At 40.1% G+C, this 68,130-nt stretch overlaps 4 protein-coding genes across 4 annotated transcripts; all 4 read right to left on the reverse strand.

Moving 5' to 3' along the window:
* Positions 1 to 14,189: 14,189 nt before the first annotated feature.
* On the reverse strand, positions 14,190 to 21,339 carry wu:fc21g02. The gene is made up of 9 exons (XM_067404695.1): positions 21,119 to 21,339; positions 19,393 to 19,435; positions 18,879 to 19,175; positions 18,508 to 18,792; positions 17,137 to 17,357; positions 16,852 to 16,950; positions 16,323 to 16,451; positions 15,883 to 15,987; positions 14,190 to 15,662 (listed from the first exon to the last, which is right to left on the reverse strand). The coding sequence occupies exons 2-9, from the start codon at positions 19,433 to 19,435 to the stop codon at positions 15,552 to 15,554; spliced, it is 1,290 nt and encodes a 429-aa protein (XP_067260796.1). The 5' UTR covers positions 21,119 to 21,339; the 3' UTR covers positions 14,190 to 15,551.
* A 4,436-nt stretch (positions 21,340 to 25,775) lies between these two features.
* Positions 25,776 to 26,914, reverse strand: LOC137032939 (lectin-like). The gene is made up of 4 exons (XM_067404974.1): positions 26,805 to 26,914; positions 26,506 to 26,646; positions 26,191 to 26,305; positions 25,776 to 25,972 (listed from the first exon to the last, which is right to left on the reverse strand). The coding sequence occupies exons 1-4, from the start codon at positions 26,904 to 26,906 to the stop codon at positions 25,878 to 25,880; spliced, it is 453 nt and encodes a 150-aa protein (XP_067261075.1). The 5' UTR covers positions 26,907 to 26,914; the 3' UTR covers positions 25,776 to 25,877.
* Positions 26,915 to 49,859: 22,945 nt separating this feature from the next.
* Positions 49,860 to 56,854, reverse strand: LOC137032872 (lectin-like). The gene is made up of 6 exons (XM_067404865.1): positions 56,782 to 56,854; positions 56,631 to 56,706; positions 56,101 to 56,243; positions 55,812 to 55,952; positions 50,258 to 50,372; positions 49,860 to 50,039 (listed from the first exon to the last, which is right to left on the reverse strand). The coding sequence occupies exons 1-6, from the start codon at positions 56,782 to 56,784 to the stop codon at positions 49,945 to 49,947; spliced, it is 573 nt and encodes a 190-aa protein (XP_067260966.1). The 5' UTR covers positions 56,785 to 56,854; the 3' UTR covers positions 49,860 to 49,944.
* Positions 56,855 to 58,208: 1,354 nt separating this feature from the next.
* LOC137033026 (lectin-like) lies at positions 58,209 to 60,261 on the reverse strand. The gene is made up of 6 exons (XM_067405083.1): positions 60,233 to 60,261; positions 59,793 to 59,868; positions 59,333 to 59,475; positions 59,050 to 59,190; positions 58,777 to 58,888; positions 58,209 to 58,404 (listed from the first exon to the last, which is right to left on the reverse strand). Exons 1-6 carry the CDS (start codon positions 60,233 to 60,235, stop codon positions 58,328 to 58,330), a joined length of 552 nt encoding a protein of 183 aa, XP_067261184.1. The 5' UTR covers positions 60,236 to 60,261; the 3' UTR covers positions 58,209 to 58,327.
* Between the last annotated feature and the right edge of the window lie 7,869 nt (positions 60,262 to 68,130).

The following is a 68,130-nucleotide window of genomic DNA, read 5'->3' on the forward strand; positions in this document are numbered from 1 at the left end:
CACCGTTTCAGCAGGATATTCTGATGTTGGATTCCAAAATAATAGCACCCCCCCCCCCCCCCAAAAAAAAAAAAAACTTATGTTTGTGCTGTTTTGTTCATATTTTCAGAAATTCATAAAAAATAAAATCCTAGTTTCCACAGACCAATTTCACCTAAGCTGAAGAGGACACATTCTCACAGTGTCAACTGCACCGTTTCAAGACATTCTGATGTTGCATTCCAAAATAAGAGCCCCCCAAAACTCATGTTTCTGCTGTTTTGCTCATATTTTCAGAAATTCATAAAAAATAAAATCCTAGTTTCCACAGACTAATTTCACCTCAGCTGGAGAGGACACCTTGTCACAGTGTCAACTGCACCGTTTCAAGACATTCTGATGTTGCATTCCAAAATAAGAGCCCCTCAAAACTCATGTTTCTGCTGTTTTGCTCATATTTTCAGAAATTCATAAAAAATAAAATCCTAGTTTCCACGGACCAATTTCACCTCAGGTGGAGAGGACACATTCTCACAGTGTCAACTGCACCGTTTCAAGACATTCTGATGTTGCATTCCAAAATAAGAGCCCCCCAAAACTCATGTTTCTGCTGTTTTGCTCATATTTTCAGAAATTCATAAAAAATAAAATCCTAGTTTCCACAGACTAATTTCACCTCAGCTGGAGAGGACACATTCTCACAGTGTCGACTGCACCGTTTCAGGACATTCTGATGTTGCATTCCAAAATAAGAGCCCCCCAAAACTCACGTTTCTGCTGTTTTGCTCATATTTTCAGAAATTCATAAAAAATAAAATCCTAGTTTCCACAGACTAATTTCACCTCAGCTGGAGAGGACACATTCTCACAGTGTCAACTGCACCGTTTCAGGACATTCTGATGTGCCATTCCAAAATAAGAGCCCCCCCAAAACTCGTGTTTCTGCAGTTTTGCTGATATTTTCAGAAATTCATAAAAAATAAAATCCTAGTTTCCACAGACTAATTTCACCTCAGCTGGAGAGGACACATTCTCACAGTGTCAACTGCACCGTTTCAGGACATTCTGATGTTGCATTCCAAAATAAGAGCCCCCAAAACTCACGTTTCTGCTGTTTTGCTCATATTTTCAGAAATTCATAAAAAATAAAATCCTAGTTTCCACAGACTAATTTCACCTCAGCTGGAGAGGACACATTCTCACAGTGTCAACTGCATCGTTTCAGGACATTCTGATGTTGCATTCCAAAATAAGAGCCCCTCAAAACTCATGTTTCTGCTGTTTTGCTCATATTTTCAGAAATTCATAAAAAATAAAATCCTAGTTTCCACAGACTAATTTCACCTCAGCTGGAGAGGACACCTTGTCACAGTGTCAACTGCACCGTTTCAGGACATTCTGATATGCCATTCCAAAATAAGAGCCCCCCCAAAACTCATGTTTCTGCAGTTTTGCTGATATTTTCAGAAATTCATAAAAAATAAAATCCTAGTTTCCACAGACTAATTTCACCTCAGCTGGAGAGGACAGTTTCTCACTGCGGTCAAGTGGGCCGCGCGTCGAAAATACACGGTCAAGCCAGCCGCACTTTTTTTAGGTCGCTCGTCTATTCCTGCACTTACGGTATGGGTGCTGGAAACGGTCTAAATGCATTTAAAGACGGCAGTTTCCTTTATACTCTTGCAGTTAACCATAAAAAGGACAAGAACGTAAAGAGACATCAGATAAGTTATATATTGCTTTTTTCCCCATCTTATTATGTCTCTATATGTGCTATACATCATATGTTAATGTTAATATTAATGGTAATTATTATGAATCATTTATTAATTTGATTTTTTAAATTATTTTTTTATTATTGATTTTAATGTTTTATAAATATTATACATTATTATACATTATGCATATTAATTAATGCTAATATGAGTTTTATACATAATTTATTAATTTTATTACATTTTTTTGTTGTAATATTTAATATTCGTTTATTGTTCTACATTATTAATGTTAACATTAATCTTAATAGTAATGTTAATTAATATTGATCATTAATTTTACTATTAAATTAAAATTTTTGATTTTAGTGTTTTTATATATACAATAATTATTTAAACATTATTTATTAATTTTAATGTTAATTATCATACATGCTTAATGTAAATTGTTTTATTTTTTATATATAAAACATATACACATCAAAAATAAAAATTGTAAAAAGCACCTTCATAGGTTAGCTCATTCTGTCAACTGATATTTATTAAGTGTTACTCTGGCTATTACTGTACTCATTTTTGTATCATTTTACTGTACAGTATGGGAGAAAATTAAAGTCAAACTCACCTATAATATCAAAGTGCATTCAAGCACTTGCACTGTAGCCCATATTCAAACCCTCATAAAAATCTTTTCTTTATAGGTTAGCTCATTCTGTCAACTGATAGTTATTCAGGGTCACACTGGCTATTACTGTACCAATTTTCATATAATTTTACTGTACAGTTTGCGAGAAAATTTAAGTCAAACTCACCCACAATATCCATTTTCAAACACTCATAAAAACTTTGTCTTTACATATTTGCTCATTCTGTCAACTGATATTTATTAAGTGTTACTCTGGCTATTACTGTACTCATTTTTGTATCATTTTACTGTACAGTTTGGGAGAAAATTAAAGTCAAACTCACCTATAATATCAAAGTGCATTCAAGCACTTGCACTGTAGCCCATATTCAAACCCTCATAAAAATCTTGTCTTTATAGGTTAGCTCATTCTGTCAACTGATATTTATTCAGAGTCACCCTGGCTATTACTGTACTTATTTTCATACCATTTTACTGTACAGTTTGGGAGAAAATTAAAGTCAATCACCTCCACTATCAAAATGCATTTTAGCACTTGCACTGTGGCCCATTTTCAAACCCTCATAAAAATTTTTTTCTTTATAGGTTAGCTCATTCTGTCAACTGATATTTATTCAGGGTCACCCTGGCTATTACTGTACTCATTTTCATACCATTTTACTGTACAGTTTGGGAGAAAATTAAAGTCAAACTCACCTATAATATCAAAGTGCATTCAAGCACTTGCACTGTAGCCCATATTCAAACCCTCATAAAAATCTTGTCTTTATAGGTTAGCTCATTCTGTCAACTGATATTTATTCAGGGTCACACTGGCTATTACTGTACTTATTTTCATACCATTTTACTGTACAGTTTGGGAGAAAATTAATGTTAAACTCACCCACAATATCAAAGTACATTAAGTTTGCACCATGGCCCATTTTCAAACACTCATAAAAATATTTTCTTTATAGGTTAGCTCATTCTGTCAACAGATATTTATTCAGGGTCACCCTGGCTATTACTGTACTCATTTTCATACCATTTTACTGTACAGTTTGGGAGAAAATTAAAGTCAAACTCATCCACAATATCAAAGTGCATTTCAGCAATTGCACTGTAGCCCATATTCAAACACTCATAAAAATCTTTTCTTTATAGGTTAGCTCATTCTGTCAACTGATATTTATTCAGGGTCACGCTGACTATTACTGTACTCTTTTTCATATCATTTTACTTTACAGTTTGGGAGAAAATTAATGTTAAACTCACCCACAATATCAAAGTGCATTTTATCACTTCCACCTTGGTCCATTTTCAAACCCTCATAAAAATCTTTTCTTTATAGGTTAGCTCATTCTGTCAACTGATATTTATTCAGGGACACCCTGGCTATTACTGTACTCTTTTTCATATCATTTTACTGTACAGTTTGGGAGAAAATTAAAGTCAAACTCACCCCCACTATCAAAGTGCATTTTAGCACTTGCACTGTGGCCCATATTCAAACACTCAGAAAAATATTTTTTTTATAGGTAAGCTCATTCTGTCAACTGATATTTATTCAGGGATACGCTGGCTATTACCGTACTTATTTTCATACCATTTTACTGTACAGTTTGGGAGAAAATTAAAGTCAAACTCACCCACAATATCAAAATGCATTTTAGCACTTGCACCTTGGTCAATTTTCAAACACTAATAAAAATCTTTTCTTTATAGGTTAGCTCATTCTGTCAACTGATATTTATTCAGGGTCACACTGGCTATTACTGTACTTATTTTCATACCATTTTACTGTACAGTTTGGGAGAAAATTAAAGTCAAACTCATCCACAATATCAAAATGCATTTTAGCACTTGCACCTTGGTCCATTTTCAAACACTAATACAAATCTTTTCTTTATAGGTTAGCTCATTCTGTCAACTGATATTTATTCAGAGTTACACTGGCTATTACTGTACTCATTTTCATATCATTTTACTGTACAGGTTGGGAGAAAATTAAAGTTAAACTCACCTCCACTATCAAAGTGCATTTTAGCACTTGCACCGTGGTCCATTTTCAAACACTCATAAAAATATTTTATTTATAGGTTAGCTCATTCCTTCAATTGATTTTTGTTCAGGGTTTAGTGATTTTTACTTCGTCCATCAAAGGACACAAAGTAAAGTAGGGATTGGTATTCACGTCACCGCTGACGTTGTGATTTTAGGACCACATGTCACTTAAGGGGTGATTATGAGTACATCAGATGACCACTTCCTCTTTTTACCTAGTTCAGGGCACCAGTCAAGGTGTTTTACCTTGGCAGTATGAGAACACTCCCAGCAGGGGCTTTCATACATTTAGAATTAATGTAAAGTGGTCAGCTGATTTATCTGAAAGATTGGTGATATTGCTAACTTGTAGAACCTTTTCTGTATTATCAGCACAAGGAAGACACAAGTGTAATAAAATAAATTTTATTAACAAAAAGATAAACAAGAATAACTAACACAACAACTAAATGAATACTATGAATGATAAAGGAATAAAGTGCATAAGATACATAGAATACAAGTGATTAAGTTGGGTGTGGCTATGGAAGAGTTACATTATCTTATGGAAAGATAAAGTGTTTTTCTGAAAATAATAAGGTGGAGAACCTTATTATGCACCAAACAAATAAACGAAAGATTATTTGTTATTAACTAACATCAGCTATATTACATCTAATGGAAATTAGGAAATTATATACTGATAATATACAACAATGCCAAGGTCTCTGGAAAGAGGTTTGGTTAAGTGATATTTACATGCCACTTGGTTGAGTCCGTCGACGTTGACGTCCTCCACTGGTTGTGCTGGGGGACGATGCAGTGGGGAGAGGAGCCAGAATCTGTTTCAACAGTCTTGAACACGAAGCTCTGTGGGATGCTGATCTCCTGAAGCACCAAAGGGTCCTAAAATCTGGAACATGCAGATGAGGCCCTGGTGTAGGTGCAGAAGGTCCTTAACAATATGGAACACACAGACGAAGATACCTTGTAGTGAAGGTTTGCTCTCCTGAGCTTAACCTTGTTGCAGATGTCGTTACTCGATGGACGGAAACTCTGAACGTAGTGTTTGTCAATGTTTCTTTCCTCACAAGCTGGAGGCTTAGAATGTGGTCGTCTCTGTTGCTGCCTCACAAGCTGTTGACTCAGATCACAGGATCTGTTGTTGTCTCTTCTGGATGGACCAGAGGCTCAGAACGGTGTTGTGTCTGTTAATGTCTGTCTCCGTGCAGGACAGACTCAGAACGGCATATCTGTTGTGTCTCACCCGATGGGAGTGTCTGTTGAGAGGGTACCCTTTGTCCCTTTCTGATGAGGAGGAGATTGCATTTTGGCGCTTCTTCATTCGAGTGCTATGATTGGCTGTTGGCATCAGAGGGGACACACAGAGTGTGGCCCACCCTTCTTTCTCCTGTGGAACTCATTTGCATAAAGCACAAAGTTGGAAGTCTTTACAGTGTCTTTAAAGTTTACCAATGCATTTCTCACTTTCCAAACCACCACCAGAATACATTTGGCAAATAGCTGTCACTGAGAATACTTATTTCCGTGAAATGGATGTGTAGTTTGCATCAGTTCTAAGGTTTTCAAACATAGTTTTGAATGGATTTGGATGGATCTTTGTGATCTCTCTTTGTTTCACCCATTACTGCTAAGGTCCCGAGGAATTTTTATGGCAGGTCTGTGGCCAACCTTAGGAAGTAGTCTCTAGATGGGTGAAGGGCTGAAACTGCCTATGGACCAATGAGAAGTCCTGTCCTTCCCAGGCTTGGTACAAGAGGTCTTCTTCTTGCCCTCTAAGAGAGGTCTGGATGTTGTCCTTACATCTTTATCTGATGGCGTTGGACAGTTTGTATGTGTTAGGCCACCAAGATCCAATAAAAATGTAGCAAACCTTTGTCCACTGTTACAGATAGAGAGGGGCCCGGCCATAAACTGGGCCCTAGAATGTGCTGTTCACTACAAGGGTTAACCTGACTATTACTGTACTCATTGTTTTATCAATTTACTGTACAGTTTGGGAAAATTTTAAAGTTAAACACACCCCCAAACATCAAAGTTCATTCTAGCACATATAATGTTCCGATTTCAAACACTCATAAAAATCTTTTCTTTAGAGGTTTTCTCATTCTGTCAATAGGTATTTGCTCAGAATGGCAATGGCTATTACTGTAATTATTTTCATGTCATTTTACTGTACATTTTTTAATCAAATTAAAGGCAAAACTCCACTATATAAGTGCATTCTAACTCTTGCAGCACCCAGTCGACTTGGTGGCAGACAACACCCTGAGGACAACCAACAGAGATGCAACCGAAGATGGAGACCCAGATGGAGCTGATGAGCTCACGTGCAGCCGATGGTCCCGGTGACCGAGGTGGAGCCGGGAATCCTGAGGACAGAGACTGAGTCGGTGGGACTGAGGATGGAGGCAGAGCTGGGGGAAGGTAGAGCCAGATGGAGCTGTAGGTGTAGGCAGGTCAATGCTTGACCAAGGGGGAGCCTGAGGGATGAGGGAACCCAGATAAGCTATATGGCCGATGGTGGATCTGAAGTGTCGAAGGGCCGAAGTGGAGCAGTGGGCACAGAGGCTGGAGGTGGAAACAGGGGATCTTCTGTGTGAGAAGGAGCTGTTGGCCTGAAGATACTTGGCATCTCTTGCTGGCATGTGGAGGATGTAGAAGGTGATGGTGGGGCTGAGGAACTGGCTGAATGAAGAGGTGTGAGAGGGAGGCTGGGTGGGAATTCAGGAAATACAAGGGACACTACAGATACAAGTGCTGGAGATACAGATGGTACACCAGAGACCAGACAGGAAGAGGCCCAAGGGTGGAGTCGCAGGTGGGAGGCAGAATAGCGCCCCATTGGAAATACAGGGTAGAATCACCTCTCCAAAAAGTCTATCAAGATCACTTCAACAAATCCTTCAGTTCATCAAAATATTTGCCATTTGTTTTACATACACATTTCCACAGCAGTGGTGTTGTGGGCAGAGTTTTTTTCCCAGCCCTCAAACTCCACAATCACTAACTCAGTGATGAATGGTGTTGCCAGCTTGCACACCTGGTAAGACTCTGTAGGTGGTCTGAGCTACAAAACACTCTGTCCTTATCATTGGTATGGGCTTGTCTCTCATGGTGGCCGGTCTCCACTGTCTGCGGTGGGCTCAAACAGCATCTCCGTCACATCGTTCATCGTTGGTGGTGGTTGGCTGGCCTCTGGCACTGGAGTGGGACTGGTGGTGAAGTCAAACAAAGGAACTAATAAGGGAGTAAATGAACACTGGAGGAAACTAATTACATAATTAACAGACTGTTCAAACTAAGAAACACAACACAGCAGACATGTGACACTGTAGTCATGTTGACAATTTTATTGATGCTATTACTACTTAATAGTAATAGATTACTACTACTCTGGACCTTGACTGTTGCAACTTTGTTGCTTTCAATGGAGGATGAAAAAACCTCTTGGATTTTGCATAAATATCATAATTTGACATGAAACAAATGTGATTTTTGGGTGAACTAACCCTTTAATATAACTCTGATTGTGTTCATCAAAAAGACAAATGTAATTGAAAAGAACATTCCTCCTCCTCTCAATGCTATAACAGGTGCCGCTCTCCCACTCCAGCATGAGATGCAGCCTGTAACACATCAAGCAAAATTTTGGCATTCTCATGAAAATAGCATTCCCCTCCTCTCAATGCTGTGACAGGTGCCTCTTACTTGCTTCAGTGCGAAACACAGCCAGTAGCACTTTAATAATTCGCCACTCAACTCCGGGCATGGCAGGCCATCCCCATGCTGTCGAGCTGGATATCAGAAATAACAGAACGAGTCTACTAGCTCCATTTCGCTCGCAGACCACCACGCTTCTTGGGCATGATTTACTCCTCAGTCTCCGGCAACAGGTCTCATGTCCTCCAAGCCAAAGTGCAGTCTCTGCTAGAAAAAGGTGATGTGGAGATAGTTCCCTCAGAATGCAGAGAGTCAGGATTTTACAGCTGATACTTCCTTGTTCCAAAGAATGATGGAGGTCTCAGGCCCATTCTTGATCTGTGACGTCTGAACCGGATCCTCCTGAGATTAATTTATATTGGTCAATCTGAAAGACTCTGACTTTCATATCTAGAAAGCCCCCCACAAAAGGCCATTCTTGAGATTTGCCTTTGAGGGAGTGGTATACGAATTCCTAAATTCCTTCCATTCATACTCTCTAGAGCTCCGCATAACTTTATGAAGTGTGTAGATGCGGCCCTCTCTTTTTTGCAACAGAACAGAAAATCGGGAGCATGGCAGCCTTTTTCAAGTTGGGATCTATTCTTCCCCTTAATAGATTTCAGAAGCGGCAAGGCCATTTGCAACCACTACAGCACTGGTTGAAAGACGTGTTCCACCTCGTGAGTGGCACACAGGCCTGCACCTTCTTAGAGTTCGCCACCACTGTGTTCTTGGTCCCCTTGAAATCATCCCATTTTTATTAGAACAGGATAATGCTGGGCTCTGTTTCCAGAAGGAAAGTGGTCATGACAGACATCTCCAAGATGGGTTTGGGGCCCTGTGTGACTGCAGAATAGCCTTCAGCTCATGGGCGACTCCCTTGATGAATTGGCACATCAACCATCTGATGGGATACGTTGGCACTTTGATGTTTAGGGTAAATTCACCTTTAGTTTTCTCCCAAACTGTACAGTAAAAATATATGACAATAAGTACAGTAATAGTCAGGTTGACCCTGAATAAATATCAGTTGACAAAATGAGCAAACCTATCAAGAAAAGATTTTTATGAGTGTTTGAAAATAAGACATGATGTAAGTGCTAGAATGACTTTTGATGTTTGAAGGTGAGTTTGCCTTTAATTTTCTCCCAAACTCTACAGTAAAATGATATGCCAGAATGAGCAAACCTATTAGTGTTCGAATTTGGGCCATATGTGCTAGAATGCACTTTGATATTGGAGGTGAGTTTGCCTTTAAGTTTCTCCCATACTGTACAGTAAAATGATACAACAATGAGTACAGTAATATCTAGGGTGACCCTGAATAACAATCAATTGAAGGAATTAGCTAACCTATAAAGAAAATATTTTTATGAGTGTTTGAATATAGGCTACAGTGCAAGTGCTTGGATGCACTTTGATATTATAGGTGAGTTTGACTTTAATTTTCTCCCAAACTGTACAGTAAAATGATACGAATATGAGTACAGTAATAGCTAGAGTAACCCTTAATAAATATCAGTTGACAGAATGAGCAAACCTTTAAAGGAAAGATTTTCATGAGTGTTGGAAAATGGGCCACGGTGCAAGGGGAGGTGGATAGTGGAGGTGAGTTTGACTTTAATTTTCTCCCAAACTGTACAGTAAAATTATATGAAAATCAGTACAGTAATAGCCAGGGTGACCCTGAATAAATATCAGTTGACAGAATGAGCTAACCTATAAAGGGAAGATTTTTATGAGTGTTTGAAAATGAGCCACAGTGCAAGTGCTTGAATGCACTTTGATATTATAGGTGAGTTTGACTTTAATTTTTGCCTAAACTGTACAGTAAAAATATATGAAAATGAGCACAGTAATATCCAGGGTGACCCTGAATAAATATCAGTTGACAGAATTAGCTAACCTATAAAGAAAATATTTTTCATGAGTGTTTGAATATGGGCTACAGTGCAAGTGCTAAAATGCACTTAGATATTATAGGTGAGTTTGACTTTAATTTTCTCCCAAACTGTACAGTAAAACGATATGAAAATGAGTACAGTAATAGCCAGGGTGACCCTGAATAAATATCAGTTGACAGAATGAGCTAACCTATAAAGAAAAGATTTTTATGAGTGTTTGAAAATGGGCCACAGTGCAAGTGCTAAAATGCACTTTGATAGTGGAGGTGAGTTTGACTTTAATTTTCTCCCAAACTGTACAGTAAAATGGTATGAAAATAAGTACAGTAATAGCCAGGGTGACCCTGAATAAATATCAGTTGACAGAATGAGCTAACCTATAAAGAAAATATTTTTATGAGGGTTTGAAAATGGACCAAGGTGCAAGTGCTAAAATGCATTTTGATATTGTGGGTGAGTTTGACTTTAATTTTCTCCCAAACTGTACAGTAAAACGGTATGAAAATAAGTACAGTAATAGCCAGCGTGTCCCTGAATAAATATCAGTTGACAGAATGAGCTTACCTATAAAGAAAATATTTTTATGACTGTTTGAAAATGGGCCACAGTGCAAGTGCTAAAATGCACTTTGATAGTGGAGGTGAGTTTGACTTTAGTTTTCTCCCAAACTGTACAGTAAAATGGTATGAAAATTAGTACAGTAATAGCCAGGGTGACCCGGAATAAATATCAGTTGACAGAATGAGCTAACCTATAAAGAAAAGATTTTTATGAGTGTTTGAATATGGGCCATGGTGCAAACTTAATGTACTTTGATATTGTGGGTGAGTTTAACATTAATTTTCTCCCAAACTGTACAGTAAAATGGTATGAAAATAAGTACAGTAATAGCCAGTGTGACCCTGAATAAATATCAGTTGACAGAATGAGCTAACCTATAAAGACAAGATTTTTATGAGGGTTTGAATATGGGCTACAGTGCAAGTGCTTGAATGCACTTTGATATTATAGGTGAGTTTGACTTTAATTTTCTCCCAAACTGTACAGTAAAATGGTATGAAAATGAGTACAGTAATAGCCAGGGTGACCCTGAATAAATATCAGTTGACAGAATGAGCTAACCTATAAAGAAAAGATTTTTATGAGTGTTTGAAAATGGGCCATGGTGCAAACTTAATGTACTTTGATATTGTGGGTGAGTTTAACATTAATTTTCTCCCAAACTGTACAGTAAAATGGTATGAAAATAAGTACAGTAATAGCCAGTGTGACCCTGAATAAATATCAGTTGACAGAATGAGCTAACCTATAAAGACAAGATTTTTATGAGGGTTTGAATATGGGCTACAGTGCAAGTGCTTGAATGCACTTTGATATTATAGGTGAGTTTGACTTTAATTTTCTCCTAAACTGTACAGTAAAATGGTATGAAAATGAGTACAGTAATAGCCAGGGTGACCCTGAATAAATATCAGTTGACAGAATGAGCTAACCTATAAAGAAAAGATTTTTATGAGGGTTTGAAAATGGGCCACAGTGCAAGTGCTAAAATGCACTTTGATAGTGGAGGTGATTGACGTTAATTTTCTCCCAAACTGTACAATAAAATGGTATGAAAATAAGTACAGTAATAGCCAGGGTGACCCTGAATAAATATCAGTTGACAGAATGAGCTAACCTATAAAGACAAGATTTTTATGAGGGTTTGAATATGGGCTACAGTGCAAGTGCTTGAATGCACTTTGATATTATAGGTGAGTTTGACTTTAATTTTCTCCCAAACTGTACAGTAAAATGATACAAAAATGAGTACAGTAATAGCCAGAGTAACACTTAATAAATATCAGTTGACAGAATGAGCAAATATATAAAGAAAAAGTTTTTATGAGTGTTTGAAAATGGATATTGTGGGTGAGTTTGACTTTAATTTTCTCGCAAACTGTACAGTAAAATGATATGAAAATTGGTACAGTAATAGCCAGTGTGACCCTGAATAACTATCAGTTGACAGAATGAGCTAACCTATAAAGAAAAGATTTTTATGAGGGTTTGAATATGGGCTACAGTGCAAGTGCTTGAATGCACTTTGATATTATAGGTGAGTTTGACTTTAATTTTCTCCCATACTGTACAGTAAAATGATGCAAAAATGAGTACAGTAATAGCCAGAGTAACACTTAATAAATATCAGTTGACAGAATGAGCTAACCTATGAAGGTACTTTTTACAATTTTTATTTTTGATGTGTATATGTTTTATATATAAAAATAAAACAATTTACATTAAGCATGTATGATAATTAACATTAAAATTAATAAATAATGTTTAAATAATTATTGTATATATAAAAACACTAAAATCAAAAATTTTAATTTAATAGTAAAATTAATGATCAATATTAATTAACATTACTATTAAGATTAATGTTAACATTAATAATGTAGAACAATAAACGAATATTAAACATTACAACAAAAAAATGTAATAAAATTAATAAATTATGTATAAAACTCATATTAGCATTAATTAATATGCATAATGTATAATAATGTATAATATTTATAAAACATTAAAATCAATAATAAAAAAAATAATTAAAAAAATCAAATTAATAAATGATTCATAATAATTACCATTAATATTAACATTAACATGATGTATAGCACATATAGAGACATAATAAAATGGGGAAAAAAGCAATATATAACTTATCTGATGTCTCTTTACGTTCTTGTCCTTTTTACGGTTAACTGCAAGAGTATAAAGGAAACTGCCGTCTTTAAATGCATTTAGACCGTTTCCAGCACCCATACCGTAAGTGCAGGAATAGACGAGCGACCTAAAAAAAAGTGCGGCTGGCTTGACCGTGTATTTTCGACGCGCGGCCCACTTGACCGCAGTAAAAGACTGATTACAATGACAAGTTGTAGGCCTACTCAAAATGCTCGTTTAAGCATCATTTTAACGTTTCCAACAAATAAATGAATGACTTTTCTCAGTGTGTTGAACACATTTAGATATTCATACGGTGGCTGAAGCAGCAGTGAGCGTCCAGCGTGTGGCACGGTAAACAGATCAACATTGTAAACGAAATTCTACAAAACTTCAGTGAAAAAAATGAAAATAATTAAAATGATCATGCGATGCGATAAAATAACTTCTATTCCCTGCAAACGATACCATTAAAAATGTTAACGTCGGTTCGTATTCTCTATAGCTCAACTAACGCGATCATTACAGAGGTGCTCATAATTGACAATCGGAATATCAGATATTTCATGTTATAGTTAACAAATTTGTGAATATTTTGAATAAAAAAGGAAAACTGAAATAAAAGCAGATCATCAGTCATACAGTGCTGCGGTGTGTGACATGACAAGCAATGACGCGTCACCATGGAAACAATAAAGTGATACTTTCTAAATAACGGTCGCCAGAATATTTTAAACTTAGGGGCTGTTCACACAGAACGCGTATTTGCGTCTAAAAACGCGAGACGCGGCGCTCAGGAGTGGTTTTAAAAAAAGCGCAGCGTAGAACGCGAGGGTCTCGAGACGCGCTTTTGAGACGTGAGGAAATAACGACAATAACGGAAATAATAGAAATAGGCAAACAGCAGAATTGACAGACACAAGTTTTGACATGGAAAAAAAGAAAATAAGATAATAATGAGCGCCCCCTCCGCCATGTTGCCGTCATATAAAACAGTTGTCATGCCAACTTGCTACTGTAAACAGAAGCTCGCAACGCTTGCCCCGCCATCGAGTTCTTCTGATTGGTCCACTGTTTTGGAACTGACATTGATGAGCATTGGTGTCTCTCCATCGTGATGTCGGTCAGCTATCACGATGGACGATGATATCGGCACAACCCTAACCTTAACAATAAAAAATAATCATAGTTGCTATGTCTATTTTGATAAAAACCTGGAGATGCTCAATTCTAGCTATGTGCTCTGTTCAGAGTTTAGAAATTACATGAGTATTTATTACGATGTTTATTGTCTTTCTTCTTATTATAGTTTAAAGTAGGCTATAACAATAAAATAACATTTAGTTTGCCGATAGTACAACATACAGGTATAACAAGGGAAATGGCATTGCCAGTTGACTCTAGAAGTCTGACAAAATAAAAAATACAGAGAACATGTAATAAGAATATACAATATAAACAGTAAGAAATACAGTCCTGTAGGCAGAAATTGATAGCAGTATTTTAATTCAGAACAATGGTAGGTCTTTTTATATTTCCATATCCATTGTGATATACAGTCCTTTTAAGGTACAACGTGAAACCTACTATAAAACCTCACTAAGATTTTACACATATCTAAGATTCAAGTATAAATGTTTAGTTGTTTGAGGCATTTGTTGTTTAATTCCAGCTAAAAGCACTATGAAAAATGCTTAAGTAAATGTAGCTCCTGCCAGGCTATTCATGGTAGTTGAGAAAAATCCCTAAAACAGTACATTAAAACATTTGAATTCATTTACATGCATAAATAGTAATGTGTACATGTATTCCATGTAGTTACACACAAAAGTATAGAATATGGCTTTTTAAGGCTGACTGTTGGATAATTTGGGTAAAGTGAAAATAGTAGCTCAGTGTCACCTTCAAGAAATAGTTTACCCAAAAAAAAGAAAATTCTGTCATCATTTGCTCTCGCTCATGTCATTTCAAACCTGTATGCATTTCTTTCTTCTGTGGAACCGTAAGATAGTTTGAAGAATGTTACTAACTGCCCACTGACTTCCATTTTATGGACAAAAAACACTTTTTTTCCCCAAAATATCTTCTTTATTTTTCAGTCATACAGATTTGGAATGAAATGAGGGAGGAGTAAATAACATAATTTTTACCCAGTTTTTTGGGTAAACTAACCCTTTGAAAGTGAGCTTCAGAACAGGCCATAATATGCCAGTGTTTGTCTATGGATATTGCTTTGTCATTGGAAGCCCATTCAAAAGGTAAATCCTCATGCTTTTGTCCATGTAGCATGCGAATATAATACGAAAACAATTTGCTGCATCTTGCTGACAATATGGTGGTAGCTTTGTAACTGTGAAATATCTTTGGTACCATTCAACAGCGTCTTCCCAACCAACAGAGTGACATTAAGAGGTAAGAAAAAATACCCTTCTTTACGCATTTTTTTTTTCAAAGGAGAAGAGTGTTAACAGTGATTTTAAAGGTATTAAAATTATAACATCCTTCTATTCCTCTTATGCTCGGCTGAGCCTTGAAAGAATCTGTAATGATACAAATATTGAAGTAGCTGTGTTTAAGTCCTATTAATTCTCTAGACAGAAATTATTATTTTTATTATTATTTACAGTGATAATGACCAACGCTGACTGGTCTGTTTGAGGTAATCATCAATATTAAATTTAAAATAAACATTTGAATATTAAAAATCCACCACAGAGTGAATAATGTCCTGTACTTTCAAAATATGGAACCATTCATTTTAAAGGCTTGGGTTGTGTATGAATCTAATCAACAGCTAAGTGTTTGTTTCTATTTCCCTTACAGGTATAATTCAGTATTTTGGAGTAACTACAGGAAGTTGTTGCCAGAAGACTTTTCTTTGTTAATGTCAAACTGGACAGTAGAGTCACCGGAGTTAAGGATATCCATGGAAAGGCTGCCCATAGCAGACTGTTGAAACTACAGAAAAAATACAAGTAAGAGAGTGAGACAGTGAAACAGTGGGAGTATGAAATTTCATTTTCAGAAATTTGGGGCACATTTTCTGTAATTCACTTAAAAAATGGTCACAATGAGTGCAGCAAAGAGGTTGTTACTGAAGGACTGGACAGTTTCAGAGACTACTTGGAGACTATTGAAAACAACAGCAAATACTGTGACAAAAAAGTGTAAGCTTTACCTCCGGCTGAGGTGTGAGCAGTGGTGCGTTTGGAGATGGTTCATTCATCTTCATCCCTGTGACTTCAGGCCCAGGAGGAGCGCTGTTCATCACTGGCATATAGCTCTGAGGACACACACAGTGTGATAAGCATGTTAAAATATACACAAACAAGCATGTGCACATTAAGAATGATTCAATTAATTAGTGTGCATATTTTAACGCAAACGACTATAGTTGTATAAGATAGTACGAGTTGTACAAAGAAGAAATCATAAATAGTACGTGTCCATAAATAAATTGACAGAAAGTCTATTATTAGTAGAACTGCAATTGTGTTAAGCAAAACACTTAAACGTGTGTTTCCCCTTTCAGCACCAATGCATTTAGAGTTGCTTTTTGTCTTTTACATATTCACTTGCTACCTTTCTATTAAAAAAGCAAACAGAAAACAGATGTACCACAGGTGCAGATGGGCTGTACTGTGGAGGCTGAGCAGCATTCCACTGTGGAGGCTGAGCGGGGGGAACTCCAGATCCAAACTCAGGGGGATAGACAGGGTTTTGAGGCACATATGCAGGATGAAAGCCCTTAACATGCACAAAATGGATTTTTCAGTTTAAAGTGTACATATAATCCTTACTTTCAGTAAATATATAAATATTAATAAACTCTCTACTGCAAGGAGAGAAGTACATCTTGAATTTTGGCATGAAGTTTTGCATGGTATACTGGTCCACCAGCTAAACCAACCCAGAAATCATGTTGTTTTAAGGGGTCGTTCACACAGAACACATTTTTGCATTCATCTGCACTGCTTTTCCATCATTGTTAATCAGGCATTTTGAAACTTTTAGCAAAAGTTAAGTTTCAAAAGTTACTGCTTCCTTAGGATGAACTGCTTTTGTGTTGTAACATACCTTATTTGTGACTTTGAATAAAAGGATCTGTTAAATGGTTAAATGTAAATCTCTGTGTAAGTCAACTCACAGGGTTGGGAGAAACAGCAGGTTGTCCGCTCCACTCTGGTGGTGGAGGATAATGAATCTGACCTTGATCTGGCTGAGGCGGATAACCAGCGATGTAGCCCTTTAGTCAGAAACCATTAATATCCATTACAATGTACAGCAGTTAGTAGGACTAAAATCACTAAATTATCCTCATGATGCTTGGCATGATTCTGTCATAAAGGGTTGATCTTTATTTTACAGGATAGTGGGGAATAGTAAAGCAACTACAGGTAGAGAGAGAGACAAAATCTTCACATTTATTTACCTGTCCAGGGCCTCCAGGACCTCCAGGACCAATCACTGTGTTGCTGCAAGGTATAGACACTGGTACAGAATTAAGGGCGTTGGACTCCACAGTGTGCGTATTTGATTTGTTGGTCCGGCAACATTTGCAGATTCTCTTTCTGCAGCAGAAGCAGATTCCACCAGGAATTCCAAGCAGCAGCAGAGCTAAAAGACCCGTACTAGGGATATGATCATGTTGATCTACATGCAACATTTGAAGAGACAAGACAAGAAAGAACATCAAAAATAGCAGTGATTACTAATGCATGCAACACATCTCTGAAATAAACCTGCAAGACATTTTTATATTAATATATAGCTGCCCTCCTTTGTAGAAATGGCATAAAAATAAAGTAAATGCATTTTTTTTTTAATTGTAAAAATGCAGAATGTTTTCTGGTAAGGTTAGGGTTAGTGAATTTATCTTCCAGAATCTGGCAGTAAGTTTTGGAAGATCATTTTAGTCCATATCTGCAAGATGGACATTTCAGGATAAGAGATGGACTAAAAGTGAACTCCCACACCTTACTGCCAGATTCTGGAAGATAAATTCTTCAAACAGTGGTACAAGAGGATGCGGTGCTGGTCGTTCAGGAGTCACTCTCACTCTGTCTGTCTATAAGGCCTATAAAAAACCCAGTCTTCATGTATTTTACAACACTTCAGCTTGTGATTCTTATTAAGAGCGGGGTCATTTTTTAGGATTCTTTAGCTAACTTTTCAGTTCTGGAAAATGGTGGCGCTGGAGACTAAAGGGTTCCTGATGGTTTCACACTTAATTCTTCACCTTAATTATTAATTATTTTGCAGTTAACGTGTCTTTTCTTTTCCACCTGTTTTTGTATGAGCCCGCTGACCCAATGAGCATTTTGCTGTCCCTTGGTCATGCTTTACCTTTGCAATTTCTAGTATTGCATTAGTATCGCGTCCTTCTCATGAGTATTTAATAATTTTTGACTTTCCAGTCTGAGTTCAATCTCTTTTTTGGCTCATTTTGCCTGTAAAAGAAAACATGCCTAATAATTCTGCACTGAATATACCTGAATATAAGGCATTTTTAATTTCCAGCCTTCATGAACAATTATATATCACTTATAATTTATTAAAAACAATATTAATAGTAGATATTAAGATTGATGTGGATTGGAATTGGTAAAATGTGCTTGGAAAAAAAAATCATGATCAGAAAATCAACTTGCCTAATAATTCTGCACACAGTGTAGTATTTATAACTAGCTGCATATAAAAACTGTGGAAGTCAATGCAATGTCCCCATTTAAATGGCTAAAAAAAAGTAAATGTGTACGTGTGTGTAAAATTTTGAAACATATTGAAGAAAGTCTTTTCTTACCCACTAGTATCATTGTATTGTTCGCGACAAGTCTGCGTTTATAATCAGTGAGCTCGTATCTGCCCAAATCTGACACATTGACATTGAGAATCTGGATCGATTCGCTGGTCACTTTAAGCCGGTTAACGTAGTCTGGGTGATTCTTGCCCACAGGAATTCCATTCTCCACCAGGGTGACAGATGAATAATTGCCAAAAAAGCGAAGTGTGGCATCACTTTGCTTGAGTCCTTGTAGTGGTATGGTCAGTTTTTCACCTGCAATACGCTCAATGATATCTCTGTTGACTGGGAAAAAAACAAACAAACGAATGAGGATATGTGGACTATCACAGAGATATTATTCTTAGATGGAGGTTTAAATTACTACTCACTGTCGACCTTCACTGTATAACTGGAGATGGTTGCCCCAAAGTGACTAAGCAAGGTGTAGGTTCCCTCATCGTCAAATGTAACATGTGAGATTCTGAAAGTCCAGCCATTACTAGCGCTGGTCACTTGACCTTTACTGGGTTTACTGGGCCAAAGAGTGGTTTTTTTATGTTCCCAGATAGTAAACTGATCAGTCTCATCAGCAGTAACAAAATCCAACTTCTCTGTCCTTTCGGGAAGATCCAGAGTCAACTGACGGCCATGGATTATATGCCTCCGAGATATTGCAGAGACTGGCACTGTGGGAGACAATTTTTGTTTTTTGCTAAATCGTACGTATTTTACGAGTTGCCAAATTCGTATGAATTCGTACAAATGACCTACTCTGAACCCCGCCCCTAAACCTACCCGTCACTGGGGTTTAGACAAATCGTATGAATTTGTACGAGTGACGTCGTACGAATTAGCCACCTGGTAAAATACGTATGAATTGGTTGTGAGATAGCATTGACATACCTGCAAAAATAGCAGCTACAAGGAGGGTCCAAACACTCAGCATCTGTTTGAGAAATGATCTGTCAATATTGCAGATAGATTCTGAAAACACATTACATTAAAACACGAACCTTATTGTTTTAACCCGAGTTCTAGAAACAAGCAAATTGGCTTAATCTAAGACAGCTGACATATACTGTACTAATTGACCAGAATTTTGGGCCTAGAGTATCATATTTGAAGCAGGCATCTAAATTATCAACATAATCAAAACTTTGCAGAAAAAATCTTCTACATGCCTTTTCCATCCCTTAGGACATGGAACATGTATAAATGTTTAATAAGTACTTTTTACTTTATTAAGTAGATTTAAAAATAACATTTAATATTTCAAAATGATCATTTACTGGACTGAAGTAACTCAGGTTTATTAGATTAATATATTTATACATAATTTGTAGAAAAAAATCAAGTTAAAATGTTCTAAATATGATAAATGCGTTTGAAGAACAGTTATTTGACTCTCAATCATCACTGTATTGCATTGCGTTATGTTTTGCCCCCCACAATTAAAACTACAGAGCTTTGATAATAAAACTAAGCATTTAAATAGTATCTTAATAAGACACACTATTGGGCGATATAGAGTGACAAGTGATGTTTACATGGATTTTAAGTAGTCTGTAATTAGTACAGTTATGAAAACCTCATTGTTTTACATTACAATCCATCAAAATTTAATCATACCAGATAAATAACAACATATGCACCCAATTGAGAGCATTCCTGTGCAAGTTATATACATTTACATCCCCCACAGTACATTCTTTATGTGATCTTGAGGAAGTATTGTGTATATTAAATAAATAGCTTGGACAGAGTACAAAAGGTTTTGCGCGATTGGGTGACGCCTACACAAATGGCAGCTAATGATCTGCTTCTCTAAAGGCATTAGATTAATGATTGGGCCAGAACAGATCCTCAATTACATCATTATGTTAAGCGCCAATGTACGTAATAATTAGATTTAGTTATGTCCAGTAACCCAATAAATTAAACATTCATGTAGTGTTGCCAAGTCCTCTGTTTTCCCGCGGAACTGGGCTACTTTTACACTGTTACCGCGGGTTGTTTTTCGTGTCCGCGGGTTGAAACGACCCCAAATAACATTATATTTAGCCCCTGGAATGCAATTTTTACCAGAGCAACCCCGCCAAAAAAAAAGCAGATTTTATCCCTGGAACACTTTTTTTTTTTTTTTACCGTGTAACACCCTGAAACGCAATTGGGCGGGTTTTGTTGTGAAAACCTGGCAACCCTGCTTTATACTCAAAGAGACGCATATAGATGCAAATTTGTGATTCAAAAGGAAACACAATGTTTCGAATCAAACATCAACTAAAAGCAGTGGGAAATGTTTATAAAATGCTGTAATAGCTAAAACACAATTTTTGACACACTATCGTCATCTTAGCCGCGTGGTAAAAACATCGAATGGTGTAGGCTACAGTTGACAAAAAACGTAGAAAAACTCGCGCGCCCTCTTGCACGCGCATTCAAACGAGTTTTATTACAAAGCGGGTGGAGAAAATGGATGTATTGGAATTAAAAATTACATCTCTTACAGGAAAAAAAACCAAAATGACTTTGTGCAAGAAAAACATACGCATAATTCATGCGTGAGATTATTTCCGAAATTTTAACAACAATGAAAGGTTACACAGTAGAAAGATCAAAGAGTACTCACCGTTTCATCGATATGATGGATGTTTTCGTTTAAATATAGGATTTAACCGTGTGCCGGGGCTGTAAATTATGTTGTCGGTAGGTGTGGCCCGTGGTAGTCTGGTAGGGTTTAACTCAGCCCCTTTGCTGTCGTGCATACAAAGCACTCCGGGCACATTCCTGTTCCCATGTCTTGTATAACTAGATGGAATAGACGATTAATGCTTTTGTGAGGACTGATGTGTGTGTAGGTTTTGGATGAGTTGCCTGTCTGAATTAAGGAAATGCCAAAGCATGCTCATGCCTGTAATAATCCGTAGCTTTAGTCGGAGTGCAGAACCTTACCCTTTGTTCCCGCAATGTGTGGCATGTGATATTTAATAACTGACCTTTTCCCTTCCTTTCTTTAGCATCCTGTGTTTGGATGGTTTAAATATCTGGTTTCACATGGAAAGCTGACTGAGCTTTTGATTTCCTTTGGAACGATATCACGTAAATAATAGCCAAACATTTAACACAATAACCATTTTTAAATAAATGCAAGGGTAACTGAGTCACCACACCAATTTAATTATATTTTTCAAACCAAATTTATGCTCCCAGTTATGGAGAAGAAATACGGACCATCTATATTTGTGCTCCAGCCTTCAGCTGTTCCTTTTCCTTAACAGCTATGTGCTCCCATAACCAAGCAAACTAATTAAGGCTAGGAAGCCTGCATAAACAACAAATGCAACAGGATACACATCAGAGGCTTGGCTAGGGGACCCCTCCCATCCCAGCATGCACCAGTCGAGTGTTTTATGGAAGGGATGGTCTTTATACCCTAACAATTAGCTGAATGAAGTAGCAAAGTTTTTGAAGTTTCCTGCTGTCTTCAAAAAGAATCCTGCTGGAGAGATACTTGACTGAACTGGCTTTCGCTTCAGAGTAGTTTAAAAAATGAAAACTGAATACTTTGGAGAACATATGGGCTCTGGTCCTGTTGGAAAAAAGGATTATTATTATTTTCTCTCGTAAAGATAGTGGTAGTAGTTGCCCTTTTTTCTATATGGATTTCTCAACAACCCTCTTAATTTTGCATAAATTTATACAGATAAATAATAAGTTAGTAAGACAATATAACTCAGTAAAACAGAAGTGATTTCACAAAAAAAAAAAAAAAAAAAAATGTACTTGTTTGCTGCATCTCAATACTTACTAGATTGCTTTTTTGGGACTTGCTTTCAGGGACTTATCAAATCTGACCTAGTATCCTTACTAATCACATATTTACATGTAGATGACAAACTCACACTCACGCTGTCTTATACACTTTGGTTAAGAAAAGACGCCTGCAGAGAGTGTTTTCAATTTTGTCCTCACACGTGCCAGAAACAATCCCGACTCCGAATCTCCCATGAAGATTACACTTCCTCTGCTATTTCATCCTGCTGACAATGGCCAAAATGTTAGATAAAGTCTCCACGTCAGGAATATTGAATCTAGTCTCTTTCCCGGTTCCTGTCAGAAAATATCCGCTTTGTCTGGTACCCAAAACTATCAACAGAGCCTCTTTACAAAGACTGATGAAAAAGACTTTGTCTTGATAGCTCCAGTTTTTTTGTTTATTTCTGATCCCTCCACGCCACAAATGTTGCTTTGCTCCAAAATAACTCATATTTTATTCCATGCACCTTGTTGGATGTGTGAAGTTGCACCAGACTAATTATATTACACTCAAAGACTGATGAAGAAATGGTGGCTTAGTGTCCCGCCGGTGTGTGTTTATGGATTTTATACTGACTGATAAGATTGAGGTACACAACAATAGTCACTAAAGCTTGACACCTGGTGTTAAGGGTATTCACTGTAATTCTGGCCATAGAGTGTGAGACAAAAAACATTGGCTTTGGTGACAGTATGAGTTCAAAGTCACGAACCTTTGGTCTCCCATTCAGTTTCAGAATTTTAATCCAGAAGTTTAGTATCACCATGGCTCCAACAGGAATTTTCCATAGTTTTTTTGGATTATTGCAGAAAATAAGCTCTGTGACCAACAAAAGTTTATGAATTTTACACATTTTGTACATCATAACAGTCTTCACACATGAACACGACTTGTATAACTGTTGAAGCCTAAATAATCACCAGAAGTACAAAGCTAAATGTATGCTATAAACAAACTGCACCAAAGTCACATGACTTCATCACCACCATTAAGCTTTCTGACAACTCTACGTCTTTATTTAAAAAAAAAAATTTCCCTGAAAGTTTGAGGTAGGATAGTTTGTAAGAACTTGATTATAAACACACAAACCTGTAAAAGTGGACTTGTGTGTAGATGAGTTTACATGTTCACCGTTATGATGTTTAATATCCCTAATCCCATTTAGCCAATTATTAGCAACCTTTTTCAAGACAAATAATCAAAAGTGGGCATTACAGATGTATTTTGTGCTGTAGAATAAAACGTGACAATATCTTGAACTTGTGTGTACCACAGACATTATTTCAGGCATTTAACCAAAAACCCATTTAATAAAGAAACCCATTGACTTCAGGATGATGGAACCAGAAGTGCTAAAATGCTAACTCATTTCCAGGTTTGGCCTACAAAATGCATCATCCCATGCAGCATTATTGTTTAGTCCTTGTCTGTGTAGCCCCTTCAGTTCGCACCTGCCCGCTCCAAGTGGGACGCAAACCCGGGCCCGTCCGCATGGGAGGTGGGCGCACTAACAAAGAGGCTATAAAGACTGCAGACGCTAGAGCACCTCTTGAGTTCACTCTTACTTCACTCATCTGTTACACTCACCCCCCTAAACCCCATCCGGGTCACGGCACCAATGTAGCCCCTCCAGTTCACACTTGCCCGCTCCAAGTGGGATGTGAACCCGGGTCCGTCCGCATTGGAAGTGGGCACTCTAACGAGGAGGCTAAAGAGCACAGTCTCTAGCATCAGGCGCTAGAGCACCTCTTGAGTTCAGGGGAGTGAGGTTTACATACACAGCTCTTATAGCCTATGTCTGTTACATTTAGTCCTTGTTGGCAGGATTGTGTTCACCTGTTCCTCATGTGCTCTGCTCCTTTTATATTGTGCTCCTTTCCCTCATGTTTTCGCATGTGTGTGAACATTTCTTGCTTGTCAGTAGTGCTACATTTAGTTTACTCTGTCAGTTCTAGCTTTGTGTTTGTTTTCTTTTGCTTTTCTTTTTTTTTTCTGGTTTTATTTTGTTTCTGTTGTTTTGCTCTAGTTCTCCCAAGCCTTATTTTCAGTTTATCTCTTGTTTTTGTTTTGGTTGCTAACTAATCTTTTATTTCTTCTCTTTTCTAGTTCCCTGTAAGGTTGCAGTCTTGTTTTATTTCTTTTTGTTTGCGAGTTCCCTTTACTTATTTCCAGTATGTTTTGGTTATTTGTCTGCCTGTCTGTCTAGTTCCAGTTATTTAGTTTCTTTATTTTTTCCCTCTAGTCTTAATTGTCTTAACAATTTTTTTTTTTTTTTTTTGTACTTTTTCAGTTTTTGGTACTTTTTCAGTTGAATCAGTTAATTCAATAGCAAACAATGCAAGATACATGTTTCAAATCACCCTTGTTGCTGAAATAAAGAAAGTAATGCAGACTACATTATGCCACATTAGAAAATAGAAAATACACTTACATTATCTAACTTATATATCATAAAATCCATAATGTTTGTAATAGTATCTATTCAGTGTGTTATCAAAAGGTGTAAAGTATGACAGCCATAAGGTTTGGTGCAAACAGTTTGCTGCCAATACAGTTCTCACTGTGCCATATGAATGAATCTATACTGTACTTTAACTTTATAGATGAAAGGTGAGTTACAGTATGGCATACTGTAATGTAAAATGCTGTAATTGATGCCATCTGTCTCTCTTCTTCTGATGCGTCTCTGATCAGTATGATGTTACAGTCATTACCTGCTTCTTCTCCCTTGTACTCTATCCTGCTTTATGTTCACAAATTGCAAATCTCTCTCTCTCTCTCTCTCTCTCTCTCTCTCTCTCTCTCTCTCACACACACACACACACACACACACACACACACACACACACACACACACACACACATTCAACATAGTGGTCATGTAAGATACAGTAAATCACTTATGTAAAAGAATTCATTACATTTGGTTAACCATATTGAAAATTGCAAACAAGAAGCTATGTCTGTAGAATCAATATCTATAGAAATCTATAGATGTACCAAATGATTAATTGATTAACCATTAAGTTCAGTTGTTCATTAAATAATAGACAAATGTATTAAACTGAACGAAAAGAGATGCAAATGAAAGGTTTGATAGAAATAGCATTATTACTGTGAATGAAACATTTGTATAGATTAAACATTTATTTTGTGTAGTGAAAAGGATACTTTGTGATTGTGTGTATTGTACTAACACAATTGAAAATATGCTGAAATGTTCGAAAAAAAGTGAACTTTTGATGATCTTTTGTGACATTAGTACTAAGAGTTTTGAAAATGTTACGCTTGCTTGTGAAAACTGCGCCTAAGCAATTAAAAAAACGAATAAATATCACTTCCTGTTCATTCTGCATCTGGGTCCTCAGAATCCTGACAAAAGCAATCTTTTCCTTTACAAAACTCTTATATATAGTTATTAATCAGACAAACAATAAATCAAATAAACTGATCATTTTAATTGCAAAAGTTCTTTATTATTTTAAGGAAGTTTTTTTTTTTGTTGTTTTTGTTGATGCAGAGAAAATCATTTTAAGTTTAATGGGATGATACTCAGATAAAACTGCTCCATCTACTCCAGGTCTTTTTCCAACATGTAATGTCGATTGAAGGCACAGATGTAGCTTTTCTTGACACTACAAGAGTCGTCATTCCACCTGCCAACCTCTGAAAATGTGAGGGACAGTGAAATGAAGAGATTATTCTACCTTAATTTATCATTGTACCTTTATTAGTTTTACCAAACATCTAATTGTCCTCACAGCATCAATATCACTATAATAAATCATTTAGATAAACATCAAGTTAAAATGTATTGTTATTGTCCTATAACCCATTAGTGTTTCGTTTTTGTAACAAATTCCCTCTTGTACTTCCATCTTTACCTTTCCAGTTCATCTCCACGCATTCCTCCGTGGCGGCGTACATGTGGTTGGGCTCACCACGTGTCCAAATTTGATAATCCCAGAAGGATCCATCAAGCCAAAAAAATTTACCAGACTGAGAGAGTGAGAAAAAGTAAAAAAAAAAAAAAAGAAAAAAAAGAAAAATGAAAGAAAGAAAGTCAGAAGGTGTTGAGTAATGAGAAACTACAGTGGATGGATATCAGTGAAAAACAGACAATATAACAACTCAATCATTTTTCTTTGCTCTCCACGTTTGTGAATCTCTTCACACTTCTGTGTGTTTTTTTTTTTTACCTTAAAGAATTCAAAGCCTCCGAGCCAGAAGCACAGGTTTTTCGGGTTAAATTTTTTCACAATGCAGAGCAAGTAATTGTTCTCCTTGTAACTATGCACTGACACCAGATGAGCACCAGGGGCTTTGGACTTACACTTGAACTGAAAACAGGAAGAACAATGATGACTACACAATACATTGATTTATTTATTTATTTATTTTAATGGTGAAGGTAATAATGTGAAGGATAATAGAAATGAAATCTCTTTACTGTAACAATGTAACAATCTTTTAAAAAATACAGAGTGCTGCAACCTACCTCGGCTTGAGTGAAGTTCTGAGGCCAGCTGAAGTATTTGACACAGTAGCGGCCCACTTTGAACCAATCAGTGAAGCCATGCACACCACACGCTTTAGGCATACGGCACCACGAAGTTCATATCGCTGACATCAAAACCTAAATGTCAGAATGACACCCAGGACAGTTTTAAGCTCTAGGCAATTTAAAAATCTTGTCTGTTTGAAAGATAAACTTGTAATATATTACTTTGTTAATATATCTGTTAATATACTAATGCTGTTAATGTATAATCAAAACAGGTCATATCAGTGAGCATAGAAAATACTCTATAAACCTATACTCTTTATGCCAAAAAGGTTCTTTTATATGAGGAGAAATGTCTTAAACGATTGCATAAAACTTTTGTGTTGAACGAAAACACCATGATGAACCCCTAAAAGGTTCTATATATGAAGTACATGACAGAACCTTTTCCATATAGAACCTTAAAGGGTAGAATTGGGAAATGTCAACATAAATATATTGTTAAATTAAACATTACCTCTCTCCATTGTTAAGAAGTTGCCACTCCCAAAAAGAAGAGTCAGCAACAGAACAAATCCCGATCCTGATTTCCACTGCGGAAAAAAATAAATAAATAAATAAAAAATAAAATGTATAACAAAGAGTGTTCATTCAAAAATAGTACTTACCATTGCAGTTGCTGTACTTTTGTCTTCTATCTGTCCTCACAGTGACGCATGTCTCACATTATTTTATACTATTCCATTCGTGTTCACAACTCCTCCCCTTCTCTCAATCCTCAGTCTTCAGGTTTTTTATTCATCACTCAGGAAACAGTGTCTGAATTACTAATCAATTTAAAGTGCATTGCTACAAAAGTAACATTAATACTTGCATTACATCTGTTAATGTAACGAGGCAGACTCGGAATAATCCATGTGCAGCTTTATTAGGAAATCGTAGTCGTACAGGCAGGGGTCAAACAATGGCAGAGGCAGTATAAGAGGCAAGACAAACTCAGAATCGGGGACAGGCAGAAGGTCAGGGCTGGCGGCAGACAGAGCAGGATAATCCAGTAGACAGGCAAACAGTACACGAGGCAGGCAGCGGGCAGAACAAGAACAATCAGAACAGTCCAGGGTCATACACAAGAGAAACTAACACAGGGAAATAATGCTCAGAATTGTTGGCCGGGGCAGAACAAGACTTCGCGACTGGCAGTGGATGTCTGAGTCCTTTATAGTCCAGGAAGATATGGATCAGGTGGTGAGCTAATCAGGAGAGCAAAGGAATGTGGGTAATGTAGTCCGGGGATGGTTAGTATTCAGGAGATGGTGCCCTCAGGTGGCGATCAGAGGGAGCCACAGAGGTCGTATTCGTGACAGAGCCCCCTCCCTGCGAGCGGCTCCTGAAGCGAGGAGGCGGACGGCGCCGGGGTCTTCCACGAGGTCGGGGGGGCCGGTCGCTCCGGATGGGTCCTGTGGAAATCGGTGATGAGGTTGGGATCCAGAATATCGTTAGCATTTACCCAGGACCGCTCCTCCGGGCCAAACCCCTCCCAGTCGACTAGATACTGCAGCAAGCGGCCCCGGCGCCTGGAATCCAGCAGTTCGTGGACCTGGTAAGCCTCCTCGCCTTCGATGATGAGGGGAGGAGGTCTCTGATCACCGACCCTCTAGGTTCTCCCCTCCTCTCGGACCACCTGCGGGCTTAAGCAGAGAGACATGGAAAGTGGGTGAGATACGGTATTCAGGAGGTAAATCTAAACGGAAGGAGACTGGAGTGATCTGGCGAATGATTTTGAATGGACCCACGTACCTAGGGTTGAGCTTTCTGCAGGGAAGTTGAAGACGAAGGTTACGGGTGGAAAGCCAGACCCACTGGCCAGGACGATACCCAGGGGCTGGACGGCGAGTTCGGTCAGCTTGTTCTTTCTGACGTCTGACTGCTCTTTGAAGGTGAACGTGAGCCTCATTCCAGACTGCCTCACCTGCGGAGCCAGCTGTCCACAGCGGGGAGATCGGTGGGTTCGCCTGACCAAGGGAACAGAGGTGGCTGGTATCCCAGGATACATTTGAAGGGTGTGAGACCCGTAGCTGGTTTCAGGAGCGAGTTCTGAGCATATTCGGCCCAGAACAGATACCGACTCCAATCGGTCTGATTCTGGTGACAGTAAGAGCGGAGGTAACGGATGAGCCCTGGTTCATTCTCTCTGCCTGGCCATTGGCCTCTGGATGATAGCCCGAAGTAAGGCTGATGTTGACATTCAACCTCTGGAAGAAGGTTGCCCACAGGCGTGAAGTGAACTGGGGTCCTCTATCAGAAACAATGTCCTCCGGGAGACCATAGAACCGGAATACTTGGTTGCACAGATGTTCAGCGGTCTCTAGGGCGGATGGTAATTTAGGCAGAGGAATGAACCGACAGGCCTTTGAGAAGCGATCCACTACAGTGAGGATGGCGGTGAAACCCTGAGAGTTAGGTAAGTCCGTGACAAAGTCTATGGTGATATGTGACCATGGGCGTTGTGGTATGGGCAGTGGCTGAAGAAGACCGGCAGGCAGTTGTCGGGGTGATTTGGTGGTTTGACATATGTCACAGTTCTGAATGTACTGAATGGCATCTGATTGCAGAGAAGGCCACCAGAAACGGTTACTAACCAGTTGGGCAGTGGCGGTGATGCCGGGATGGCCAGCGCTGGGTGAGGTGTGTATCATGTGTAGGACTCGCTGACGCAGAGGTGCAGGTACATAGGTGAGTGACGCAGGACATTCAGCTGGTGGCGGATCTGTGATTTGAGCGTTGTTAATCTCGGTCATGATGTCCCATTGTATAGGTGCCAGGACGATGGACGAAGGGAGAATGGGTTCCTTGGTGGGTGGTGAAAGAGAAGATTCGAACTGGCGTGATAGAGCATCAGCTTTGGCATTCTTGGATCCAGGGCGGTAAGTCACAGTGAACACGAAGCGTGTAAAGAACAACGCCCACCGAGCTTGGCGATGGTTAAGACGTTTGGCGGCTCGCAGGTATTCCAAATTGCGGTGGTCGGTCAGTACTGTGAATGGGTGCTTACTTCCCTCCAGCCAATGTCGCCATTGTTCCAGGGCAGCCTTGATTGCCAGAAGTTCCCGATCTCCCACATCATAATTTTGCTCAGCAGGGGTGAGTTTGCGTGAGTAAAAGGCGCAAGGAAACATCTTGGGAGGATTGCCATGCCGCTGGGAGAGTATAGCCCCAATGCCTGTGTTGGAGGCATCTACCTCTACAATAAACTCGCGTTCGGGGTCAGGATGGTGGAGAATGGGAGCTGTGGTGAATAACTGTTTCAAGTTCAGAAAAGCTTCGGAAGCGAAACTGGACCAGACGAGTCTTGAAGTTCCCTTCTTCAACATCGAAGTGAGTGGGGCAGCGACCAGACTGAAGTTTCTGATGAAACGCCGATAGAAATTAGCGAACCCCAGGAAACGTTGGAGCTCCTTAATGTTAGCCGGCAGTGGCCATCTCACTACTGCTTTAACCTTCTGATCATCCATGGCCACCCCGTCCGCGCTGATGATGTAACCCAGAAATGAAGTGGAAGTCTGATGGAACTCACATTTTTCAAGCTTAGCGTATAGATGATGATCAATGAGTCGTTGGAGGACGGCGCGGACCTGCTGGATGTGTTCAGTGAGGGTGTTGGAGTAGACCAGGATATCATCAATGTATACGATGACCCACTTGTTGAGCATGTCCCGGAATACATCATTTATGAATGCTTGAAAAACGGACGGACTGTTGACCAGGCCGAACGGCATGACCTGATATTCGTAGTGCCCAGTGGTGGTTGAGAAAGCCGTCTTCCACTCATCCCCCTCCCGGATGCGGATGAGATTATAGGCACTCCGGAGGTCTAATTTAGTGAAGAAGCGGGCTGATCGTAGTTGTTCTAGGGCTGCGGGGACCAGAGGTAAGGGATAGCGGAATTTCACTGTTATTTCGTTGAGACCCCGGTAGTCAATACAGGGCCTTAAGCCCCCGTCCTTCTTCTTAACAAAAAGAACCCAGCGGATGCGGGAGAGGTTGATGGACGAATGAAGCCCTTTGCCAGTTCCTCCTCGATGTAGCGCTGCATAGCTTCCGATTCAGGCTGTGACAGTGGGAAGATGCGGCCCCTTGGTGGTATGGAACCTGGAAGGAGATCGATGGCACAGTCACTGGGACGATGGGGTGGTAGTTGGGCTGCCTGGCTCTTGCTGAATGCAACTGAGAGATCGGTATAGTCACTGGGTAGTTGGTCACAGATAAATGAAGATTTGTCAGTGTGTGGACGAGTGGGGGACTGGATACAGGTCTTATGGCATTCCTCGGACCAGTGAGTTATCTGATTTTCAGCCCAGGAGATCTGTGGGTTGTGTCTGCGCAGCCAGGGTAATCCGAGGATGATAGGATTTTGTGGGGAGTCGATGATGAAGAAACGTAATGTCTCTCTATGAAGTGAACCGACCTGCAGGATGATGTCATCGGAGGTGAACTTCACCTGTCCAGTCCCCAGGGGGCGTCCGTCTAACGCTGCCACTGACAACACCGAATTACAAGGAATTAGAGGAATGTTTTTAGACTTGGCAAAGTTGCGGTCCATGAAATTGCCTGCGGCCCCAGAATCGATCATGGCAAGCGTGTGCATGGATTCATCTTTATACATCAATTCAGCCGGAATTTCAATATTAGGTGAGGCAGGAGAGGAACTCACCGTAGATGAAGTGCGACTGGGAGGACGAGTGGGGCACGAGGATCTCATGTGGCCAGGCTGACCGCAGTAGAGGCACAGCCGTTGTTGAATCCGCCTCTCACGCTCCTCAGAAGACAGGTGAGTAGAGCCGATCTGCATGGGTTCAGCCTCCGCCGCGGCAGGTGTGAGTAGAGGCATGGATGTGGTTGGTGTATAACGGGCTGGTCGGCGTGACCGGATCAGATTATCAACACGGATAGCCAGTTCAATGTAACTGTTGAGAGAGCGTCCTCATCACGGCATGCCAGCTCCGACTGCAACTCAGTATTTAATCCCTTACGAAAGAGCAGTTTAAGGGTGTCATCAACCCATGAAGTCTGTGCCGCGAGTGTGCGAAATGACAGGGCATAATCCGCCGCAGTTTGTCTGCCCTGACGAAGAGCCAAAAGCAACTCACCAGCCTCCTTGCCGCCCTCAGCGTGCTCAAACACCTCGCGGAAGTGTCGTAGGAATTCCTCTAATGATGTGAACGAAGATTGGCCGTTTTGCCACACCGTGGTGGCCCATTCCAATGCCCTCCCGGTGAGTAAGGAACACACGAAAGCTATGCGACTCACATCAGTGGCATACAGAGCCGGTTGTTGAGACAGGAACAGAGAGCATTGTAGCAGGAAACCTTTGCATCGAGCAGGTGAGCCGTCGTACTTCTCCGGGAAGGCTAGGCGGGGGCTACTAGTGGAAGCGACAGGTGTGACAGGTGCCGTGGGTGGCGTGGTTGATGGCGGATTGGCGTCAGCCGGCGTGGAGCGCATGCTCTGTAGGGTCTTGACAAGCTCCTCTGTGATCGAGGTGAGACGAGTAAGTTGCTGTTGGTGAACAGCTAAAACACTTGCCTGAGTAGAAAGCTCAGTCGACAGACGCTGTAAAGCCGCTGGATCTTGGTCTGGCGAAGTCTTCTGTAACGAGGCAGACTCGGAATAATCCATGTGCAGCTTTATTAGGAAATCGTAGTCGTACAGGCAGGGGTCAAACAATGGCAGAGGCAGTATAAGAGGCAAGACAAACTCAGAATCGGGGACAGGCAGAAGGTCAGGGCTGGCGGCAGACAGAGCAGGATAATCCAGTAGACAGGCAAACAGTACACGAGGCAGGCAGCGGGCAGAACAAGAACAATCAGAACAGTCCAGGGTCATACACAAGAGAAACTAACACAGGGAAATAACGCTCAGAATTGTTGGCCGGGGCAGAACAAGACTTCGCGACTGGCAGTGGATGTCTGAGTCCTTTATAGTCCAGGAAGATATGGATCAGGTGGTGAGCTAATCAGGAGAGCAAAGGAATGTGGGTAATGTAGTCCGGGGATGGTTAGTATTCAGGAGATGGTGCCCTCAGGTGGCGATCAGAGGGAGCCACAGAGGTCGTATTCGTGACAGTTAATCCTTTACAATATTAGTATTATCTGTTATGTAAACTATAATGATTAATTTAAAACTAGCACAATCAAGAGATGCAGAAGTCGGCTCAAAATAGGGGCACAATACTGTGTTAATATGTGGGAAATTTCCATTATAATTTTCAGTTTTTGTACCTGTATTTTGAATTACACATTATGTTGTTTTAGGATTAAAGGAAATGTCCTGACAGAATATTATCAGTACCTTTTTCCATTTTTACAGTTTGCAGAGATATGCATACAGACTGACATATGTGTCATGATCACGGTCTGCTCCTGTCAGTTCCCGGACTTCACTTCCCACAATCCTCCCTGCCAGTCACATGTTCACTCCACACCAATCACCTGTCGCCACATACAGCCATGCACACACTCCTCACTAATCACCACACCCAGCTGCAGTTGTTACCTGGACTATAAAAGAACTCTCATTCACACCATCCGATCGCGAAGTCTTGATTACCCAGTGTATCATTTCCGAGCATTTCCCTGTGTTTATTGTCTGCCTGTTTATTGTTACTGATCCTGCCTGTTTCCTGTTTATTGACCCATTGCTGCCTGTCCTGACCCTTGCTTTGTATACCGACCTGTGAGTGATATCTGCCTGTCCTGATCATTGCTTGTTTCCTGACCACGATTCTGCCTGTCCCTTGCTGTTCCTGTTTGCTCCTGTTTGACCCTACCTGTACGACCACTCTCAATTTAATAAAAGCTGCAAATGAATCTCTGCCTCAGTCCTGCTTCGTTACAATATGCATACAAATGTCAATGGATAACCATAATGCAACAAATGACAAGATAGAATAAAAGTCTCAATTTGAACACAATTACTTGTATTATTTCCTCCAAGGCTTGCTAAAGTCTTGCTAAGGTTATCATTCCCTCTGCACTCTTCTCATTGCAATCTTTTGACAAAAGTTGTTTTGCATTAATGGTTCAAACCAAACAAGACATAATATTGCAACTTATTCTACACATGTCCATGACTCTTCTGCTGAAATATTTCACTTCTATCCCATGTTGGCCTTGTGCTTGCTTATTTTTGTAGACAGTACATTTGTCTGGTAAATGACAAGCATCTGAAAGGCTACACACTCACACACACTAGACAATAAAACCACTAGATCTTGATACTGATACAGTTGTGATCTCTCACCTTCACTTGGCACTGCCAGCCAACGTTGCTGCAGCTCAGAGTCTGAATGGCTTCGTCATCCGACCATAAAAACACCACGACTCATTTGAGATGGATAGGAATTCAGTTCATCAAATTGCTTGATACATTTGCAAAATAATTACATTCATTATTTGTAATTTCTTAAACATTTGGGTGTTGCCATCAAATTCACTGCATTAGACATACTCTCAAGACTCAAGACTCCATTTCATGAAAGGCTCAGAAGTTTTTTTTCTATTAACTTCACCTTTAGCACAATATATATTTGTCAGTTACTGTATATCACTTTGTATCGCTTGCATTTTCACTACCCCACCTATTTCTCTCACATCACATTCTCAGTTATTCATCAGTCTTTATCACACATTAAAACCACTTGAAACAAATGCAGCCTCATGATAAAATGCTTGTAGAACGTAAAAGCATTATGATGCATGAAGCATTAGTCCTACTGATTTCATTAATCAGGCAAAAAATCAACTGGTCATTTTGATTGCAAAAGTTATTTATTATCATTTAAAGTTATTGTTTTTATTTTTTTTTTGTTGATGCAGAGAAAATAATTTTCATAAGATGATACTCCTATGATGAAACTGCTCCATCTACTGCAGGTCTATTTCCTAGACGGCATTTAGTTTGAAGGCACAGAAGTAGTTTTTCTTGACAAAACAAGACTCGTCATTCCACTTTTCATCCTCTGAAAATGTGAGGTACAGTGAAATGAAGAGATTATTGTACATTCAACATTGTCTTACAAAAAACCCCCCTCAAATATATGTTATGTTATAAACATAAAATAAAAATACATGTTAACTGATCGTTAACTCTTAAATTTGTCCTTTTTTTCTGTAGGGATTCTGTCTGAATTAACCATCTCGCTTTCTAATTAAAAGTACCTTGAATTTAGACTCATTTGACGTCCAGGAAGAGAAAAGAGCTTGTTTACAAACTCACAACCTCAGTATCACTATAATAAATCTTTCAGCTAAACATTTAGTTAAAACTGAATGTAACCCATTCGTTTTTTTTCACCAGTTCCCATAACTTTCCAGTTCATCTCCACACATTCCTCCTTAGTGGTGTTGTAGTTGGGCTCACCAGGGACCCATTTTTCATAATCCCAGTAGGAACCATCAATCCATCGAAATTTACCAGTCTGGGATTCCTGGGATTTATATATATATTGTCGTGAGGTGGATGAAGGGAGGACTCAAGTTGCGGTGAACAAAATGTTTATTCAGGATTAAGCCTGATACACAAAAGACAGTCAAAATAAACAGGTGACAGTTTGAGGAAACTGTTTGGTGGCTCTCGTATAAACTGTGCACACACAGCAGACAGTGGCTGGAGAGACCACCGAGAAAGCAGGTTCCTGTATAAGATTCCTGAACACAAGATTAAAACAGGTGAGACACAGAACAGAAACACAATGCAGACATGAAGTGATCAACTGACAACAAGGGGTAGACACAGCTGGACATATAAAGGGTAGAGGGAACGAGCGACAGGTGTGGGAAATCCGAAAAATGACAGGACAAGACAGACAACAGAAAGAGCCGGTGTCACACCCTGAAACTGTGACAGAACCCCCCCCCCCTCAGGGACGCCTCCTGGCATCCCCAGAGGACTCACCATGATGCCGATGGAATTGGTCAATAAGAGAGCGGTCCAGCACGTCCCGAGCCGGAATCCAGCATCTCTCCTCCGGACCATAACCCTCCCAGTCTACCAGATATTGATGACCTCTGCCCCTCCTCCTCACATCAAGAAGTCGCCGTACCATGTAGGCAGGCAACCCCTCGATGAGTCTGGGGGGTGGCGGAGCAGAGGTCTGGGGCTGAAGTGGGGAGCGAATAACGGGTTTGATTTTGGAAACATGAAACACCGGATGAATTTTCTTAAATTGGGGGGGTAATTTAAGTCGGACTGTCACCGGGTTAAGCACCTTGGTTATGATGTACGGTCCAATGAATTTGGGTCCCAGTTTACGTGTGGGAAGTTTGAGGGGAATGTCCTGGGCAGACAGCCAAACCTTTTGACCACACACATAAAGCGGGGGCTTAGAGCGGTGACGGTCCGCCGACGCCTTGTTCCTCTCACCAGTCCGGGAAAGGGTTTCTCTGGCGAGCCTCCACGTACGAAGGCACCTCTGAATGAACGAATGCGCGGACGGAACAATGGCGTCAGATTCTTGGGAGGGAAATAATGGAGGCTGGTAGCCTAAACAGCACTGGAAGGGTGATAATCCCATAGATGAGACCGGGAGTGAGTTATGAGCATACTCGACCATGGTTAACCTGGAACTCCAAGTTGACGGCTCTGCCGACGCCACACAGCGCAGGACTCTCTCTAAGTCCTGGTTGGCTCGCTCGGCCTGACCATTCGTCTGCGGGTGATAACCGGAGGATAGGCTCGCCATCGCCCCTAGCTGTCGACAGAATTCTGTCCAAAACCTTGATACAAACTGGGGACCCCTGTCAGAAACCACGTCTAACGGGAGGCCATGAATGCGAAAAACGTGATCTAAGACAATGACCGCTGTCTCCCTCACTGAAGGTAATTTGGGGAGGGGAATAAAATGAACCGCCTTCGAGAACCTGTCCACCACGGTAAGAACCACGGTATTGCCACTAGAGGGGGGTAGACCTGTGACAAAGTCCATGGCTATATGTGACCAGGGTCTCGAAGGGATTGACAGCGGTCGGAGTAGCCCTGCCGAAGGTCGATTAGAGCCCTTACCCACCGCACACGCCGGACAGGCCAATACGAACTCCCGAGTATCCTGCGCCAGCGAGGGCCACCAGAACCACTGCTTGATTAACGCACATGTTCGAGACACTCCCGGGTGGCAAGCTAGACTGGATGAGTGACCCCACTGAAGAATGGCAGTTCGGACCGACTCCGGCACGAACAGCAGACCCACTGGGCACCCCGCGGGAATCGTAACATTGTGTAACGCCTCACAGACTCTAGACTCCACTCCCCAAGTAACCGCCGCGACCACCTGGCTGGGGGCCATGATGGTTACCGGGGAAGTGGGACTAGCCTCAGCCTCAAAAATCTGTGAGAGCGCATCGGGCTTACCGTTCTTACTACCGGGTCGATAGGAGATGTTAAACCTAAATCGGCCGAAGAATAATGCTCAGCGAGCCTGCCGAGAATTTAGCCTCTTCGCGGATCGAATATATTCTAAGTTCTTGTGGTCGGTCCAAACTAAGAATGGAACCCCCGCGCCCTCTAACCAGTGACGCCACTCCTCCAATGCCAACTAAACAGCCAGTAACTCTCTATTCCCCATGTCATAATTGTACAAAAGAGTAAGACGATGAGAAAAGAATGCGCATGGGTGTACTCTGTCGTCCGAAGTTGACTTCTGAGACAAAATTGCTCCCACTCCTACCTCTGGCGCATCCCCCTCCACAATGAATTGATGAGACGGGTCAGGGTTAGTGAGAATTGGGGCCGAAACAAAGCGGCTCTTTAGTTTTTCAAACGCCTTTTGAGCCTGCGTTGACCAACAGAAACAAATTCATGTGGAAGTGAGATTCGTCAGTGGTAGGGCTACCTGGCTAAAGTTCCGAATGAATCGTCGGTAAAAATTGGCAAACCCCAGAAATCGCAGGACCGCCTTACGATTCTCTGGGGTAGGCCAATCAGCAACTGCCTTTACCTTCCCAGGATCCATCCGGATGCCTTTAGGCGACAGAACGAAACCCAGGAACGGAACCGACCGTGCGTGAAACTCGCACTTCTCCACCTTAGCGAATAAACGATTCTCGAGTAGCCGCTGTAACACTCGCCTGACGTGCTGAACATGGTCGCGCTCGTTCTGGGAGAAGATCAGGATGTCGTCGAGGTAAACAAATACAAACCGGTCGACCATGTCTCTGAGCACGTCATTGACGAGGGCCTGCAAGACCGCTGGGGAGTTTGAGAGTCCCAAGGGCATGACCAAATATTCAAAGTGACCTCTATTGGTATTAAAAGCGGTCTTCCACTCGTCCCCCTTCCTAATCCGAACTAGGTGGTAAGCATTGCGTAAGTCCAACTTCGTAAAGATAGTTGCTCCCTGCAAGAGTTCGAATGCTGAAGACATCAATGGCAAAGGGTGGCTATTCTTTACCGTGATGTCATTCAGCCCCCGATAATCGCAAAGAACCATCTTTCTTCCCCACGAAGAAGAACCCCACCCCGGCCGGAGAGGAAGAAGGACGTATTATACCGGCTAATAGATAATCGCTGATGTATCTCTCCATGGCCTCCCTCTCAGGACCGGAGAGCGAATAAAGGCGCCCCTTGGGTGGAGAAGTGCCAGGTAATAATTCTATCGCACAGTCATACGGGCGGTGCGGAGGAAGAGATGAAGCTCGGGATTTACTGAACACCGCTCTCAAATCATGGTAAGCCTCTGGTACATCCGCCAGGCTCACCGGTTCCTCCTGTAACACAGAAACAGACATTAAAGGAGAAGAAGCAGACACCAAACACTGAGACAAACAGAATGGGCTCCATGCCAATATGGAATTAAGAGCCCAGTCGATGTGTGGGTTGTGCTTAACCAGTGTGCCCCAAAACCACTGGAGCAGAAGGGGAATGAATCAATAGGAAACGAATCTCCTCAGCATGATTCCCAGAAATGGTGAGGCTAACAAGCCCTGTGGAATGGGTAATTCTTGTGAGGGGGGTGTCACAAAGTGTTCTGGCTGAAATTGGCTCAGCCAAGAGAGAATGTGAAATGCTCAAGTGCTCAGCCAGTCCAATATCCATAAAATCACCCTCCGCCCCAGAATCAATTAAAGCCGCCACTCGATGGACCGTAATTCAGGATTAAGCCTGATACACAAAAGACAGTCAAAATAAACAGGTGACAGTTTGAGGAAACTGTTTGGTGGCTCTCGTATAAACTGTGCACACACAGCAGACAGTGGCTGGAGAGACCACCGAGAAAGCAGGTTCCCGTCTAAGATTCCTGAACACAAGATTAAAACAGGTGAGACACAGAACAGAAGCACAATGCAGACATGAAACATCCACGCGACATGAAGTGATCAACTGACAACAAGGGGTAGACACAGCTGGACATATAAAGGGTAGAGGGAACGAGCGACAGGTGTGGGAAATCAGCTCGTGATTAAGTACCGTAGCGCTGATACTCCAATCACAAGCTGCCGAAAAATGACAGGACAAGACAGACAACAGAAAGAGCCGGTGTCACACCCTGAAACTGTGACATATATATATATATATATATATATATATATATATATATATATATATATATATATATATATATATAAGCCTTTAATTGCTAATTTCTAATGACTTTTGGGAACGGATTGCAGTGTTTCCGACATTTTGTGAGACTGTGGTTGGTGGATATCGGTTCCTCTAGGGGGGGTCCAGGGGCATGCCCCACGGAGGAAAATTTTGTACATTTTAAATTTAAATGCATAAATCTGGTGTATTCTGAGAGCAAAATTACGTGACTAGATCAATAAAGAAATTTGTTCTCTTGTAAACAATTTTGTGCTCTAATAGTAATTTATTTATTGGTGATGGTAGGGCACATTAGTCACGTACACAACATGTAGTAGGCTGATAGTTCATAAGTGGTCAAACATGTAGAGCACACATTTAAACCATTAAAAACAAGTAGCAAAAGAGGTTACCTTTGTTGAATTAATTTATCAGTGGGAGCCTGTATCTTTGATTTGTTAACCAATCCAGAATGCACTAAACCCAACATCTCATTATAGAGAAAAATAACAAATTAATAAATATAGCTGCAAGCAGCAATTCGGGGCCAAGCCCCAGTAGGGGCAGTAGCGCAATACGGAGCAGGAAGAGCAAAAACAGCAGAAATTGAATGTACATGCAAAACATCTGGTTCAGAAGGACAGGTGGAAATGAAATGAAAATCAATAGAAGTTCAGAGAACGAACACGGAATGAACTAAAATACTTGTATCTCATTGAAGAGGAATAAAGATTAGCACAATCCTTATTTGGATAAAAAAGGTATCAAAATGACTCATTACACACAATTGTATAAAGGAACCCCACACAAGATTCGAATCCACGACCTCCGGGTCCAAGGTCCATTTCTCATCTCATTGCACCACTGTGCAAGTGAATGTTTCCACACCTGCCGAAGTTTATTAGTTCATGTGAAAATGAACTCAAAATGAAGAATTCTTATAAAGCTCATCATGCTGTAGTGCAATACAGAGCAGGAAGAGGAAAAACAGCAGAAAATGAACAAACATGAAACAGCTGGTTCAGAATTACGGGCGAAAATGAACTCAGAATGTACATAAGCTTAGATGAAAATGAACACAGCATGAAACAAAACGCATTTATTTCTAATCCAAGAGGCAGTAAAGGAATCAAAACACACTATTTTATAAAACCGCTCCACCTGGGATTCGAACCCACTAACTTCAGATACAGGGCTCTTCAGATAACTGGCTTTACACATTGAGCTACTTGAGGATGCACATTTAACAGACTGTGGAAGAAACCTTTTAGTCTAACAAAGAATTCACAAAAAAAGCATTACTTAGCATGCTATCCATATTAGCATGCTAAGCTAACTTAATGCTAATGAAGCTCATGGTTAACTTGATAACTGAAGAGCCACATTAAAGAGAATGACAACTGGTTAGCATGCTAAGCAATTAGCATGCTAAGCTAACTAGCATAAGACAACAAACAAAAGCAAGGTCACATTCAGAGATGAATATCTTGGGAATGGTAGCGAATATCAAAAATCCATTCAGTCATTTCTGTGCGGCTCGGTCCAAAGATCACCTGAGCTGATTTTGGACAAAATTGGACAAAAATTGTAGGAGGAGTAGCGAAAAAACTGTTTTCCATTTATTTCAATATGGCGGACAGGTACATTTAAAGGAAAATGACAAATGACACATCGTCGGAATCGGCATAAGCCAGGGAATAAAATGACATAAAGCATACACATTTTGGAAAGTGTTTTCAAAAGTTATAAGTGGTTTTGCAATAATCATTACATCTGTGGAACAGTAGGTGGCGCTGTGTTGAAACTTCTCAGGTACCTTCAGGACCTTCTAAAGGTCATACATACCAATTTGTGTGAAGATATGTCAAATTGTTTAAAAGTTATTGCAATTTATGACAAAATTCAAAATGGCGGACACGTGGTTCATCCGATGTTGACGAATTCGATATCCTCGCATTCGGCATGGCATAGGGAATCCATAGACACCAAGATCTTGATTTTCTAATAGTGTTCAAAAGTTATTGGCCAAAATAGCCATTTTTCAGATCTCATGACCTGTAGGTGGCGCTGTTCCCAAATTTGGCATGGAACCTCAGATCATGGTCTTGATCAAGTGTACCAATTTTAGTTTTGATTGCTCAAAGTTTGGCCGAGATACAGCCTCTATAGCAATTTTGGGTCAACCTCGTTAACTTCGTGACATCATAACTTTTGAACAAAGATGAATAAAAAAAATCTGTTCAGTCATTTCTGTGCGGCTCAGACCAAAGATCACCTGATCAAAGTTTGGACAAAATTGGACAAATTTTAAAGGAGGAGTAGCGAAAAAACAGAATACTGTACTTTTCAAAATGGCCGCTACTGTAATGGGCGGAGACTTAATGTAAGAATTTTAATAGAATCAGCATGAAGAGACGAATCAGATGTACTAAATTGTATTTTTCTAGAGCAAATGGTTCAAAAGTTATAAACTTTAGAATGTTGAATTTTTGAACTGGTGGTGGCGCTATAGAGTTGGTCCTAGAGACTCCAAAATTGGTCAGATTTCTAGACATGACCATCACTACAAGTGTGCCAAATTTCATCATTTTCTCATGTTCCGTTGATAGGGCTGCCATAGACTCCCATTCGGGAGGAAGAATAATAATAATAAAAGGGAAAACGTACAATTACAATAGGGGCTACAGCCCCTTCGGGGCTTGGCCCCTAAAAATATATTCATAAGCTGACCAATAAATAGTAAACTAGGCGAGTATATAATTCAGCAGCAAAAAATATTCTAGCTTAAAAACTTTGCACATTATTTTAAAAATCCAAATGTTAATAAAAAGTTTAAAATTACTATTTGTATTATGAAATTAGATTTATATGTGAATAATTATATTTATATTAATGTAACGTTTAAAGACTCTTATTTTAAATGTATTGTGCAGCTTTTTAATGGGGCAACAAGCTATTGATACGACAGAACAAAATAGGCTATTAATAATCTTTCAGTGTGCAAAACCATGAAAATATGAAACGCTTCAAAACAGCAGCACAAACCGCTAATGCGCATCCCGGGTGCAGAATGATGCGCTTGAAGCAATATCGAGTCAGAGCGCGCAGTTGTGCTGCGCATTGAAAAGTTCACGGTACAAAGAGAATCCCTGTTTACATCTGACTGTATCTAACAGTTTATTAATCATATGTTTCTTTCATTTTTGAATTCCAGTTATTGTGCGTGTGACACGAATTCATAGTCCGATCTAACAGACATCCTGTAGCCAGTATGATGACATCGTTCAGAAACAGCAATAAACTCCAGCAAGATAAAGTCCTTTTATGCGAATCCACAGCTCTTTATCTACATATCAAGTATTATAATGGGAATATATCATATTGTTTTACCTTATCGATGTATATTTCTTTTGTCCCTCACATGAAGCTATGGAATGGCTTCAGATGTCACTCACTTTACGCTCGTGCATGATTCGCGGGCTAAATGTTCAAATTTTGAAAATGCAGAAAGATGTGCCCCAGATCGTGAAATTCACCTACACGAATTTTGCATCTAATGCTGGAAAGAGCAGCGCTATATGTTGTGTATGTAATCGCACAATTGAGGAAAAGACTGGGACAACTTCAAACTTTAACAGACACCTGTCACGGATGCACCCAGAAAAGTAAGTAAAATGCTTTCCATTGGCTAACGTTTTAAAAAAAAAACTATTATTGACTAATGCATATATGATAATAAACAGAAGAAGCTAGAGTTGGGCGATGTTTGACAATTTGGCATCAGGCGTCGACGATGTCTAATGTCTGGTTCAGATTACATGATTTTTTTTTGTCTGTTGATAACTTAGTCACTGTGTCAGATCAGATTACATGATTTTTTTGTCTGTTGCAATGGTCACTGTGTCAGATGGATGACGCAATTTTGATTCCTAAAATCCTGTGGTGTAGTGGACAAGAAACATGTCGGACTAACCTTACACGTTGCTTTCTGACCAGTCGCGTGCTGTCACACACACACATTCACTTGAACATATGGCCTACTGTACAAACGCACTCACGCTAAATCACTCGGTCACTCACTCACTCATAAGCGCTCTCTCTCTCTCGGCAAATCGTATTGATTTTTACGTTTTAAGTATTTTTAAATTTAATTTTAAACTCGAGACTCGACTCGGACTCGAACACCGGGGACTCGAGACTCGACTCGGACTCGAACTCTGGTAATGGTGACTCCACTCGGACTCTTCTTTGGTGATCGGGGTGTTTTCACACATATGGATCGCTTGACTAAATTTGTTACAATGTTGCATTTTCTTCTTGGTTCGGTTCGCTTTCACATGGCAACATTTCAAAGCGTACCAAAATGCATTCAGGCAAGTCACATGCGAGTACAACTGTCCTCTTATTGGTCAGAGTTTTCGCTGCGTCATTCATCAAAATAATGATTGACAAGCTAGCTCCATGAGCTTATTGGCTTTATTTGTAACTGTCGAGACACACACAAACACTTTATAAATGTAGCCGTCTCTCCCGCAGTTAATTCATATTTGCTGCGGCAAATTCAAACCCGCGCTCTTTCTCTCTCTCTCCGTCTCTGGATTTCCCAGCACTGTCTAGTAGGCGACCTGTTGTCCGTGTGTCTGTCGAGAGAGACCATTTGAATTGTATAATGAAGCAGAGCGGGAATTGAGACTTCGTCGGGACAGCATTCTCGCACGGAGAAGTGTAATTACACACCAGAGGCGATCGTTGGCTTTCAGATATTGTAAATAATGTGCTCACTCACAGAATCAGACATTACTGATTTTTATATCATATTTTCCGTTATGAAAATGATATCATTTGGTTCGTTGGTCCGTTAACTGGGTCAGATTGCTTTCACATCTCAAGCGAACCGCTCCAGAGTTCGTTTGAAAGCGTACCGAGACCACCTCTTCAAGCAGGTCTCGGTACGCTTGTTTGGTCCGCTTTTGGTGCGCACCCGAGTGCGATTGCTGCTTTCACACCTGCCCAAACGAACCACACCAAAGGGGCAAACGAACTCTGGTACGATTCAACCGAACTAAATGAGGCAGGTGTGAAAGCACCCTCGGACTTGGACTCGGACTCGAACACTGGGACTCGAGACTCGACTCGGACTCGACAGTTGGTGACTCGACTACAACACTGGTCAGGTGTATTCTGTCGACAAATATCTGCCTTAAGTTCAGTTAATTATTATCAAGGTACATTAAGAAATGGTGCTTAAGTAATGAGTATAATATTGAAATTTCTGAAATATAACGAATTGTCAAGTAAATATTACTTCTCTCCATTCTTAAGGAGTTGCCACTCCCAAAAAGAAGAGTGATCAACAGAACGTTAATAGATCCTGATTTCCACTGAAAGAAAAAAAAAACAGAATCAGTGAAATATGATTATTAACCTCAGCTTTTTTTTTTTTACAACCCACTCCTATTATACCCCTATATATTACATAGATTGGATGCCACTGTCGCCTTTTGGCTTGCTTAGTTGGGGACACTTAATACTCAGCAATATTATTGATTTGACCGCATTGACACTATGAGAACTGAACTGAACTGAGCTGGATGTTGACATCTTTTTAGGGCTGCTTTACAGCAGAATTGAATTCTGTTTGCATCATTGAATCATTATTTTCCCGTTTATCGCTGTAAAGCACTATATAAATAAAGGTGACTTGAATTGGATACAAGAAGTGTTCATTCAAGAAGAGCACTTACCATTGCAGTTCTTCCACTTTCGTCTTCAATCTGTCCTCAGTAAAGAGTCCTCTTTGATCTGTCTCACCTTATTTTATACCATTTCATTTCTTTTCACAACTCCTCCTCTCCTCTTATCAAACCTTATCTTCAGGGTCTAGGTGTCTTCAGCACACAGGAAACTGCTTCACATCCAGGACCTGAAACACTTATAATTTATAGTGTATTGTACAAAAGCAGCATTAATATTTAAAATATCTACTAATTATCTATACTATTATCTATAATGAATGCAACATGTTATTTCAAAATGAAAACAATGATTTAAGGCAAATAGAAACTGTTTCAAGTCAGTTTATCATGAAGCAATGAGAAATGAATGAAAAACCTGATACAATGGTGTTCAATCAAAAGGAATGGTTTAAACAGACAAAAACATTAAAAAAATAAATTTTGGTCACACTTTAGATTAGGGTCCAATTTCTCACTATTAAATAACTTTTAACTATGACTTTTGCATCAATAAACTCCTAATTACTGCTTATTAATAGATAGTAAGGTAGTTGTTAAGTTACTGGGTATGGTCATGCAGAACAAGGCATTGATATGTGGTTTATAATTAATAAACAGGTTATATCCTAGTAATATGCACACTAATAAGTTAATAATACTAGTTAATAGTGTGATTTAGACTCTAAATTGAAGTGTTGCCTCATTTTTTTAAAACATGCATCCAATTTTTAACGGAACAAAACAACGAATGAGAAGATTGCTGGAGAACTGTGTCCCAATTGGCAAATTATTATTTACCTTTTTTCTTTTCTTTCTTTTTTTTTTCTTGTGAAAATAAAGTGACTTTCTTCTTGGCAGTGTAAAATTATGCAACTGTTAAATATCCTGTTAGAGTTCCAGTGAAACGCTCGTGGTGCACACTTACCTTTCAAAAGAGAATGCTACGGGGATATAAAATGTGAAAACTAAAACTAAAACTAAAACTGTAAAACTGTGATGGAAAAAGTGGACTTTTTTTCTTTACATGGTAAATTGCTCAGAAAGAGGCATCTGGTGAATAACAAGCATCTGAATGTCTACTACTTTACCATGCTAGACAATAAAACCATTAGATATTGTGGTTATGGAGACAATTGTGATCTCTCAGTTTCAACCTCCACTTGATGCTGCCAGCCAAAGTTGCTGCAGCTCACAGTCTGAATGCTTCATAGAGTTGGCCACATTTTGCATTTTTACTAATCATATAGCTTCACAAATCTGTTTTCTTGTCATTATGGGGTATTACCCTGCTGAAAAATAAACCAGCATGAATCCCATGTCCACCAGCTTTTCCGCTTCCAATGCTGGTTCCAGCATGCAAAACACCTTATACTGGTGACCAGCGAGGCTGGATTTGTTCAGCAGGGTAAGTGCAAATTTATGCGTATATTTTAGCAATAGGCGCCAACATAACAAAATGTTAAAAAAAAGAAAATGGTCTGAATAAATTTTGAATGCACTGTACGTGTCACAGTTCCCTCGTCTCCAGGACTCCATTTCCCATGATCCTTGTGTTTCCAGACCTGCACTCACTTCCCTCGTTTTCTCCTCATCATCACCGATCACATTCACCTGGACTCCTTCATCAGCACTCTCTATATTTATGGACTCACTCCCTTCACTCCTTGTCTGTTATTGTGTATGTTAATCTGTGTTTGGATGTTGACACTCTTCATTATATCAATAAACCCATCTGCTTGTGGAAATCCGTTAACGCTTCATCTCTGCAACACAAGACCATAATTGTACGAGAGTCATTTAAGCAATCCGATCGCTTATGATGTACTGTATAAATTGTAAATAGGCCCTAAGAGACATTTAGTGTAACTAAAGTAACTAAATTCATTGCATCCCAATGACTTAAGACTCAAATTTCATGAAAGGCAGAAAGAAAATTATGTAAATAAATGTATTTATTTATTTTTCATTTTTAATATGATACATTTTCATTTTTCACTTTATGCCAGTAACTCTGTATCTCTTTAATTTTCACAACCCCCTCCTACTTCTCTCACATTTTTTCACACAACTCATTTTCATCACACATGAAACGCCTTTAAAACCAAATGCAGCTTCATGATAACAAATATTTGCTTTTATTATACAGCATTCGCTGCGAAAAGAATTAGTTCATCTAATTTCTCATTCACTATTACACAGACAAAAAAAAAAAAAAGACAAAAAAAAAAAAGCCAGAAATAGTATGTTCATTATCAACTGTCTTGTTTATGTCCCATTTTTATGCTTAAATGTAGAATAATGTATTTAGGTGAAGCAAAGTTAAAGTTAAAAGAGAAAGTAAGATTCTTGGACCATGTTGTTGGTCTACAGGATGTTAAAAATACAGAAATGTCTTGCAGAAAAGGCTGCTAAAGTAAGAGCACTTTGGCCTGTTGGTATGACGGATGCTTCGTCTACTGTGCACAGATGTCACAGTCAGTGGATGCTCTTACTCAAAAAGGACATAAACTCAAACAAAAACAGAGAGATGCCCGTCCAACCATGATAGACAGTTTTGTGTTATTGTCTGATCCACTTGACAAGGGCCTTAAATGAAAGCGTTCTTGAAACACCAAATGGTGCTCCTTGGACACATCTTCATTCTTTTTTCTTTTTTTCTAGGTCTATTTGTGGTGTGTTTGGTTATGATTTGCCACTGCAAATATAATTTTTTACGATCTTTAACGTTACTTAATTTTATTGGGCCTCATTTGTGAAGCTTTCGTAAATATATGAGTAAATTCTGAGTAATTTGGACATTATACAGACCTTCCAGAAAACTCTCCCCCAGATTCACATCAGATTTGATGCTTAAACTTGTGTATGTTAATAAATTTCAATCATTTATAAATAGGGTGAGTGTGCATCATGCCAAACAGGACATTTGGACAGCATTTCTCATAAAAAAGTGGATGAGTATTCATACACAGCGCAGATCATAATCAGCGAGCATGTTTTTAAAAAAAAAATTTTAAATCTTTTTTTTTTCCTTTGTTTACTTCCTCTTTTTTTTCACAGCTCTTACTAGCCTTACATTTAGTCCTTGTTGGCAGGATTGTGTTCACCTGTTCCTCATGTGCTCTGCTCCTTTTATATTGTGCTCCTTTCCCTCATGTTTTCGCATGTGTGTGAACATTTCTTGCTTGTCAGTAGTGCTACATTTAGTTTACTCTGTCAGTTCTAGCTTTGTATTTGTTTTCTTTTGCTTTTCTTTTTTTTTTCTGGTTTTATTTTGTTTCTGTTGTTTTGCTCTAGTTCTCCCAAGCCTTATTTTTGGTTCCTCTCTCGTTCTTGACTTGATTGCTAAATAATCTTTTATTTCTTTTCTCTCTAGTTCCCTGCAAGGTTGCGGCGCTCTTGTTTTATTTAATTTTGTTTGCGAGTTCCCTTTACTTATTTCCAGTATGTTTTGGTTATTTGTCTGCCTGTCTGTCTAGTTCCAGTTATTTAGTTTCTTTATTTTTTCCCTCTAGTCTTAATTGTCAGTTTTATTTTGCTTTTTTTTTTGGTACTTTTTCAGTTGAATCAGTTAATTCAATAGCAAACAATGCAAGATACATGTTTCAAATCACCCTTGTTGCTGAAATAAAGAAAGTAATGCAGACTACATTATGCCACATTAGAAAATAGAAAATACACTTACATTATCTAACTTATATATCATAAAATCCATAATGTTTGTAATAGTATCTATTCAGTGTGTTATCAAAAGGTGTAAAGTATGACAGCCATAAGGTTTGGTGCAAACAGTTTGCTGCCAATACAGTTCTCATTGTGCCATATGAATGAATCTATACTTTACTTGAACTTTATAGATGAAAGGTGAGTTACAGTATGGCATACTGTAATGTAAAATGCTGTAATTGATGCCATCTGTCTCTCTTCTTCTGATGCGTCTCTGATCAGTATGATGTTACAGTCATTACCTGCTTCCTCTCCCTTGTACTCTATCCTGCTTTATGTTCACAAATTGCAAATCTCTCTCTCTCTCTCTCTCTCTCTCTCTCTCTCTCTCTCTCTCTCTCTCACACACACACACACACACACACACACACACACACACACACACATTCAACATAGTGGTCATGTAAGATACAGTAAATCACTTATGTAAAAGAATTCATTACATTTGGTTAACCATATTGAAAATTGCAAACAAGAAGCTATGTCTGTAGAATCAATATCTATAGAAATCTATAGATGTACCAAATGATTAATTGATTAACCATTAAGTTCAGTTGGATTAAATAATAGACAAATGTATTAAACTGAACGAAAAGAGATGCAAATGAAAGGTTTGATAGAAATATCATTATTACTGTGAATGAAACATTTGTATAGATGAAACATTTATTTTGTGTAGTGAAAAGGATACTTTGTGATTGTGTGTATTGTACTAACACAATTGAAAATATGCTGAAATGTTCGAAAAAAAGTGAACTTTTGATGATCTTTTGTGATATTAGTACTAAGAGTTTTGAAAATGTTACGCTTGCTTGTGAAAATTGCGCCAAAGCAATTAAAAAAAACGAATAAATATCACTTCCTGTTCATTCTGCATCTGGGTCCTCAGAATCCTGGCAAAAGCAATCTTTTCCTTTACAAAACTCTTATATATAGTTATTAATCAGACAAACAATAAATCAAATAAACTGATCATTTTAATTGCAAAAGTTCTTTATTATTTTAAGGAAGTTTTAGTTTTTTTTTTTTTTTAGTTTTTGTTGATGCAGAAAAAATCATTTTAAGTTTAATGGGATGATACTCAGATAAAACTGCTCCATCTACTCCAGGTCTTTTTCCAACATGTAATGTCGATTGAAGGCACAGATGTAGCTTTTCTTGACACTACAAGAGTCGTCATTCCACCTGCCAACCTCTGAAAATGTGAGGGACAGTGAAATGAAGAGATTATTGTACCTTAATTTATCATTGTACCTTTATTAGTTTTACCAAACATCTAATTGTCCTCACAGCATCAATATCACTATAATAAATCATTTAGCCAAACATCAAGTTAAAATGTATTGTTATTGTCCTATAACCCATTAGTTTTTCATTTTTGTAACCAATTCCCTCTTGTACTTCCATCTTTACCTTTCCAGTTCATCTCCACGCATTCCTCCGTGGCGGTGTACATGTGGTTGGGCTCACCACGTGTCCAAATTTGATAATCCCAGAAGGATCCATCAAGCCAAAAAAATTTACCAGACTGAGAGAGTGAGAAAAAGTAAAAAAAAAAAAAGAAAAATGAAAGAAAGAAAGTCAGAAGGTGTTGAGTAATGAGAAACTACAGTGGATGGATGTCAGTGAAAAACGTACTCGGTTACTAACGTAACCTCGGTTCCCTGAGATACGGAACGAGTACTACGTATGGGGAAAGGTCTCCCTTTTTCCCCGCTGCTGAAGCCTTTTTCAATAACGCAGTGTAACTGCACCGTCATTGGTTCACTCATAGACAAGTTGTTGAACCAATGGCAGCGCGGCATAGCTGCGCGGCCTATGGCGACAAAGCGCGCGAATGTTCCCGCCGAAATGGGCGGGGTTAAGGGCTATATAAGCGGGCGTTTCGCCATAGGACTTCAGTGTCAATCGACTGAAGTGATGACCCTGAGCCGCAGCCTCGTGGCACGGCAAGTGACGCAGTACGAGTGAAGTATCGAAAGGGAACGTACTCGGTTACTAACGTAACCTCGGTTCCCTGAGATACGGAACGAGTACTGCGTCACTTGCCGTGCCACGAGGCTGCGGCTCAGGGTCGTCGCTTCAGTCGATTGACACTGAAGTCCTATGGCACTGAAGTCCTATGGGGAACGAATTCAACCACGCTGTGCCACGGCTGGGAACGATATAGCTTGCATTTGGCCAACCAAGAGGGGGCCAAGAAGACAAGCAAGAAGGCAAAGCCTAACCGAACCCATGGTTACACTTAAGGAAGATACTTCCTGGGATGGAGTGAAGCGGAACTCGTCGGAGGCCGCTAATCACACCGAGAGAACCCGAGCTTGTAAGGTCGGGACATCGAGATGATAGAACCTGACAAAGGTGGACGGCGAAGACCAACCGGCCGCCTCACAGATGTCTTGGATGGAAACTCCGTTGGACCAAGCCCACGAGGAAGCCATTCCTCTAGTGGAGTGGGCCCTGACTCCTATGGGGCAATTAGTACCCAGTGAGGAGTAGCACAGGATAATAGCATCCACTATCCAACGGGAGATGCGCTGTTTCGAGACCGGAGACCCTTTGGTGCGGCCGCCAAAACAAACAAAGAGCTGATCCGACTGCCTAAAGGACCGCGATCGCTCTATGTAGGTCCTCAATGCCCTGACTGGGCAGAGTAGCTCCAGCTCCAGTTCGTCCGCCGAGGGAGGAAGAGCAGAGAGCGAAATGACCTGAGCTCTAAACGGAGTTGAGAGCACCTTAGGAACGTAGCAATGCCTAGGTTTCAGAACGACCTTAGAGTCACCAGGCCCGAATTCGAGGCATGCAGGGTTCACAGAGAGAGCCTGCAAATCGCCGACACGCTTAACCGTTGCTAGTGCTATTAGCAGAGCGGTTTTTAGCATTAGGGGCCTGAGGTCGGCTGAACCCATTGGTTCAAATGGGGCTCCCTTTAAGGCCCTGAGGACCAACGAGAGGTCCCAGGGGGGAACAGTGAGAGGGCGGGGAGGATTCAATCGCCTAGCACCCCTCAAAAAACGGATCACAAGCCCGTTTCGTCCCACTGATTGGCCAGCAATAGGAGCGTGGAACGCCGCAATGGCTGCTACGTAAACCTTAAGAGTGGAAGGGGTGCGCCCCATTCCCAAGCGCTCTTGGAGGAAAGACAGTATGGAAGATACGTCACTCTCCACAGGGTCTATGTTTCGTGCCGAACACCAATCAACAAAGACTGACCACTTCTGGTCGTAGAGGCGTCTCGTGGACGGGGCTCTAGCCTGAGAAATGGTATTTAGGACGTCCCCGGGGAGGCTAGTCGGCTCCCATCGAGGGACCAGAGGTGCAGAGCCCAGAGCTCCGGCTGTGGGTGATTGTTCTGTTTGCCTGAGAGAGGAGGTCCCGTCTCAGGGGAATCGGCCACGGGGCTCCCAGAGCCGAAGGCCGGTCTGCCCTCGCACACAGCGCCCCAGCCCAAGTTGGAGGCGTCTGTTGAGAGCACCGTCCTTCGTGAGACCGCCTGTAAGGGGACTCCGCGCTCGAACCATACTGGATCCATCCAAGGTTTCAGCGCTAGAAGACAGGTCTGATTGACCTTGAGACATAAGCGGCCGTGCCGCCAGGCGCTGGGAGGAACCCGGAACTTCAACCAGTACTGAAGAGGCCGCATCCGAAGAAGGCCGAGCTGCAGCACCGGGGAGGCGGAAGCCATCAGCCCTAGCAGCCTCTGGAAAAACTTCAGAGGGAGATAGGCTTTGTTCGTGACAGATGCCGTGAGCTGCTGAATTGCCAGGGCGTGCTCTGGCGAGACTACTGCCGTCATACGGACCGAGTCGAAAACTGCTCCCAGAAACGAGATTCGTTGAGTGGGGCATAGCGAGCTCTTGGCTAAGTTGACCCTGAAACCCAGACATTGTAGATGGCTGAGGAGCACGGATCTGTGGTGTCCCAGCTCGTCTCGCGAACGGGCTAAGATGAGCCAGTCGTCGAGATAATTCAGAACCCGGATTCCCATCTGCCTCAGAGGGGAAAGAGCCGCGTCCATGCACTTGGTGAAAGTGCGAGGAGCCAGAGACAGCCCGAAGGGCAGGACCGTATATATTGGTACGCCACCCCCTCGTATGCGAATCTCAAGAATCTTCTGTGAAGGGGGGCTATCTGGATGTGAAAATACGCATCCTTCAGGTCCAGCGAGCAGAACCAGTCCTCGGAGCAGATGTGCGCGAGGATCTGCTTCAGCGTCAGCATTTTGAACTTCCGTCTCATGAGGGAGTGATTCAGAAGTCTGAGGTCTAGGATGGGTCTGAGACCGCCATCCTTTTTGGGGACCAGAAAGTAGCGGCTGTAAAAGCCTGTCTCGCTCTCTGATGGGGGAACTGTTTCCACAGCTCCCTTTTCCAGCAATGACATAACTTCGGCCCGGAGGACATGAGCGTCGTCCGGATTGACCGATGTTTGAAGCACCCCGGCGAAGCGAGGGGGCCGTCGTGCAAACTGGAGCGAGTAGCCCTGGTTTACGATCCCCATAACCCATTCTGACACATCGGGGATGGCCTGCCAGGCCTCGGCCCGAGTGGCAAGGGGTTGAATGATGTTTGGTGACAGACCGCCATTGAGGGGGTCGTACACCGAGAGGGGTGGAAGAGGAAATTTGCTCTTTTTGTGATGAGGTAAAATATAGTTCGCTGTGAAAACGGCGTTTGGAGTGGGCTTAACAGGTGTGGGCCCAGCTGTCACTTGGAGCATGTTTCCCACGCCCGGAAATAAACGAGGCGGAGGGGAAATTACTCGTGGGAGCTTTTGGGGCGGTCCGGTCGTAACGGGACGATCCCCCATCCTCTTCCTTCCTGACGAATCAGGACGACTTCGGAGGCACCGGGTCCAGCACAATCTTGGGCCGGGGTCCCTGGCGTCTCGGGAAGGGAGGGCGCTTCGCAGGGCGCGAGCGCTGGCAATGCTCCTGGGGTGGCGCTGCCTGTGTTGCAGGTGGGGCTGGCTTGTTCTGCTGAGCCGGCGCAGTCCTGGGGCGGCTAGACGCAGAAGCGGAGTTGGAGCGCTTTGGCAAGAAATGCCTCATAGCCTGAGACGATTTCTTCGCGGCAGTAAAGCGCTCAGTGAAGCCTTCCACTGCAGGCCCGAAGAGACCAGAAGGAGAGACCGGGGCGTCTAAGAAGGCCGTCTTGTCTAGATCCTTGATCTCCGTAAGGTTGAGCCACAGGTGGCGCTCCAACACGACCAGGCTGGCCATGGAACGACCAATGGCCTGGGCCGTAGATTTCGTGGCTTGCAGGGCAAGATCAGTGGCGCTGCGTAGATCCTTGAAAGCCGGCGCGTCGATTCCAGACTCGTCCAATGAGCGGAGGAGTTTGGCCTGGAAGACCTGAAATATGGCCATGGTATGGAGCGCGGAGGCAGCCTGGCCCGCCGAGGTGTAAGCCCGTCCAGCCAGTGTAGAAGTGGTGCGACAGGGCTTGGAAGGAAGGGCCCTCTTCGTTTTCCAACCCACAGCCGCGGGAGGACAGAGGTGAGCAGCCACCGCTTCGTCTAGGGGTGGCAGATGCTCGTATCCCTTCTGCTCTGCGCCGTCGACGGCGGTGAGGGCGGAGCGGTGCGTAGTGTGGAGGCGGGCGGAGTAAGGAGCGCGCCACGACTTCGTCAGCTCTTCGTGGACCTCAGGAAAGAAGGGCGCTGAACGCTGGCGAGGTGCTTGGCGGCGGCCTGGCAGGAACCATTCGTCCAGGCGGCTGCAAGACGGCTCCTCTGGAGGGGCCCACTCGAGGTCCAGTTCCTCTACCGCTCGAGACAGAATGCGGAAGAGCTCTGCATCCATGCCCTGGCCATGCTCAATGGGTTCCAAGGGAGGTGGTGGAGCGGGGTCTTCCAGCTCGCCAGCCCATCCTTCCCCTTCGGAAGCCGCAAGCGACATGGAGTCATCTTGTTCGTCGTCCGTTCTCCCGAATGAGACGAGGTCACTTGCTTCCGCGGAGGGACGCTGCTCAGGGCGAGAGAACAGAGGGGGCTGGGCCGGCGTGAGCTCGCTCAACTCTGGGCGCTGAGTCGGTCTACCCCGCTGTCTCTTCCTAGCCGGCTTGCGGGAGGAAGGAGACGGGAGGGCGCGAGCGGCGAGATCGCCCTCCGTGAAGAAGGCGACCCGCGAGCGCAGGGAAGCGAGACTCATGCACTCGCAGTGCGGACATGAGTCTCCAGCGAGCGCGCCGTCCGCATGGGGCTTGCCCAGGCAGGCGACACACTCGCTGTGTCCATCGTCGTTGTGCAGGGGGGCCCTGCACGTACCACATGAGTGGCGGGGCATCGTAAGACGCCGCTGCCGTGAAAACGGCAATTGGGTGGCTCTTTTAGAGCGGTTAAAACCGCTGAAATCGCTCTTTTAGAACGGCGTTAAGCCGCGGGTGAAGCTCTCAGGCGGCGCGCCGGATGGCGGCAGGGGACGCACAGGAAGAGGCCGGGAGCGGGAGGCGGCGACTCGGCGACGGCGCTGGAAGCTGCAGTCTGCGAGGGCGCCGGCGCTGTCCTCAACCGGCGAGTCCAGGCGAGTCCGCTGCGGGAGCCTCTTCAGACGGCGGCGAGAGCAGGAAGGCGGCGAGCTTCTTCGGCTTCAGGCGGAGATCAGCGAAGAGAAGTAGAGGTTGTCGCTGAAGGAGAAAACACTGAAATCCTATGGCCACACGCCCACTTATATAGCCCTTAACCCTGCCCATTTCGGCGGGAACATTCGCGCGCTTTGTCGCCATAGGCCGCGCAGCTATGCCGCGCCGCCATTGGTTCAACAACTTGTCTATGAGTGAACCAATGACGGTGCAGTTACACTGCGTTATTGAAAAAGGCTTCAGCAGCAGGGAAAAAGGGAGACCTTTCCCCATACGCAGTACGAGTGAAGTATCGAAAGGGAACAGACAATATAACAACTCAATCATTTCTCTTTGCTCTCCACGTTTGTGTATCTCTTCACACTTCTGTGTGTGTTTTTTTTTACCTTAAAGAATTCAAAGCCTCCGAGCCAGAAGCGCAGGTTTTTCGGGTTAAATTTTTTCACAATGCAGAGCAAGTAATTGTTCTCCTTGTAACTATGCACTGACACCAGATGAGCACCAGGGGCTTTGGACTTACACTTGAACTGAAAACAGGAAGAACATTTGATGACTACACAATACATTGATTTATTTATTTATTTATTTTAATGGTGAAGGTAATAATGTGAAGGATAATAGAAATTAAATCTCTTTACTGTAACAATGTAACAATCTGTTAGTGCTGCAACCTACCTCGGCTTGAGTGAAGTTCTGAGGCCAGCTGAAGTATTTGACACAGTAGCGGCCCACTTTGAACCAATCAGTGAAGCCATGCACACCACACGCTTTAGGCATACGGCACCACGAAGTGGCATTCATATCGCTGACATCAAAACCTAAATGTCAGAATGACACCCAGGACAGTTTTAAGCTCTAGGCAATTTAAAAATCTTGTCTGTTTGAAAGATAAACTTGTAATATATTACTTTGTTAATATATCTGTTAATATACTAATGCTGTTAATGTATAATCAAAACAGGTCATATCAGTGAGCATAGAAAATACTCTATAAACCTATACTCTTTATGCCAAAAAGGTTCTTTTATATGAGGAGAAATGTCTTAAACGATTGCATAAAACTTTTGTGTTGAACGAAAACACCATGATGGGAACCCCTAAAAGGTTCTATATATGAAGTACATGACAGAACCTTTTCCATATAGAACCTTAAAGGGTAGAATTGGGAAATGTCAACATAAATATATTGTTAAATTAAACATTACCTCTCTCCATTGTTAAGAAGTTGCCACTCCCAAAAAGAAGAGTCAGCAACAGAACAAATCCCGATCCTGATTTCCACTGCGGAAAAAATAAAAATAATAAATAAAAAATAAAATGTATAACAAAGAGTGTTCATTCAAAAATAGTACTTACCATTGCAGTTGCTGTACTTTTGTCTTCTATCTGTCCTCACAGTGACGCATGTCTCACATTATTTTATACTATTCCATTCGTGTTCACAACTCCTCCCCTTCTCTCAATCCTCAGTCTTCAGGTTTTTTATTCATCACTCAGGAAACAGTGTCTGAATTACTAATCAATTTAAAGTGCATTGCTACAAAAGTAACATTAATACTTGCATTACATCTTAATTACATCTGTTAATTCTTTACAATATTAGTATTATCTGTTATGTAAACTATAATGATTAATTTAAAACTAGCACAATCAAGAGATGCAGAAGTCGGCTCAAAATAGGGGCACAATACTGTGTTAATATGTGGGAAATTTCCATTATAATTTTCAGTTTTTTGTACCTGTATTTTGAATTACACATTATGTTGTTTTAGGATTAAAGGAAATGTCCTGACAGAATATTATCAGTACCTTTTTCCATTTTTACAGTTTGCAGAGATATGCATACAGACTGACATATGCATACAAATGTCAATGGATAACCATAATGCAACAAATGACAAGATAGAATAAAAGTCTCAATTTGAACACAATTACTTGTATTATTTCCTCCAAGGCTTGCTAAAGTCTTGCTAAGGCTATCATTCCCTCTGCACTCTTCTCATTGCAATCTTTTGACAAAAGTTGTTTTGCATTAATGGTTCAAACCAAACAAGACATAATATTGCAACTTATTCTACACATGTCCATGACTCTTCTGCTGAAATATTTCACTTCTAACCCATATTGGCCTTGTGCTTGCTTATTTTTGTAGACAGTACATTTGTCTGGTAAATGACAAGCATCTGAAAGGCTACACACTCACACACACTAGACAATAAAACCACTAGATCTTGATACTGATACAGTTGTGATCTCTCACCTTCTCTTGGCACTGCCAGCCAACGTTGCTGCAGCTCAGAGTCTGAATGGCTTCGTCATCCGACCATAAAAACACCACAACTAATTTGAGATGGATAGGAATTCAGTTCATCAAATTGCTTGATAAATTTGCAAAATAATTACATTCATTATTTGTAATTTCTTAAACATTTGGGTGTTGCCATCAAATTCACTGCATTAGACATACTCTCAAGACTCAAGACTCCATTTCATGAAAGGCTCAGAAGTTTTTTTCCTATTAACTTCACCTTTAGCACAATATATATTTGTCAGCTACTGTATATCACTTTGTATCGCTTGCATTTTCACTACCCCACCTATTTCTCTCACATCACATTCTCAGTTATTCATCGGTCTTTATCACACATTAAAACCACTTGAAACAAATGCAGCCTCATGATAAAATGCTTGTAGAACGTAAAAGCATTATGATGCATGAAGCATTAGTCCTACTGATTTCATTAATCAGGCAAAAAATCAACTGGTCATTTTGATTGCAAAAGTTATTTATTATCATTTAAAGTTATTGTTTTTATTTATTTTTTTGTTGATGCAGAGAAAATAATTTTCATAAGATGATACTCCTATGATGAAACTGCTCCATCTACTGCAGGTCTTTTTCCTAGACGGCATTTAGTTTGAAGGCACAGAAGTAGTTTTTCCCGTCCTTACAATGAGCGTCATTCCACTCGTCATTCTCTGAAAATGTGAGGTACAGTGAAATGAAGAGATTATTGTACATTCAACATTGTCTTACCAAAAGAACACTCAAATATATGTTATGTTATAAACATAAATAAATAATAATAAAAAAAACAATACATGTTAACTGATCGTTAACTCTTAAATTTGTCCTTTTTTCTGTAGGGATTCTGTCTGAATTAACCATCTCGCTTTCTAATTAAAAGTACCTTGAATTCAGACTCATTTGACGTCCAGGAAGAGAAAAGAGCTTGTTTACAAACTCACAGCCTCAGTATCACTATAATAAATCTTTCAGCTAAACATTTATTTAAAACTGAATGTAACCCATTCGTTTTTTTTTTTTTCACCAGTTCCCTTTGTCCATACTTTTCCAGTACATCTCCACACATTCCTCCTTAGTGGTGTTGTAGTTGGGCTCACCAGAGACCCATTTTTCATAATCCCAGTAGGAACCATCAATCCATCGAAATTTAACAGTCTGAAAGAGTGAGAAAGAGATTTTAAAAAAGAAGAAAGAGGATGAAAGACAGAAAAGGTGAAACTATAGTGAATGCATGTCATTGAAAAACAAAACAAAAACAACTCAATTCTCTTCTCTTCCTGCATTAGTGAACCTCTTCACACTTCTGTCTTTTTTACCTGAAATAGTCGATAGCCTCCAAGCCAGACACGCGTGTCGTTTGAGTTCATATTTTTCACAATGCAAAATAAGCGCTTATTATCGTTTTTATTATGCACTGACACCAGGTGTCCACCAGGGACAATTTTCATACAGCTGAACTGGATATAAAACAGGAAGAACATTTAATAACTGCATTTTGTAATGGTGGTGAAAATAATTTGGAGAATAACAGAATTGAAATTTCTTAAATCTGTAATGACCTTAAAAATAATAATAAAAAATGGTAGTGCCAAAACCTACCTCCGCATCAGTGAAGTTGGCAGAGGTGTTGAAGTATTTGACACAGTAGTGGCCCACTTTGAACCAATCAGTGAAGCCATCCACATCACATGCTTTAGGCATATTGCAGCGCTTAGTGACATCTGTACGGCCAACAGCAAACCCTAAATGACAGAATCACACCCATAACTATTATTTAAGTGTTTTAAACATGATATATGTGTAGTTTTTCTTGTCCATTTGAAAGTTAAACTTGGAATCTGTCACGCTGTTAATATAATATTGTCGATGTTATCTCAGTAAGCAGAACAAATGCTCCATATGCACATATTTTGGACAATTATAATGGTCAGGTGTATTCTGTCGACAATATCTGCCTTAAGTTCAGTTAATTATTATCAAGGTACATTAAGAAATGGTGCTTAAGTAATGAGTATAATATTGAAATTTCTGAAATATAATGAATTGTCAAGTAAATTACCTCTCTCCATTCTTAAGGAGTTGCCACTCCCAAAAAGAAGAGTGATCAACAGAACGTTAATAGATCCTGATTTCCACTGTGAAAGAAAAAAAAAAACAGAATCAGTGAAATATGATTATTAACCTCAGCTTTTTTTTTAACAACCCACTCCTATTATACCCCTATATATTACATAGATTGGATGCCACTGTCGCCTTTTGGCTTGCTTAGTTGGGGACACTTAATACTCAGCAATATTATTGATTTGACCGCATTGACACTATGAGAACTGAACTGAACTGAGCTGGATGTTGACATCTTTTTAGGGCTGCTTTACAGCAGAATTGAATTCTGTTTGCATCATTGAATCATTATTTTCCTGTTTATCGCTGTAAAGCACTATATAAATAAAGGTGACTTGAATTGGATACAAGAAGTGTTCATTCAAGAAGAGCACTTACCATTGCAGTTCTTCCACTTTCGTCTTCAATCTGTCCTCAGTAAAGAGTCCTCTTTGATCTGTCTCACCTTATTTTATACCATTTCATTTCTTTTCACAACTCCTCCTCTCCTCTTATCAAACCTTATCTTCAGGGTCTAGGTGTCTTCAGCACACAGGAAACTGCTTCACATCCAGGACCTGAAACACTTATCATTTATAGTGTATTGTACAAAAGCAGCATTAATATTTAAAATATCTACTAATTATCTATACTATTATCTATAATGAATGCAACATGTTATTTCAAAATGAAAACAATGATTTAAGGCAAATAGAAACTGTTTCAAGTCAGTTTATCACGAAGCAATGACATTTGAATGAAAAACCTGATACAATGGTGTTCAATCAAAAGGAATGGTTTAAACAGACAAAAAAAAAAAAAAAAATACATTTTGGTCACAATTTAGATTACGGTCCAATTTCTCACTATTAAATAACTATTAACTATGACTTTTGCCTCAATAAACTCCTAATTACTGCTTATTAATAGATAGTAAGGTAGTTGTTAAGTTACTGGGTATAGTCATGCAGAACAAGGCATTGATATGTGGTTTATAATTAATAAACAGGCTATATCCTAGTAATATGCACACTAATAAGCTACTAGTTAATAGTGTGATTTAGACTCTAAATGGAAGTGTTGCCTCATTTTTTTAAAACATCCAATTTTTAACGGAACGAAACAACGAATGAGAAGATTGCTGGAGAACTGTGTCCCAATTGGCAAATTATTATTTACCCTTTTTCTTTTCTTTCTTTTTTTTTTCTTGTGAAAATAAAGTGACTTTCTTCTTGGCAGTGTAAAATTATGCAACTGTTAAATATCCTGTTAGAGTTCCAGTGAAACGCTCGTGGTGCACACTTACCTTTCAAAAGAGAATGCTACGGGGATATAAAATGTTACTAAAACTGTGAAATTGTGATGGGAAAAGTTGGACTGTATTTTTTTTTTTTTTTTTACATGGTTAATTGCTCAGAAAGAGGCATCTGGTGAATAACAAGCATCTGAATGTCTACTACTTTACCATGCTAGACAATAAAACCATTAGATATTGTGGTTATGGAGACAATTGTGATCTCTCAGTTTCAAACTCCACTTGATGCTGCCAGCCAAAGTTGCTGCAGCTCACAGTCTGAATGCTTCATAGAGTTGGCCACATTTTGCATTTTTACTAATCATATAGCTTCACAAATCTGTTTTCTTGTCATTATGGGGTATTACCCTGCTGAAAAATAAACCAGCATGAATCCCATGTCCACCAGCTTTTCCGCTTCCAATGCTGGTTCCAGCATGCAAAACAGCTTATACTGGTGACCAGCGAGGCTGGATTTGTTCAGCAGGGTAAGTGCAAATTTATGCGTAAATTTTAGCAATAGGCGCCAACATAACAAAATGTTAAAAAAGAAAATGGTCTGAATAAATTTTGAATGCACTGTACGAGAGTCATTTAAGCAATCCGATCGCTTATGATGTACTGTATAAATTGTAAATAGGCCCTAAGAGACATTTAGTGTAACTAAAGTAACTAAATTCACTGCATCCCAATGACTTAAGACTCCAATTTCATGAAAGACAGAAAGAAAATTATGTAAATAAATGTTACATTGTCATTTTTCACTTTATGCCAGTAACTCTGTATCTGTTTAATTTTCACAACCCCCTCCTACTTCTCTCACATTTTTTCCCTCACTTGTTAATCACACAGTTCGTTTTCATCACACATGAAACACCATTTAAAACCAAATGCAGCTTCATGATAACAAATATTTGCTTTTATTATACAGCATTCGCTGCGAAAAGAATTAGTTCATCTAATTTCTCATTCACTATTACACAGCCAAAAAAAAAAGCCAAAAAAAAAAAAAAGCCAGAAATAGTATGTTCATTATCAACTGTCTTGTTTATGTCCCATTTTAGATGCTTAAATGTAGAATAATGTATTTCGTGAAGCAAAGTTAAAGTTAAAAGAGAAAGTAAGATTCTTGGACCATGTTGTTGGTCTACAGGATGTTAAAAATACAGAAATGTCTTGCAGAAAAGGCTGCTAAAGTAAGAGCACTTTGGCCTGTTGGTATGACGGATGCTTCGTCTACTGTGCACAGATGTCACAGTCAGTGGATGCTCTTACTCAAAAAGGACATAAACTCAAACAAAAACCAACAGAGAGATGCCCGTCCAACCATGATAGCCAGTTTTGTGTTATTGTCTGATCCACTTGACAAGGGCCTTAAATGAAAGCGTTCTTGAAACACCAAATTATGCTCCTTGGACACATCTTCATTCTTTTTTTCTAGGCATATTTGTGGTGTGTTTGGTTATATGATTTGCCATTGCAAAAATATTTTTTTTACGATCTTTAATATTACTTAAATTTATTGGGCCTCATTTTAACATTTTAAGACTTCTGGTTCCATCGCCCAAAAGTCTATGGGTTTTTTGAATGGGTTTTTGCTAAATCAGAAATAAGGTCTGTGGTTAACAAAGCCTCTAAATACTTTCACGTTTTGATCTATGACATGAAACACACCAGTTATAACCCACTTGTGATTTTTTAAACCTTTACTGTGTCTTAAAAATGGCGGTTGCTAACAAAGTGCTAAAAAGGACTACTTCCTTTGGCGGGGACTTTAGACGTCATTATGATAAACAGGACATTTGGACAGCATTTCTCATGAAAAAGTGGATAAGTATTCATACACAGCACAGATCATAATCAGCGAGCATGTTTTTAAATACATTTTTTTAAATCAAGTTTGAGGAAGCTTGGTGGTGGTGAAGTTGATCCGCAAACATGGTGTGCTGTAGTCCGTTTATAGCCTACTGTTAGCTTTTTATATCTGACGACTTTATTTAGGCTTCAAAATCTATAAATGTTGTGTTAACTTGTAAAGATTATCTTGATAGACAAAACTTGTAAGTGTCATAACCCTTTGTTAAACACAGAGCTTATTTTTTGCGATTTTCCAAAAGTCTATGTGAAAAATGCATAGGTTTTCGATTGAGGGAACCCGTGCGCCGCTAACTTCCGGGTTGGCTCTGAATTCTCTATTACGTGTCCAGAACACTGTGGAATCTTCTGGACTCCCAAATATTCAATTAACATGTCCACACTCCCGCAGAATCAGTTAGTACCGTTTACTGCAGAACAACTCATTATGTCAGTGTGAAATAAACAGTTACGGAAATGTAGAAATTAAAGTTCCAATCTTCCCCCAAAATCCTGAAATAAGTCCGTTGGTGCCTCAGTGACTACTTCTCTCAGAGAAGCTGCCAATCTCAGTTGTCAATCATGAAGTCACATCCCCGGTGTGTTCAAGTCACGTCGGAAAGATCGTATTCACGAGCTGAACGCACATGAACGCCACCACAATGTCGTAAATACGAGTGGGAAGTTCAGGATTTTCTTTAAGCCCCGATCTGTACGAGTTGGGGGCGTGTCAGTGCGAAACATGGAGGAATACCACAATATTATAGGTATTTAGCAGCGACTTTGTCCAGCTTTTATATTTACAGTGAAGTAAGCTGATTGCCTGCACAAAATATGGTAGCATTATAATATAACAATATCCTCCTGGGACACAGGAATAGAATTTTGTCCTCTGTAGTGGACATTATATTTTTCTCTGACATCATACATGTCACAGTTTTAAGCCTGGATGTCCGGTAAAGAGCACATTCAGGGCTTTGCAGAGATATCAAGGTTTCACCATGACAACAACAACTTCTTGGTCTTTAAATATGACTGAAAATGAAAATTAGCACTCTTATGGAAATATGATAATATTTTGTAATTATCATTTAAATCTGATTAATTTTCAAATTGTTTGTTATAAATCAACATCTCAGGAAAATATTATGGGGTTTCAAATCAAAATGTGACTTTCTGTTACGAAACAGGACATTGATTTCATGCATGACCTCTGTAGAGGACACCGGGACTTAAATCATGTTTATCAGGCATTTTAGGAGATACAACAAGTGAAGAGCGAAATAAATTATATATAGGCTACATTTTCCTATTAATTATTAGATATTATTATGAAAATGTTGCCAATTATTAGCCCCATTATTACACTTCTTTTTTCATTATATGTTGCTCCAAGAACACATTAATATGCAAATTAGATACAGTGTATAGATACATTGTATTGAATGGGAAAATCCATGTATGGCCATTTTACCCTCATATTGCATAAAGTAAAATGGTATATCAATTAATTCCATTATATCTTTCATAACATAGTTGAGAATCATCTTTATACAAAGTTTGGTTAAAAACAATCCTGAAGCCTAAAAATTGATTGGTGATTAAAAACAAAATCCCATTGTTTTAGCCTATACATATGTCATTTTATGCCATGTTATTTTTTAAACAACTTAGACCTGGGGCTGGTTGCTTAAACCACTAAGTCTAGTCTTACAAGTTAGTCATCTTTTTTTTTTTCTTTAAAACTGTTTGTAACTTTTTAAAGTCAGTTGCATAAAAATGTAGATTGACCTAATTTGATACCAAAAATAAGAATGACTGACCCTTGACTAAGTGGGTCATACTAGATCTTAACCCTCAGCACAGCGTTGCCCTCAGGCAACAGAAAGTTTTCTTAAGCCCTATGTTTAGTAAATTTTTCTTTAAATGATTACAACCAATTAGAAAGGTTGAGAAAGTACCAAATAACAGTCCAGTAAGGTGTTGGAGTCCATATCAAGCACCATTAAGAGGTGGGACGTCCTGTTCTGACACATGGTCACAGGAGCACATGGTGTGAGAAGAAGGCAAGATTATTTGCTTTAGTAATCTTATTTAAAACGACATTAACTGTACATAAAATATGTGTGCGTGTGTGAAGGTGTAGAGAAGCCTTTTGTCAGGTTTTATGAAGTGTTTTTTATTTTGCATGTTCTTTTCGTTGCCTCACGGCAACGTTGTGCGATAAGGGGTACTTTTCGAGCAGGTTTTAGACAGTACCTCTCATTAGCCACAATGTATTATAAGAAGGGAGGATGCAGGGTTGCTGGGTGTGCAAAAAGTGATGTGCAAAAATTGTGCAAAAAAAGTGAAGTGCTTTTTGAAGTTTCGTACGGAGTGAAATCTTATCACATGAAGTACATTATATAGCATAGCACGCTACACGATACAGACCTGTGCATGTATCAAATTCAATAGATCAATGTCTTTCAAGTGTTTTTCCCTTTTTACTTTGATTTCTTGATTTTTTTTTTTTTTTTTTAATTTGATTTTGATGATAATTTTCTCTATGACTCTGTACCATTGTCACACAGGGCAACGAAAAAATATTTTGGGGGGAAATGTTGTTTTTGTTTTTTTTTAATCGATAAAATGTTCCCAAATGAACCAAAAAACTTTTTTTTTTTTTCATGTGCCATCAACATGTGTGCAGTAGAGGGTTAAGACACTGACTTAACATAATGGCTATGTTTATGCAACTGGCCCCTGATGTCCACTACAGAGGACATAGCATAACATATGAATAAAATAAAATTTTTCAAAAATGTTATTTTTTTAGTTGTTTCTTATGCTCTAAACCAGGGGTCGGCAACCCAAAATGTTCAAAGAGCCATATTGGACCAAAAAACAAAAAACAAATCTGTCTGGAGCCGCAAAGAATTAAAAGCCTTATATGAAGGAAACACAGGCTGTATGTGTATATTAGCTATATTAGCCTACTATCAAAATGACTCAGTAGGCTACAAATACATAATGAGGTAATCCCGAGGTAAGTTATATATTTAAAATCTGCTGAAAGCTACAGAAAAAAAGAAGCAAATGGATCGGTGCAATTCACAGAAACAGCTGGACTTCCAGCAGAGAAACGTGGATTTGCAGTTATCATCTTCTGTCAAATTGTTGGATTTTGAGGTAAAATTATTCCATTTATATTGTATTGTTATATATTATGTTGACAAATCATCTATTAAATATTTTCCATCTTATATTCTGCATATATATATATATATATATATATATATATATATATATATATATATATATATATATATATATATATTTTTTTTTTTTTTTTTTTTTTTTTTGAATATAACAACGAGACACAAACCTTTACATTCAATCCCGTTTGTGGTAAGGGGGTTCGGGGGCATGCTTCCCCGAGAAAATTTTGATTTCCTTGGTGTACATATATGCATTTTAATACGTTTTAAGGCCAACAAATTGGATAACAATAGCTTAACCATGTCAACAAATACATACATGCATGCAGAGTTTTGAGGCAGCTTTAATCGCATGTTTGGTAATTTCATGACTTCATTTACAACAGAATAACGACGGTGCATGCCTGTAGTTTCTTCTGCGCTTTAGTGAAGTTATAATAAAGTAAAATGCAGCGCGCGCCGGCGCATTTGCTCGAGCAATTCTTGGGTTCACGCTTCGAGCACAGTAGGCTATACGGCTGATTGGAGTTTTACTGACATAGCCTGATAACATCTCATCTGACCGCAGTTCACTGTTGAAGCTCCCTTTTCCGCGCTCGTTTGACTTGCGCCTGGCGCTGAGGCGAAGGTGGAATGCGCGTCTGAAAAGTGTCCTGTTTGTTATGGTCGTAAAGAGACAGTTCTATATAAACGCAGCGTTTTGCTTGGCAATGTTTTAAAAAATATTTTTATTTTTGGTATTTTTTATGCTCTGTTGGTGGTTTGTGGAGTAGCATCACCTGAGGGGGATTAGACAAATGCTGAATTAGAGACGGTAAAAGTGAGTGGAGTGGGTGGGTCTTCTTCCACCCACATACAATGGTTCCGACGCCCATGATTCACAGGCAGATTTGCTTTATGTATTTCCCCCAGGTAAATGACCCCCGTGAAGTTGGCACCCAATAAAGCGAAATAATCCCCAAAACTATGTCATTCGTTTGTGCTACGTTTGTGCTGATTTGTGCCGCAAAAACGAACGTTTGTGCTGGTTTGGTGTTTGAGATATTAAGCATTATTTTTTGGTCGTGTGACGTCATTCTCCACCCCATGTCGTTCAAATCGCTTCAAACCTGTGCCATTCGTTTGTGCTCGATTTGTGCTGGTTTGTGCCGTTAAAACAAACACTGTAACTGTTTTCCTTCCACAGATATAACAAATTTAATTCGGGAGCTGTGACGTCATTCTCCACCCCATGTCGTTCAAATCGCTTCAAACCTGTGCCATTCGTTTGTGCTGGATTTGTGCTGGTTTGTGCCGTTAAAACAAACACTGTATCTAAGACCTCTTGTTATATCTGCACCGTTATACCTAACTCACTACTTCGGACTTACGCGCCCTCCAGAAACTTGCGTTCTGCAAGTGAACGGCGCCTTGTGGTGCCATCACATAGGGGCACAAAATCACTCTCACGGACCTTCTCCGGGACTGTTCCTGGCTGGTGGAATGACCTACCACGCTCTATCCGAGCAGCTGAGTCTCTAGCCATTTTCAAAAAAATGCTAAAGACGTATCTTTTTCGTCAGCACTTGACTCAGTAGTAGTAGCACTTACCTTGACTAATATTCTTCTCCTATCTATTGGTGTATTTATTTATTAAAAAATAAAAAATAAATAAAATAAAAAAAAAATTCGCTATGAGCACTTTACTGACATAACTGTGACTTCACTCAGCACTTACATAATGTTGTTCTCATGTTGATTTGATTGATTCTACTACTCTCATTTGTAAGTCGCTTTGGATAAAAGCGTCTGCTAAATGACTAAAAGTAAATGTAAATATAACGAAAAAATGTTTTATGAACAGTGTGACTCACCCCCATGCCATCCAAATTGCTCCAACCTGGTATTGTTCGTTTGTGCTCGATTTGTGCCGGTTTGTGCCGTTAAAAGAATCCCTAAATGATGACCTT

The sequence above is a fragment of the Chanodichthys erythropterus genome, chromosome 12 (assembly GCF_024489055.1).
Source record: "Chanodichthys erythropterus isolate Z2021 chromosome 12, ASM2448905v1, whole genome shotgun sequence".
Taxonomy (NCBI): domain Eukaryota; kingdom Metazoa; phylum Chordata; class Actinopteri; order Cypriniformes; family Xenocyprididae; genus Chanodichthys; species Chanodichthys erythropterus.

What these genes read in the sequence shown, in the direction of transcription:
- LOC137032872 (XM_067404865.1), bottom strand. An exon ending in AGAACTTCACTCAAGCCGAG is followed by an intron (nt 55,953 to 56,100) that starts GTAGGTTGCAGC and finishes TCCTGTTTTCAG; the next exon opens with TTCAAGTGTAAGTCCAAAGC. An exon ending in CGTGGAGATGAACTGGAAAG is followed by an intron (nt 50,040 to 50,257) that starts GTAAAGATGGAA and finishes TCACATTTTCAG; the next exon opens with AGGTTGGCAGGTGGAATGAC.
- wu:fc21g02 (XM_067404695.1), bottom strand. Translation starts at nt 19,435, where the DNA reads ATGCTGAGTGTTTGGACCCTCCTTGTAGCTGCTATTTTTGCAG. An exon ending in GTCCTGGAGGCCCTGGACAG is followed by an intron (nt 16,951 to 17,136) that starts GTAAATAAATGT and finishes TTCTGACTAAAG; the next exon opens with GGCTACATCGCTGGTTATCC. An exon ending in CTGCTGTTTCTCCCAACCCT is followed by an intron (nt 16,452 to 16,851) that starts GTGAGTTGACTT and finishes GTGCATGTTAAG; the next exon opens with GGCTTTCATCCTGCATATGT.
- LOC137032939 (XM_067404974.1), bottom strand. Translation starts at nt 26,906, where the DNA reads ATGCCTAAAGCGTGTGGTGTGCATGGCTTCACTGATTGGTTCAAAGTG. An exon ending in AGAACTTCACTCAAGCCGAG is followed by an intron (nt 26,647 to 26,804) that starts GTAGGTTGCAGC and finishes TCCTGTTTTCAG; the next exon opens with TTCAAGTGTAAGTCCAAAGC. An exon ending in GAGGCTTTGAATTCTTTAAG is followed by an intron (nt 26,306 to 26,505) that starts GTAAAAAAAAAA and finishes TCACTCTCTCAG; the next exon opens with TCTGGTAAATTTTTTTGGCT.
- LOC137033026 (XM_067405083.1), bottom strand. An exon ending in CTCCTTAAGAATGGAGAGAG is followed by an intron (nt 59,476 to 59,792) that starts GTAATTTACTTG and finishes TCTGTCATTTAG; the next exon opens with GGTTTGCTGTTGGCCGTACA. An exon ending in TGTGGAGATGTACTGGAAAA is followed by an intron (nt 58,405 to 58,776) that starts GTATGGACAAAG and finishes TCACATTTTCAG; the next exon opens with AGAATGACGAGTGGAATGAC.